At 43.2% G+C, this 72089-nt stretch overlaps 2 pseudogenes; one reads left to right on the top strand and one right to left on the bottom strand.

Moving 5' to 3' along the window:
- Positions 1-18617: 18617 nt before the first annotated feature.
- LOC143399185 (KH domain-containing RNA-binding protein QKI-like) lies at positions 18618-19702 on the bottom strand (annotated as a pseudogene).
- Positions 19703-28807: 9105 nt separating this feature from the next.
- LOC143399166 (reticulon-4 receptor pseudogene) lies at positions 28808-52640 on the top strand (annotated as a pseudogene).
- Positions 52641-72089: the final 19449 nt, after the last annotated feature.

Raw genomic sequence — 72089 nt, 5'->3', positions numbered from 1 at the left:
GAAACTAGCAATACATAAAACATTTAATTGGACAAAAGAGCTATATTAGGAATCTGTTACCATCAAGAAGAAGTTACCATTTTATTTAAGGTGTAGTTCCAAGATATGAATTTTTTTAAAAAAAATTAATCTACATATTTTGGAGACTATAGGTACTCTAAGTTAAGATCAGACTGTGTTCCAAAAAATTTTGCCAGTTGAGTTTTTAGAATAAAACTTGCATGTTCCCATAGAAACACCATTTCCTTGTGTGGGTTTCTGATTTGGCTCCAAAATGTGTTTTACTATGTGTGGGCTTAGGTTATAGTGTGTATAACAATATTTTGGGGTGGAGAATTGCATTTAGAATTCTTAAGATTCATTTCTTTTATCTGCAATTAATATGGATAGGGAATTCAATAAGGGTCATGGACAGATTGCAGAGGTGGATGTAGGGTTGGTGACAGATAGTGTAAGAGCTCTTGGGTGAGGAAGAATGGAAACCAACAGTTTTTCAGGAGCACCTATGTTCATTGCTCTTTATTAGCAATTTACTGTAGATTATCACATTTATTTTCTTAGTATTATTTTTTTAATTTTTGGATTACTTGAATGTTAATATTTTTTATAGCTCTAGCATTCCATGAAAACATAGAGACTTCTTAAATTGAGACTTTCTGGCATTTGTAAGCCTAAATAGAAATGGTAAAGAATAAAAAAGTATACCTTCAGATTTAAGTGCCCATGGAGGTATGTGACTATTTTAATGCTGAAGTACTATTAATCCAAAAAAGTTGAGGAAATATTCACCCTATGACAACAGAAAATAGAGCTTGCTTGAAGCATTCATTGGATTTTTGTTAAAATACATTAAAATGGACGCCATGTTTAAATAATCCCTGAGCAGGCAAAACTAGTTAGGCCTCATGTATGACTCAAACTGTGCTTAATTTGCAAACATAAGTGAAACTTGATTTATTTCTTATAAATGTCCATATTCAAGAAAAACAAAATTTAAGGTAAATTAATTCAAAACTTCTAAAAAACTGATATAACTAGAGATTTTCCAGCAGGATAGATCAAATAAGGCAACTGTATAACTATAACCTAGCAAATATTTTCTTTGTTTCATTTCTGTGTCCCTCCATGAAGGCCTTCTCCTTGTGTGCCCTCATTTGGAGTTGCCTTCATTATGAATCAGTGTTCACTCAAATAAATGCTTCAAATTTTTATTGTGCTTCAGTTTGCCTTATTAATATTTGCCATAGGAAATTTCAACTTCAAGTAAGATAGATAATACCAGAATTAGAAAATTAAACCATCTGAAATTCTATATAGACAGTAAGAAAATATAGAAAGTTTCCCTAGTAAATGGACCCGATTTATGTATCATTCTTGAATCCAGAGGAGTTAGGAAATTGGTTGTCCTGATGTATTTATGCTTCTCATTTACACCCAATAATTGGTACTTCTTATCTGTGGATGAGCTGAAGCCCTGTGATATTAGTTATTTGAGTATACTTTTATAAACTTTACTATGCTAATTTACTCAGTTAATATTGATTGAATCTTCCATGTGCCAGGTACTGTACTACATATTAAGAGTACAGTAATAAATGAAATAATACTTTCCTTCTTTGGATTTACTATCATGTTGATTAACCATACTGTATTATATTATTGTAGTCTGTGGTTAAATTCTAAGAAAACCTGTAACCTTAATAAAGGGCACCTCAATGTGCAAAGACTCTTGCATTAGGAAGGAGAATGATATTTTTAGTTCCCCATTAAAGTTGGCAGGAAGAAGAAAACTGGGAGAAAGAAGCACAAGATAAGAGATGGAAGTAGAGATTCTGACATGTAAAGGTCCCTTAATGTTCAAGGTGGGTCCAGAAAGCTATGGAAAGGATTATAATATAAGAGAATAACTCACAGAAATCATAGAATGGTACATTTGAAGATAAATAGAAGATTGAAGTTACAGATTAGGAAAAAAGCAAGCCTCAGGAAATTATGGATTTCTTTCCTTATTTACTGTATGATTACTATTGTTATCATTGTTATTGTTTGCATTTTGCTTACACATGGTTAGAGACCAGATTTGGAATTAAAAACATGAATGTGTTGGGGCTAAGAAAGACAAAACACCAAAGACTTTTACTTTTTTACATGTTAAAAAGCCTTTAGAACCTACCTCAGAATCCAGGTCCCTCTGCTCTTGTTTTTACTTTTCTTGATGTGGGAAGAGGCTTTCTGCAAATCTTATCTACTTGACCAGATCTGCCAGAAGAGGAGAATTTCCCCAGTCTTCACACTAAAACTTTAACCAGAAAAGACTAAAACTCATACTGGAGAAGAATGAAGTTAACATGCCTCCACTGACTTTTGTCACATCCCAGTGTCCTTTATTTCAATCCCATAGAGCATCATTTATAATTCCTTGTTCTTGTGCCTGGAGTTTGTCTCAGGTCATAGTATGTTCTACAAGTCCATTGAGTTCCCCTAAAAAACATTTACTAATTCACCTGTCATCCTCATTTTTTCTCTTTACTACAGAAAGGGGTGCATGTAAGGTTTCAAATAATGTTGAGCTAGATGGGTGATCATGCTCCTATGTTTTTTTTTTCCCTAGATGCTGCAATTTTATGAGGGGTGCTTTACCACTAAGCCACATCCACAGCCATTTTTATTGTTTGAGACAGGGTCTGGTTAAGTTGCTGAGGTTCTTGTTAAATTGCTGAGGTGTTCTTGATCTTGTGATCTTCCTGCCTTAACCTCCTGACAAAATTTTCCCCTGTTACTAATTAATTGGTTTGCCTTTTCTCCTAATATAGTTTTTTTAATCAGTTTATTCTAGCAAATCTTCACATAGTGAAAGGTAAATTTTCCTTTGCTGTTACAGAGGACACATTATGTACTTGAAATTTACAGTGAATTTTACAGATTTTTTTTGTTATCGTAAGTGAACATGAACTAAAGCAGTTTAGTGTTATGACCCTTTGTATTTCATATTTTCAGACAGGTATCACTAAGTTTCTCACTAAATTGCTGGGACTGGCCTCAAACTTGTAATTGTCTTGCTTCAGTATGATGAGCCTCTGGGATCCCAGGCATGAGCCAGCAAGTACAGCTCCGATGATTGGTTGTTCACCTTAAAGTCAATAAAATGAATTACTCCTCTCATTGATAGGTATTATTTGGTAGGCATTTCTAAGTTACCTATCAGTGCTTTAATACACACAATTCTGAAGTTTAAGAATGTTTTAGAATTTTGTATCAAGTTCATTTATTTATTTATTTATTTAGTTTTCATTCTTAGAAAATTTAAAAACTTTTTTTCAAAATCTTTCTAAGCATTGCCCTTTATTTCCCCCAAAGGTGGAAATATTTTTCTTTCCTTTGCATTAAAACAAATTTTATGTATATTTGGAAATTCTTTTAAAAGAACCTGTGACTGGCTTATAATCACTCAGATCTCAGCACAAAAATTCTTCCTGCCTATAGACAGTAGTGCTTTTTTTTTGTACCAATTATCTAAGTGTTTTATGCCATCAGAACAGTTGATTTTGTACAGAGTTTTCATTTTTCACTGATTCTTTGATCATAGAGTCAAGAAAATAGGAAAGCATATAGGCTGTGAAATTTGGAAGAACTAGTTTCTTTACTATCTCTGCATTTACTAACTTCTTGAAGTCTCTATAGCTCTAAAATGTGAGTAACTTTCTGGAGGATGTGTGTGTGTCATGCATGCCTATGCATGAGGATATGAGTGACATGGGATTATATACTGGAAGTGCTTAAAACAGTCCTGAACTACAAGAGTGTAATAAATGCTTGTTTCCTTTCCTTGAATTAAGCCAGTAACCACCACTTTCTTGAATCCTTAAAAAGTTATACCAATGTTAAATGCTGTAGTTTTACTGAAACAGATTTTAAAATACTCACATTAGGTAGGATAAACTGGGGAAGAAAAGAATTTATGTAAAAGCTTCTAATTCTTAATTTATATTGAAACTGCCTATTTCCTTATTCTTGAAGTCCATGGTACTGTCTTTTGCACTTAGTAGAAAGTTAAGGATGTCACTATGATGTCATTGTATAGTAAAAGTAAAATTGAGGAGGGGATCTGAAGGCCATTATATAGTCTTGACTTGTTTGCTTATTGATTTTTGTGACATTTTCAAGTTACTGAACTCATTTTAGACATTTTATCTTGCTCATCCAAAAGTGGGAATAGGTTGAACTTACCTCCTCCTGTTTTAGTACATAAGAAATTGAAATTAATTTACTTGTGAAATATTTTAACAATTAGGAATCCATACTTGGGTATGGACTATTAAAATGACATAAGCAAATAAAGATCTGAAATTCTTATCAAAAAAAGAAATATATTTATAAAATTCCTATTATCAGTTAGAAACTACATGTACCAGAATCTCATCAAAATGGCAACTTCAATAATCTGGAGATTTTTGTTCATTTTTCTAACATAAGAAGATGAGCAGTGATCAATCCAGACCTGATAAGGACACCCAACATGATCAATCATTCAAGCTTATCAGTCTTCCTACTCCATTATCCTTCTGTATGATATTCATCAGTGTGTGTGTCACTACACTATGTGGTCCTCTTCCAGCATCCTGCAAAAGTTTTAGAAAGGATGCATGGAAGGACGAAAAATGAAAGGTGTCTACCAAATGAACCTGCCTTCTTTAACAGGCCCTGCCTAGACAATTCCACTTAAAGCCTAGATGTCTGAACAAACAAAGTTGCATGGCACTCACAGCTGCAGAGGAGGTTGGGAAATGAATTTTCAGCTTAGGCAAAACAAAAACAGCCTTGAAAATGAAATCAGGGCTCTGTTATCTAAAAAAGAGAGAGGAAAAAAATACATACTGGAAATGCATTGACAGTTTTTACCATGACATGAATGAAATTCACTTCCATAAAAATCTTATTAGAGTTAAGATAACCAAGACTATTAAATAATATAATACATAATAAAACACATAATAAAACCAAATAAAATGACAGAAAGTATTATGACAGTGGAATGGAAGAATCAAATTTATGCTAGGGATATAGCCCAGTTGGTTGATTGCCTAGCATGTTCAAGGCCTTGGTTTCAATCCCCAGCACCAAAACTTAAAAAAAAAAGGAAAAGAGAGAAAAATTAACAGAGCTGAAAGATGAGAAAAATAAAATTCCATTTAAACCTATCAACTTTTCTATTTTCATTTAAATAACTAAAAATGAGCTCATGAAAGTATCAGGCAATACCCAAAATTAATAATTAAAGACATGTAAAAATATTCCACAAATTCTTTTTATCTAATTCAATGTCTTAGTTCAGTGAATATAACATATTTAAGGAATTTTACAGCCTTCTTGCAATCTTACCACTACCAGCAATTCAAGTCACATTTTTTTTATTATTTTCATTAACTGAATTTTTTTAATCATGCATCTGGGAAAGATTACTGAATATTTCAAGGAAATTATTCATTTATACAAATGTTGATGGCTATTATTAATAAAAATAGAAACAAAATAAAAGTTCTTCCACTAAGGAAACAGTTTTTAAATTTGAATGTGTATAAGAATTAACTGATAAATGTTTAATAATATGGATTCCATGAACCCTGCCAAAATTTGTGATTCCAGGACATAAGAAGCTTCATATGGTTTTGATGCAGAAGGACCTAGAAATGGCTCACATGTGGTATATCATTAAGTGTATCATTTAATGATGAATCTAACCTTGTAAAAGCATCAGAGGATACCAACTGAGGAACACTATGCAAAATAATTGTTCTGTTACCCTCAAAAATAAGTAATTTCATGTATACTTTATGTAAAAAGTTATCTCTACACGATCAATTAATCTAAAATGGTAGGATTCAAAAGAGTATATAATCACATTCATGAATAAAATATAGACATAGATTTAAAGCCAGAAAGACTCCCAATTCTTCTACACCAATACTACTTTGTACTTATATAAAGACATACTTCCTGTGGCACTGATGATGGACTTTGATCAATGGCATGTCAGGGGATAGCATACAAGCAGACATGAAATGCAATTGCATGGTCATGATTGCCCTCTTGAACTTCTGCAACTTCCTTAAGAAGAAGATTACTAGGGTAGGTCATTACACTGAAAGAATGAGGCAAATGTAGAGAAGTCACTCACCAACCAGCAAATTTGTGAACATGATATAGTATTTCACTATGCAACTGAGTTTAAAATTTGTATTAGTTATTTATGGATATTTATTTATTTATTTAAATGTGGTGCTGAGAATCAAACCCCGTGCCTCACACTTGCTAGGCATGCCCTCTCCAAATGAGCCACAATCCCAGACACAGATTTTGTTATCTTTAACTCTGCTCACATACTGCAAAATACATGAGGACTTTTTTTCCCTAATATTCAATTGTAACATTGTCTCCCCTACTCTACAAACTAATATTCTACTCTCACCTTCTATGAGATCAAGTTTTCAATCTCCACGAAAGAGTGATATTTTGCAGCATTTGTCCTTCTGTGCCTGACTTATTTCAGTTAATGTAATTACCATCCTTGTTGTTGAAAATGACAGAGTTGTTCTCACTGGGAAAATATACAAGAAGTATTTAAGTTCCTGGGAATGCTCTTTGTGTATAATATATACTTGAATTCAAATCTCAAATTATACCCCCAGATATTTACAATTATCCTGTTTATCAATTAAAACTGTTTGAACCATCATTTGAATTACTATTGATGACCATAAGATTTCTTGCTAGCATGTTGTCAACAGCTAAATCTGTTTTATCACATTTCTCAGGCTGTTGCCTCCCATATAAGTGTTGGAACACACAGAAGACATCAGCAGGCCTTGGTCCAGAGGAGTCTGCCTGTTATCACAAAGAGCATTGTGCCCCAAAAAAGTCAAAAATGGTACTGTGGAAATCCTATCATTGTGTCCACTCTGCAAAATGATTTTAGTTTATTCAGAGTTCCAATTCTTCTTTTGTTTGATATGTACAAATTTATGTGCTTTAAGTCATTCAGCAGTGTTGTAGATCCAGAAATAAAAATCTAGTTAACTTTTAATTTTGTGCACTTGATTCATTCAACTCTTGATGGCCACTTGGGTTGATCTTACAATGTATTTATGGTGAATGCTACAAACATTGAAGTGATTGTATCTTTATCACTATAGTATGCTGACTTGTAGTTCTATAGAATAAGCAGAGAGGAGTGTGGGTTCGACTCTTGGGCTTTTCAGGAATCTGCACATTGCTTTCCAGAGTTGTCCTAAATAATTTACAGTGTCACCAACATTGTGTCAGTGTACACTATTTCTCCTATCCTTGCTGGTATTTCTGTGGGTATCCAGTTTTCCCAGAATGACTTGTTTAAAACATGATGTCCTTTCTAACATATATTTTGGTGCCCTTGTCAGGTATCAGGTGGCTGTAAGTATCAGGTGGGTTGTCTCTGTGATATATTCTATTTCATGTATCTTCATATCTATTTTCAGTTCAATACCATACTGTTTTTTCTACTCATCTCTGTAGTAAAATTTAAGATTGGGTATTGTGATGGCTTTCACATTACTTTTTCTTACTCAGAATTGCTTTGGCAAATTATTATTATTATTATTATTATTATTATTAGTAGTAGTAGTAGTAGTAGTAGTAGTAGTGGTAGTAGTAGTAGTAGTAGTAGTATTCCAAATGAATTTCAGGGCTGTTTTTTCAATACTGCAAGGAACATCATTGGTAGTTTGAAGGGGATTGTATTGAATTTAACTGAATCCGGATATTGCCATTGATAATATGGCCACTTTGACAATATTAATTCTGGGCTATCCAAGAACACAGAAGTTCTTTGCACCTTCTGTGGTCTCCTTCCATTTCTTTTTCAGCATTCTATAGTTTTCACTTTAGAGATCTTACACCCTCTAGGGTAGATTCATTCCCAGGGGCTTTTTCAGATTATTGTAAAAGGGATGGTTTTCTTGAATTCTATTTCAGTGCCATCAATGTTGGAGTATAATAATGCTATTGATTTATGAGTGCTGATCTTTCCTCCTGATACATTACTAAATTCATCAGGTCTAGAATTCTTCTGGTGAAAATTTTTGGCAGCATCAGCTTGACTGTGTCAAGGTGGCTCCTGCCTTGCTCACTTGGGACAGCGGGAATCACAGACCTCCCTTCTTGCACCAGTGTATAGTGCAAAGAAGCCTCTACTTCAACAAAAGAAATGCTGCCTGTCTGACCTCAGATTTTTAATAAATATGTTTATTTTCTTTTTGTGCATTTTCCCTCCCTATATGATCTACCAGTCCACTACTCCTGCTGCTGCAGCTGCTGAAGCTGCAGCTGCAGCTGCTTCTGCCACCACCAGCTTGGATCCCATGAACTTTTTTTTTTTTTTTTTGTCTTTGTTTAAGGCACCCAAATTTCTGATTCGCTAAAACTCTCTGAGTGTCCACTGTTGAGTTTTAGTGAAACCCCTCTTTTGCTCACTGAGAGGAAAGAGTATTCGGGAAGTTTACAGGTTGTGGAGCAACAAGAAATAAAGGTTCTCTCTATCATAATATTGCTTCCATTTTGCAATGCATTATTTCTTTTACTTAAGTTTCTGACTTTATATGCCTATATTATTTTTTTTTTCCATTCACTATTAAGTTTTGGTGAGTTCCTTTAGTTCCTCCCTCACTGAGAAACATTCTTCTTGCCTTCTAAGACTGGAACTGAAGAACTGCTATGGTGCATCCTTCCTCGAATCTGCCAACTTCCCTTCTCCTGACAGCCAATTTGTACAAGATACCAAGGAATGTTTAGGGCCAAAATATACTCTATCTTGATGAATACCTTATATGAACTTGAAAACAAATTTTATTTTCTCATAGTTGTATGAAGTATTTGTACAAATGCCAAATAGATCTATGTGAATATAATGGTTTTGGTAAATTCCTAGGATTGCCATATATAAGTACCAGCTTTCTTGGGTTGAAGTAATGCAACTGTACTATCTTAGAGCTATATTCCCCAGGAATCCCACACTGACCTGTTAACAGGACCATGCTCCTTCTGAAAACTTTAGGGAAGAATTTTTTTTGCCACTTTACTGGTTTGGTGGCCATCCTTGGTCTGCTTGGTTTTCATCTGCAACACTTTGTTTCTGCTTCCATCATCATGTGGCATTAGTCCCTCATGAATGTGCCCCATCTACTTATGAGAAGAGATGCCCTATTTGGAGAATGGATCCACCCTGCTCCAAGGGGATACTTTTAATTGCTGAGATCACAATGACTCTGATTTCAACCCAGTGAAATTTGGAGGTACTGGTGTTAGGACTTAAACATGTATTTGGGTGGAAGTAATTTGACCCATAATAGAGATGATTGATTCAAGAGTATACTTTTTCTTTTCTTCCTGATGGATTTGTTAAGTGTTATAAAGGAATGCTAAAACATTCTAGTGTAACAGTAGCATATTTCATTTCTCATTGTAGTTTCTTCCATTTATTTTTTATTTTTAAGTTTTGTTTCCTGGTATACTCCTTCCCTTGCCATTCAGAAACAATCATATTCCAGCAGCAATGGAGCCAGTGTGTGTTAAACAACCATCTCCATACACTCTAGATCCATGTCTGCAGTAAGGAATCCCCTGGAGTAATTCATCAGCAAACCAAAATACTGACAGTGACACTGTATTTCCCTAGATTACAATTGGGTCATCATGCAAGTGGCATCAATTGATTTGGGAGGAGACCAAACAAATTATATTGCTGAGGTAATGTGATGCTTCTTTGTCTAAGATATAGGTCTTGTTTTGTTCCTTTTAATTCAAATTCATTCATGAAAATATGAGAGTGTTCATTACAGGTGACTCATACAATTTCTTTTGTAGTGAAATTACAACTACACATCTATTACCTGTGAGAATGATTCAAGATGACATTAACATATGACAAAAAAACATTTGTCAAATGATTGCAGTGAACATTTTCCTCAGTGGCACTTTTCCTTGGTAGAAAATTAATTTTGTGCATGTCATCAAATTGCATCTGAGAAATACTTCATCCAAAGCTCATGTCTTTTCACAAGTGCCCTCTCTGCCTTATTTTGTGATCTTTGTCCCAACTGCTGTTTCCCATCTAGTCATCTAATGTCACCACAGCCAACAGTACATTTGTGTGAATGATCTCATGCTCACACTGTCTTCCTTTCTGTAACTACAGGTAGACTCTGAAGCAAATGAGAAATGTAAGTATTCTCAACTCCCTAACATGCTGAAGAAAACCTCTGTACTTAGATAGGTCAGACATTCCTTCCTGTTTCTATGTAAAAAGCTATCTGGGATTTATATTTTGTTTGAAATGAGAATTGGGATGTGGTGACAAAGTGATAATCCAGTAAAGGATCATGGCCATCTACCATGATTCTGAAACAGCTGTCTTTTGGGTGGTGTGCATTTATGTGAATGAGGGTGGGGAGGTATCTCTGCGCATGCCCATGTGTAATAATTGTGTATGTGTTTGTGAGGCTGTGGGACCTTCCTCAGAAATTCTGTTCTAACATGCCCAGCACAAAAGTCCATTTTCTAAAATTAAAAAACCACATTAATTCATTTGTATGATACAATTCCTTCACACTTCAAGGCACCCAGATCTTAAGTTCTGGTTACTAGGCCCACTCTGAGGTTAGAGATAATGCTGAGTCAAAAGTTCCAGGTTCTTGACTCTGTAAGTGAAAGAAGATATAAGAATTCAGGAAATTAGCCTGATGGTGTTGCTTTGGGATAGAGAACTGTAATCATCATTTTGCAATATATCACACTCCAAGTTATTCCAATATATTACTGTACTCATATTTCCTACACAGATGTGAAATATTTTGCCTACTTTTAAAGTGGCCTCATTGGTCATCTCTAGAAAGATATACCCCTAGGGGTACAACATATCAAATGTACATATCACACCTGGTTATGGTTTAGCAGGAAATGGAAAGGTTCTTCTTCTCATTCATTCTTGTTCTTTGCTGTATATTTTCGCTGCTGTCCATATCAAGAAATGCTCTGAACAATTCATAAGCAATAAATCTGTATACTAATAGTCATTCTGTATCCTTCTAGTTCCCCCAAATGGCATGGTGGAATTAATTTCTGGAGAAAGCATTGGTCGGGAGGCCCCATCAAAAACCATGGTAAGGTTGCTTATCTTCCTCTGAAATACAAATGTTGCTCTTTAGTTTTGCCTTCTATTATAATATGATATGGTTTCCTGGAGATGGCATACATAATTTTCTGAGTGTGCAGGTTCTCACAGGGGTGTCTGTTGCCTACTCAGACCTCACTGAAGGCAAATTAACAAGAAAGATCAGCTACCCACTGTATGATAGCAATCTTTGTGCCTGTCTGTCCATTGAATTCTTTATTTATCACCTAATATAGACCTGTGACACAAATTTCCCTAGAGAAGCTTGTATCATTTGGTGAGTGTATGTTTGCTTTGTCCTTGCCTTTGAGTTCCCTTGTCTTGACCTCTTTCTCATTGGATTTTCTAATGTCACCAAGTTAAAAAAAAAAAAAAAAAAAGACTTGTGCCCACAAGACAGAGCATGGCTTGATCTTTATATTGACTTCTTTTCTGTATTTACAGGAGGATTCAAGAGGAGCCATAAGTGGTATGTAACCTGGTCTCACTCTCTTCCTGATGCAAAATGTACATGATGCCAAGGGTTGGACAGTCTTCCTTCCTTTTGAGTGCAGAGTCTCAGTAATTCCACTACCTCCTTGAGAAAGAGAAGTGAGGAGCTTTTGGTCCAAATTGATTAAAACAAACACACACACACACGCGCGCGCACGCACACACACACACACACACACACACACAACCATTTTATGTAGTTCCTGAAAGCACTTGTGTGAGCTGAATGATGTGAATAGTTCAATGAGAGATTTATACGTGTTGGTGTTGCTCTGTGTACATCCATGTCACTCGATTCTGAGTGTGCCTGTGTGTTCATTTGTGCACATTTGTGTGTTTATATATATATATACATATATATACACACACACACCAAGATGTCAATGTCCACATATTAAAAAATGCCATGTTCATTAAATCATGATTCTGTATATGTGTAAATAGAGCAAATGATAAACTTCCTTGTGTGCAGTTCATTCCATTCCAAGAATACCTCAATTAACATGCAAAATATATTCCATACAAACCTGGAAAATTTTCACGACATTCCATAAGGAAAAAGCTCTGTTTCATTCCTGTACTGCACCATTAGCCTCTTAATTTAATAACAAACCTCACCTGTAAGTAGTCCCTGTATTTAGTCAGGGCATTTGATTGTTCATCACACTTCACTCATGACAGTTTTTCATGTTCATATACATTTTCTCTGAGAGGTGTCAGAATTTATTTTCCAAACCCTATTCTAAGCACAAAGTTCTGGAAAGGGCCAATCCTTAACAGTGACCCTCAGGTCCACCAGAACACTGTGCTGACTTATGGTAGGAATCTGAGACAGAGAAGATGCCCAGGCCAGAGATTCCTGTAACTAAGGAAGGGCGTTATATGCATATTCCAACTGACATTGAAACCTGCCTTGTTGTGTCTTTTTTAGGCACTACATTGTGAGAAACATGTTTAAACTCGAGGGACTTGAGATTAGGTGATGACCAGCACAGCTGCAGCTATCTACTTACAGAACAAAAGATGGGCTCCAGTGAAGGTCAAGCTCAGCTAAGCGGTGGTGTCTGAGCCCACAGTTTAGGTCTGTGCTGATCCCTATTTGGCCTGCAGGATATCATATTGACAGTGTCTCTGATAGGTCTTCACATTGTTGGTCTCAAATGCTATTTAGGTTCTTCTAATCATACATACATGGATACTGACACTGACTTGTCACTGTGAGAGTGGAACCACTATGCTCATCATTCCTCCTAATTTCTGAGCTCATCCCTGGACAGAGTGTCTTAATCTTAGTCTCTATCAGCATTTGATGAATGCCACTCTGCTAAAATCTCACTTGTCTGGCATGTGGGGCTCTACAGTGAGCCAGTTATCCACCTGGGATCTGACCAGGACGAGTGACAATCGGTAGGGAAGTTAAGAAGAGTGCATTGTGTCCAAGCTCTGCAACCACATTTCTTATCAGATCTGGGTGGGATGTACCTGACCTACTGGGGAGCCATCTGGATCTTAATGTTGACTTTGTTGATGTAGAGTCCTCAGTCCCTCAGAGACTTCCTGACACTTTTGCGTGAGCCCACAGTCTACTTATAAATGATGAGTGAGATTAAGCTAGCAAACTGCTATCCAAGGAAACCCAGAGGAAGAAAATTCATGCTTGCTTCATCATTGAACTCCAGGCCTTGGCCATTCAAAAGAACAATCACTATTTGGATATGCTTTGTATTTTAATTTTATTTAAATGTTAATACAAAACTTTCAAAGCCTTAACCCAGTTCCACATTTCAAGTGGCCAATAGATCCATGTACATAAGGCAGAGAACAATCCCTTTCTCTTGTGGACATCTGCTCTGAAGATGGCACAGTGTATGTTCTGTGATTTTATATTCCTGATACTGTTGGCATCACAGTTTGCATGTCAGCTTGGTCTGTTTCAAGGAGAGAGTAATAATGTTCCAATGGAAGGAAGTAGTTAAAATTTGACTCCTTCAGTTCCACTCTCTCACTAGAAGATTTGCAGTTGTTTGCAGCATCCTGTTGAGGCCTCTGACTCCCCAAAGCTCAGAGAGGGTCTGAGAAGCCATAACATAGATCAGGGTGATCCTGACTATTAATGTTAGTATGACTCTGTTTTTCTTGCTGATAACAAAACCCTTGAGACCGAATAATTTATACAGGTGTGTTTAGCTTACAGTTCTGGAGATACAAGAGCATGGCACTGAAAAACACTTGGCTTTAGTGAATGCCCTCTTAGCTGCATTCCATGGTTGGTGGTGTCAGCATGGATTCAGGTGCAGGAGGGAGACATCACATCAGGTGACAGGAAGCCAACAGGGATCAGAAGATTTATTTGCTCTTCTTATATAAGCATGATCTAACAAGGGTTTGAGAAATCTATATTCTCACTTCTGAGTCTCATGCCCTCAAATGACCTCATCATCTCCAAGCAGACCCTTCCTCATACAGGTGTCACAACTCTCATTATGGCCATACTAAGGACAAAGCCTCAATCACACAATCCTGCACGGGACAAACATCATCCAACCCTGGCAACCATCATGAGCTTAATTGTGACAAATGATGCATGAGACAATCTTAAATAACACTGTTGCTGATGTTTGTGTCTCTAAAGGTTGGATGTGGAGCAAATATTATGATTAAAACAGTGACGAGGAAGAGCTTGCAGGTAGGAACAGCCCTAGGTGTATGACAAAATGGGAAAGGTGTCCTTCAAGGAGTTGAGTTCACCTACTCATGCGAGAAATGAGGGATTGGCATGAAATAAAATAAACAGAAATATGTATTGCTTTTATAAAAATAAGAGTTAGTAGACCTCGTGACTTTGAGTATCCAGTTTGTAAGAAGACATTTTTCTGCTTTGACAGTTAAACACAATCTTCCATTCAAGTCCCACTCGGTCCTGAATTTGCCTCTACTACACATTAAGTAGCTTGGATGTTATTGTAGGCTATTTTATTTTTGGCATTTGGCATGAAAGAATTAAGATCTGCACTTTAGGTTTAACCCACCATGGGAGAAATCTAGTGGAACACACTTTCTTAGAGTCAGTTTGTGAACCTGTAATTAAAGATCTCTCTAGTTCTAAGCAGTGAGTAAGAATTCAAAACATTCCTCTCTGCATATTTGCTTCATAGAGCAGCATTTCTCTTCTCTGTTTTGTCTACTCCTGGTTTAAGATAAACTCTCAAATGTGGGCAACTTAAAGAAAATTGTTTCAGTACTCTATGGACAGGCCACTGTGTTCTGTAAAAGAGTGAGGAGAAGTTCCTCTTTCAACATGTCTCTAACCTCCAGTCTTCATCTAATTCCCAAGCCCTGGGACTAGGAGGAAAATCTGAATGTGTTTGTATTCAAGAGACCTAACTCCAGAAAGTCAGGGAGACTGTGGCTGCATCTTGGAGGAACAGGATGACACAGATACCCCTACTGAGTACAGTGGCAGAACGTAAACTGTAAAAGAGCTCTTGGTATCCTAGATCTATTTCTCATTGCAGAGGTGAGGTGTTGGAGACCAGGAGACAGGAATGCAGACAAGAGGAAGAATGGAGAGCTTTGACTTTGGCTGTAGAACACAAGGAGCAGGAGCAACGCAAGTTCTCAACTTTAACTCTGCCTTTCTTTTTTCTAAGGTCACATTGTCACCATCAAGGCCATGGTCCACAAAGAAGACGTAGAAACTGATGCAGAGGACGAGGAGGAGGAGGAGGAGGAGGAGGAGGAGGAGGTGGAGGAGGAGGAGGAGGAAGAGGAGGAGAAAAGGAGCAGAAATCTGTACATAATTGATTTCCTATTGGTTTCTAATATTTATCCTTTCTTATGTAGAGACTCTGTAGCTTTTACATGTTTCATTATTCCCTCTTTTATGACTTTTCTAAATGTGCTTTCCTCATCCAGATCTTTGAGGTCCTTGGACCTTGAAAGTCTGTTAAATCTCACTGCACCAACATTCTTAGTCTTGTCCTGGTTTTGACCACAGGTGACACCCCTGAATCATACTGAGCAATACTGCATGGCCATGCACTGAGCTTGAGTTGTGGGGGGCTTCAGAAATATTGAGTTGTTGCCTGATGCATGATACATAAACAATCTGGCTCTGTTCTAGTGAACACTGAATAGCTGGGTTCTTCTGCCTTTGCTGGCTCTGAGCATGCATGAATGTACCCTTCCTTTCCTAGGTCAAGATTACACAATTGGAAAGTAGTTCCTGTAACAGGGGCCCTCTCCTGATTTAAAATGTGTGTTCAATGCAGCAAAGGTGATAAAGCAGTTTAGGAAGAGGAAATTTGAGTGTGGAAAGAATGGGAGGGAGAGCAGAGGTCAAAATACACATATGCTCCATTGCTTCCTTAAGTTTCTTTGTTGCACTTTATTCAATCCATCAGAAGAAATGAGAGCACTAAAGTGGCCCCAGTTGCATGTGACCATGGCCATGCAAGGGGAGGTACCATTTGGTTAAAATCAGTGCACAGAGCTGTCTGAGGATGGAGCTACAGAGGGTAGGGCTGGAGGAGCAGGGTCCTTGCTCCACCCTGTGTCATCACAGTGCTACTCCTCAGCGTCCCAGATGTGTGCTACTCAGCCTTTACACCCAAATGTCCTAGAGAACCCTTCCCATTGCCTCATGTTCACTGTCTAAGGAACTGCCTCAGAAGGTTGTGAAGGTGAATGTCTATGGGAATTTGCTGCTGAGGACATTCATAGACACTCTATGCCCACAGACAACACCCTCAGCTGAAGGCAGCATACCAGCCTCAGTGCTCCCTGTCCAGAGCCCAGGAGAGATCAGGGCCCAAGTTCATCTTGCATATCCTAAAACAATTGTTGTCCTGGACACTCTCTGTGGCCAGCAACTTATCCCACAGGAACTTTTTTTATCAGATTCTGTGTTATAGACTCCATAAAACACCAGGAAGAGAAGTAATTTTGGCCCCGGGACACAGCTAAGATGATACCTCTAGTGCACAGCACCTGGAATTAGCCTGCAACATTTGAAAAAGGAGCTGTTTTTATGGTTCCAAAATCATAACAGTCTATTACGTATAGAATTTACAGATTTATGTTTTCTTTCTTTAATAATTTTAATATTAGTACTTCTTGTTATATTTTTATATAAAATTATATTTCCTTTGTAACAGTTGCTTTTGAAATTCATTCTGTAAAATAAAACACACTAAACAAAGGTAAATGTTCCTGAGGTAGATCTCAATGAATTTCAAAGCAGTTACCTTGGTGATCCCCATCATCACCCTCAGACCTCCCAAACCCCTCAGTTTGCTTTTTAGGTTTATTTTCAGGTTATTATTATAACATTCACTAAATTAATGATGTGGGTGAATAGATACAGTTAAGAAACAAAAAATTAAATTGCAATCTATGTAAAATCCCAACTAAATTTCAAATATGTTTAATTAATTGATCCATTTATTAGCTAAATAAATCTCCAGTCAAGACACCCAATATAAGAAAGGGCTGGGAAACACTTGGCAATTTTCATTTATGAAAATTGTGGTTTTACAGTTTGTATCCTTTTCTCAATCAAGAAGTTTTTTTTTCTTTGTAAACCACATACATATAAAACAAGTTGAAAACATACATTATAAACTTGTACCAATGGCATTAAGTACATTAACTGACATGTTTCTCATTGGAAATAGGTTGGTTGCTATATAGAGAGAGCATGAAAACTATTAAGATAATAATAAACTCTAGTCAAAATATAAATGTCTGCTCTATGGTAACATACAAGCATCACTTCAATCTGAACATGCTAAAATTACATAAAATTGTAAAAACTACATCTTAAAATATATACTTTAAAAAAGAAATAAATTCAATAAAGAATGATAATACAGGGACTGGGGTTGTAGCTAAATATTAGAGTACTTAATTCACACATGTGAGGTCATGGGTTTGATCCTAAGCACATATAATAAATAATATAAAGGCATTGTGTCCATCTGCAACTAAAAATATTTTTAAAAAAAGAATGATGGGTTGGGGATGTAGCTCAATGGTAGAGCACTCAAGTAGCCTATGTGAGGCACTGGGTTCAATTCTCAGCACCACATATAAATAAATAAAATAAAGGTCCAGTGATAACTAAAAAAATGTAAGAAAAAAATGGTAATACTGAGTACCAAGGCACTCAGATTTCAAATTTCATGTTTCTTTTTCATTGATCCAATATTTTGTCAACTAAGTTTTCAAAATTTGTTCAGAGCCAACATCTATTATTTTATAAATTTATTTTCCCCATAAAAGACCTTTGATAAACATCCAAAATATTCAGGTTAAATATATTTGAAATAAAGCTGAAAGAAATTATAGTGTAATTTTTCACTGTCACCTCAAGTGTTTGAGTATTACAAGTTATTCAACCAACAAAACAAAACGAAAATCATAATGGCACAGTGTGTATTATAAATAAATCAAAACAATTGCATGTGTAACAAAAAACAAACAGAGCAGTGGCATATTAAATGAAAATGTAAATTAATCTTGGAGTAACACATTGAAAGATGATCAGTGCTATGGGATGATTTGGGACCAAATATTTTACGACTATTCAGTGCAGGTTCTAGAACCCCTTTCATCCACACAGGGATGGAGTTGGGAGAGAAAAAGCTGAGCTGAAGACAACATTTTATTTATCTTTTGTTTGTCTAGATTGTAAGATTAATGAACAGACAAGTCCCTCAGCCTGCTGCAATGACCACAGGAAAGCAAAATCAATAACCACTTAAGTGATCAGTAGGTAGACATAGTCATGTCATTACTGGGCAAAGAGTTCAGAGACCAGAAGTTCATAGATTAGTTACCAGTATCAGCTCTACCTTCATTCACAATTTTTTTGGAAAGGATGGACACACATATTGGGCCTTCAAACTTTAGTAGTCACTGCACCTCACACACCATTGGGTTTAATAGGGTACTCAAGCACTGAAGTGGTTGGTGCCAACGTGTAAGGTATTTGTAGGGTGTGTAGATCAATCCAGCCTCTAGCCCTGGAGGGACAATTGCAGCAGGAATGTGAGAAATTCCTTTTGGCATGACAGATGTCTGTAATTGTTGGATCAAAGGCATTGCAGTAGGGTCACTGGTGAGAGAAAACGTGTAGCCCCAGTTATGATTGTAGGAGCAGCCTGGGCTGTTGCCACAAGAGAAAAGGCAAGGGCTGGTGATTTAATGTTGGCATCGCTGCAGGTGTCATTCAGAATCAGAAGCTTCATCAGCTGCATCTTCTTCAGTTTGCCCAATACAGTGACACATCATGGATGTACCTTGTTCTCACAATTTTATTGGATGGATTAAAATAAAGGTTCTATAATTTTAACTCAGTTTGAACATTTTTATCTTTCTGCTGCAGGTACCAGTATTTGCCTCAATTCTTCAGTGGCCCTCTATAGTTTTATTTTGATCTATTCTGAGAACCTTCCACAGTGATTAGTACATCTGAATCTTCATGTATATGCTCCCAATTCAGTTGCTCTATTTTGCTCCTCCTCTTTATATTTAATGAGTCTTTGCCTCAGGCCATTGTTTTACCTACAGTTTCTTCCTCAAGCTCTGTATTGGTAAATCCTCTGGGGCCAAAGATACTATCAAGAAAATTAAAATCTAGATATTTGAAGTTTTTGAATTTTTTACACAAATAGAGCACAGCTTTTTATTTATCTGGTTTTAGATGATGAAGAGTCACTCCATTCATTAAATCATACCATAAAAAGGGTAGTAATGTCTTTCTCATTCCACCATCTCACTCCCACACATTCTCCACTCCACCTCTTCTTCTCTGCTCAATCCAAAATTTCTCATTCTTCCCTTGACTCTCCCCCAGGTTATTATGGACCTGCTCCACTTATCAGAGAATATATTTGGCCTTTGGATTTTGGGGGTTGATTTATTTTGTTCCATGATATTCTCCAACTCTGTCCACTTACCTGTCAATGCTGTAATTTCATTCTTCTTTAAGGTTGAATAATATTGCATTCTGCATATGTACCACAGTTTGTTTCTATATTCAAATATTGAAGGGCATCTAGATTGTTTCCACAGTTTATCTACTGGGAATTCAGCTGCTATGAACACTAATGTCACTGCATTACTATGGTGTGATTTTAAATCTTTGGCCTATTCACCTAAGAGTGGGAATGCTGGGTCAAATGGTGGTTCCATTAAAAGTTTTCTAAGGAATCGCCAATCTGCTTTCTCAAGTGGTCAAACCTATTTGCAGTCATAAAAATCAGAATATTCTCTTACAGCACATTTAGTTTCTATTGTAACTGAACAATAGTCCCCACATAATCAAGTAATTTTGCACACCTCTTCTTTTTTGTACTGCCATTTAATGTGTGTACATTAGCAGATGGTACTCTGCTAATTTATTCCTCTGGCAGTAACTAGAGGTGGTTGAAGATCCTGCAGAATTTAGAAAGGATGCTCAAGAGCTTTTGTCCTTCACTACCTGCTTCAGGTTTTCTGGGATTTTCATTTCCCCTGCCAGGCTCCACAGATCACTTCCCCAATTCCTTGGCACCAACACCAGAGAGGAGGAATGGCAGGGGTAATAACTGGGCACTGTCTACTGGGGACCCAGTGTGCCTCTCTGCACTGGCTCCTGCTCTGGCTCCCAGAGCTGAGGCTCGTGGAGGCTGGCTTGTATATAAGCTTCAGTGAAATTGAGGAAGGTGTATGTACTCCAGTAAGTGGAGACAAAGTGACATATGCCACTGCTTATGGTGGCCTAGCTGGAAGAACAGTCTTATCCCCTAGATGTATGCTAATAGAGGACTTGGTGATAGGAGACAAATTCTGCTGCTTAGGGCAATCTCTCTAGGAGAATATCAATGTAGACCATGGGGATTTGGGAACAGTCCTGTCACACGCTGCAAAGAATTACACATCTTTTGAAGAACAGCTCATGGTGCAAATCCTTTTGCTTGTAGGTAGAAAACAACATCAGTCATCACTTCGACATGAGGCCAGACCTGTGTGATTTTCCATTCAGAAGGACAAGGAGGCTAACATCTTGGAAAATTTGCATCTGGGAAGGAGCAAGAGCAGGGTTCACCCCCAGTACTCTGCATGGGCACATGGTAAAGGTCCCATGTTTCCAACTTTCCAGTACCAGACACTATCCCAGGAGTCCAATGTGTGTCCCATGGGAGGAGATGAGGCTTTCGGTACAAGGTGAGTGTGACACTACTGCTATCTGAGGACTCCAGTCCAACAATGTCTAATAGTAATACAGTGAAAGCTGATTATGCAAACCTAACCAAATTAAAATAACCCACTATATCAAGAAGTATCATTTCTAAAAGATTAGATGAACAATTATTTATGATATAATTTATATTCTTTTTCTCATGTCATTTCTTTGAAATAGGCTTTATATATTTATGTTACATGTGAATTAGAACAGTAAAATTTTCTCAGAAATATTTGATCTGTTTTCTATTTTCTCATTTACATTTTTTAAGGTAGAATGACTTAACAAACTAACCAAAGCATGATTGGTAATTTTCTAAAAACTAAGTTGTTAACAGAAATAATATTTGCCCTTTTATATTTACAGCCTGATATGTAAATTTAATTTGTGTTTATTAGAATAAATTCCACTTTGAAGAAAATGGATGTTTGTTTCAAAACTACTCTTTGAAAAACTATCTTATGAAAGTCCATAACTTAAATAGTATACAAACACAACACTTCTAAATCTATATAGTATAATTGTTTAAAGTTTTTCTTTCTTTTTTTTAGATATACATGACAATAGAGTGGTTTTGGATATATATATATATATATATATAGAGAGAGAGAGAGAGAGAAAGAGAGAGAGAGAGAGAGAGAGAGAGAGAGAATATAATTTACCATTGTTGTGGTTATATATGATGCAGAGTTACACTGGTTGTTTATTCATATATAGAGATAGAAGGTATGCAAATAATCTAATAGGGGATATAAAAAAGCAATCTTTTAACTGTTCAATGTTATAAGCTTCTGCTATTTTCACATTTATGTTCAAAGAAATGCAATGTTGATTTTAAGTGCCTGTTTTCATCATCAAAGTTTTACTATAAAGAAAATAAATAATGTGTTTGCAAAATCATGAAGATATTTTGGTGCCAGGTAATAATAACCAAAGAGTGTCATCAGAAGGAAATTATCCTGATGATAAAGTGGATCTTAATTCAATTGGTGTGTCTCAAGTGACTTCCTTCCCTAGACACAAATATGTTTTCCCAAGCAGTTCATGAACAAAATGTCCATGCTTTCATAAAGAGAGATTATTCTTGTGGTCATGACAACATTTTTCACTCACAGAGGCGACTGCCAGGTGACAACAGCGGATTCCAAACCTGTGTTCTAATATGAGGTTATTTACTATGGGAAGCAGCCGGGTATCTCAGAGCAGATTGATGACACTAGACCTTTCATCATGGCAGACTGACATTAGTTCTCAGTGAAATATGCATTTATCCTTGAGGGAGCTTGTTTTCATTACCTGCAGTGCTTTTGCCAAAACTGTTATCCATGAACTTAGTAAACACCTTAACCATCATTGTGGTATTCAACATGGGGCTTCTGAGCACAATGCTTATGTCACAGCCAATAAAGGGGAGCAATCAGCCATATTCCTACCATAATTACTCTTACATTTCCCCAACATCCTAAAACACCAGGTCTGACAAAAAGGTTGACTGGCTTTTGAGAAGTCAAAGATGAATCTTGTTAGGTGGTTACACACATATACAATACATGGTGATGTTTGTGGCATAGGCAGGACACCTGGAGCTGGAATGAGGGCCTGGGACTGGGGGTGACTCCACACACTAGTGACTCACTAGTAAAATGTTTGCTTCCCATTTTAGTAATTCAACCCTATATTGGTCTAGTGCAGAGGACTTAGTTCCAAACACAGGACACAAGAATGACTGCTGTAACCTGTGTCCAAGCCTCCCTTTTGGTACTCATGACAAGGAACATTCGACCAAGTTGGGGCTATTGGGTCATAATTGGTCCTGATAATCAGGGGAATTTGGTTGCCACTGCTGACTCAAAATAAGGAGGCAATGCATGGAAAGAAGCATGTTCTCTCATACTTCCTTGTACTTCAGTTATGGTCAGAATACCAACACAATCCACTTCAGCAGGGCTATTAGTGCACCTATGTTGTCTGGAGTGATGATTTGTGCATTCCACCTGGCACTACTAGCTAGAGATCAACACTAGCCAAAGCATTTTTTGGTGGTCAAGGGAATTAGAATAGGGAAGTGAGAAATTACCAATGATGATCACAGGAATTTGAATTCTCTGGAAAAATATTTATTTCAATGTGAATATATTTGAATATGTTTTCTTCCTCTGTCTAATTCTAGTGTCATCTAACATTGTGTGTTAAAAATACATAACTATCGAAGCCCAGTGTAACATGCCTATAATCCCCGCTGCTCAGGAGACTGATGCAGCAGGATCATGAGATCATAGAAGACTCATGAAAAGCAAGGCACTAAGCTATTCAGTGAGACCCTGTCTCTAAATAAAACACAAGATAGCCTGGGGATGTGACTCAGTAGTCTAGTGCACCTGAGTTCAATCCCTAGTTCAAAAGGAAAAAAAATAGTTAACATTTTATTTCAATATTTAATTTACAGGATATCATAGGTGGGGGAAAATGAACATACTTGAGGTATGTTCAAGTGTATTGTATTCTCTTGCTTGGAAAAGATGAACATTTTTGGGGTGGTGGCTGTTTTATGGATCATCTCATTACATGTAGTCTGGATATCATAATTATCTTCAGGTGGAGACTGAGCGATCATGGAAGTGGCAATGAGTTTTGGTTGACACAGGTAGAATATGGTGCCATTTTTAGTTAAAAATGTGATAGCTTTAGTGTATTTCTCAAAATTGATCACATGTATATTTCTGGCATTAGGAGAAATGCTTTCTGTTGTATAAGCTATGGAGGCTATAATTGAATCCCTTCAATCTTGTGACTCGTGCCCTCCTATGTGTATCTGTTGGGCCACTACGTAGAGAGGAGGAGTCAGGTTGTTCATGTGTCCTTGGATTCACCTTCAGCATGGTTCTGATGCTTCAACTCTTTCATAACCTAGAATAACTAGGACATCTGGCTCGATTTTCATTTTACCAAATGCAAGGAAAGAGTGGCACTAGATGGGACATCAGGATATTTACCATGGAATTTAGCAGCCTAGAGCAGCTTTCTGAGTATAGAATGGCCTTCCTGGTCCATGATTAGTCAGATATGTTGTTGTTGCTGTGATGAAAATCTGACAAGAACAAATTAGTGGAAGAATTTTTTTTGGACTCAGACTTTGAGATTTGTCTGTTTATATATGGCCATCTTTCTTTTTTAAAGAGAGAGAGAGAGAGAGAGAGAGAGTGTGTGTGTGTGTGTGTGTGTGTGTGTGTGTGAGAGAGAGAGAGAGAGAGAGAGAGAGAGAGAGAGAGAGAGAATTTTTTTTTAACATTCATTTTCCAGTTCTCGGCGGAAACAACATCCTCGTCTATATGTGGTACCAAGGATCGAACCCGGGCCTCACGTATGCCAGGCAAGCGCGCCACTGCCCGAGCCACATCCACAGCCCATATACGGCCATCTTGATTGCTCTGTTTCTAAACTGAGGCAGAATATCATGGCCTAATGACATAGAGAAAAGAAGCATCTTGAATCATGACAATGAGGAAGTAGAGAGACTTCAGTCTCTCAGAGAGATCAGGAACAAAATAGAAACCTCAAAATCTCATCCCCAGTGACAACGTCATTCAGCCACAGTCTACCTGTATATAGTTACCACCTATATCATTGGATTAATCACTGATTAGTCCCTGAATGCTTTTGTGGGACATCTCCCTTAATTGATTTCTGTCCTCAAATGCATGGCACAGCTGGGATCTCTGAGACCACTCTGATTCATCTCAAGATTTTTGGGGTAAGTGTGTGTTTGGTCAACATTCAAATTATGAATCCTCTGGGAATACTATTAATAGGAAGCCACTCAAATCAGCTGTGGGGCAAAAGAAGAGACAGGAGGTGGAGGTTCAGCATTCAAATTTCTTCAAGCTGCTTTGGGCAAAATATCATCCTTGCTCCTGTGACCTCTGGTTATAGTCACTTTCCAGGTGTTGACCAGTTTACCAGTCTTCCAATTCTACAAGCTATTTTTTTGTTTTGTTTTGTTTTAATCTGGGTCTAGTTCAGATGGGCTGTTGCCCTTTCCTGTTCCTATCCATAGGCAGGATGGCTCCTTGCTGAGAGACGACTGATGACAAGTGACTCAGCATAAGGTCACCATGGGCCCTCACATTCTTCATAGTTCTCTCAGTAGCTCCCAGGTAGACTTTGGTTTCATCTTTGGCATTTCATTTAATGTTCCTCTTACTGTTGACATGCTTTTATGCATTTCACACGTTATACATTGTTTACTTGATCATTTTATGGAATTACCACCAATTTTAGTCTCAAACATTGTGCTTGACATACTTCATTCTGAATTGTACCATAAATAGCCACATTTATTCTTATTTTTTTAATAATCCATGCTTTATTTGGCATGTTTAAAATCACCACCATCCAGACCTGATGGACAAAACAAATTTAGGTCCCTTATTGTCTGTGAAGTTCATCAGTGTCACAGTTTCCAGGGCTGAACTCTGAAAAAAGAGTTGTAAAGGATTCCTCAAGCAGGGAGAATCCTGCCTCTGAACCAAGGCTTCAGGGGTCTGAACTGAGGTAGCTGAGAGTCAGTGTCACTCTGAGATTCTCCTCAGGAATCCTGTCCATTCTTCATGCAGGGCGAAGTGAACAAGTGCCCCCTTCCCTATGCAAGACCACATAGGAAATTCTTCCTGAGGAAAGGTATGTATGGCTGAAGGTGGGAGGAAATGCCAGAGAGGACTTTGCAGCCATTTTTTAAATACCCTAGGATAGAGAAGTCTTCCCAGGGTTGACTCCAGGAGAGTGATAAATAGTCCCCTGAGATTAGCAGGAGGCACATGCAGTCATGCTGGGAGAAGGAAATAGACCTGAGGAGCCCCATTTTCTCACACTGTGCTCCCTCCTACAGCATCTGAACCTGAGTGAGTTCTCCCTAAGGAAATTCAACCAGTGTGGTCTGCCATGCTTACACATAAAATGAGCCTCCTTCAGTGCATTTTCCAGGTGAGGTCCTCTTTGTGCCTTGGCTCTTGCCAGTGTCATGGGGGTGACCCTGTGTTAGTCTGGCCCTAAGAATGTGGTCACTGCAACCCCAGACACAGTTTAAACTCTTCTGATGTGCATTCATGGACTGAAGTTGGACTCCTCCTGTTCACCCCCAGGGCTGGCCTCACTCCTGAACTCTGCCTATGCAACCCCAGCTTCTCTCCTGGCTTCCTCTGAATGCCCTTCCACTGACACTTGCTGGTTGAGGATTCACAGAGTAGCAGCCCCCCTCCTGAGGACCCCAAATCTTCTGTCACTGGAGAACCTATTGTCAGTATGTCCAGCCTCACTCCATGCCACTTGTCCCAAAACATACCCTGTCCTGTGTCGCAGATTGGTGGCATTGACAGTGCATGAGGAGTCATGGCAGGTCACGTTCCTATTACCAAGTGCTTTGTTTCTGTTAGAAGAGAATCCATCAATCCCAAGCCTACATCCCCACATGCAATAGTGTAGAGAAATTGTGTGAAACTTTGTGTGGATGCAGGCTTCTTAGATATTGAGAAACCAAGACTCATGTGTTCCATCTAAGTCATCACAGATAATGACAGACTTCTGCCAATGTGCTGATTTCTACATGTGTTTTATACTTTTTTATGTTCCTCACTGCTCCTCTAGCATATTCCATTGTGATTGGTTTATTTTTTTCCCATCATACCACTTTGGTTACCTTTCATATTCTTTCACCTATATTTGAAATTTATTTTCATAGTGGTTTCTATGTGCTTTACATCAATACCAATGTAGTTTGAAATGATGCTGCCTGAGTTCTATTACCATGGTCCCTCTCCTCCTATCCTCATCTGTTCTTCTTGTTTATGATGCTGTTGTCACAAGTCTGATGTGCATACTGAAATTTTTGTGTTCATTTCCATTATTGATTCAAACTATGAACTTTTTTCTCCAGTCTTTAATTCACATGGTAATATGTTAGAAACTAAAATACAAAACTATATCATTGTTAGGATTTATGTTCAACTATTTAAGTACCTTTAGCATAGATATTAATTCTTCAGATTCTCAAGTTTCCAACTATTACCTTTCTTAAGTCTTAGGACTCCCCTCAGTATTGCATGCTGGGCAGGACTACCAGAACCAAATGTGCTCTGTAACTGTCCCATTTGTGGTGGGCATCTCTATTTCACTGTAACCATTATACCTGACAGGAACAAGTTAGTGGAGGGCAGATTAATTTTTGGCTTGTATCTTCACAGGTCTCCATGAGCTTCTGAATCTATCACAGAAACAGCATGGTAGAAGGTCATGGTGGAATATGTAGAAGAATAAAACTAGATCATTATTTCAACAAAAATGAACTCAAAATATATAAATGAGCAATGAAGAGTCATTTCCAAGGATGTGCACCAGCAGCAGCAGTCTAGGCCACAAGGAAAACAGGGGTGGAGCCTGCCAGGGTGCCATCAGGCAGGACCAGATCTCTGAACAGGTGCCATTGCAATTGCCTTTGCACTGCCCTCACACTTCTGTGCCAATATGAGAACAGTCATGGCAGCCTTGCTCAGGAGATACAGCTTGCATGTGAAGGGAATGTTCCCCTTTTAAAAGAGCAGGTAACAGTGGTGCGGGGTGGGTGTGCATAATGAAGCTTCAGCACCAGGCCTTCTGTCAGCTCCAGGGACACCATGGGCATGGATGACCATAGGCACCCACTGAGCAGCTAGGACCAGACTTCCTGACATGAGGACAACCAGTCTCTGCAGCTGGGAGCTATGGTGGGCAGGCTCCTGAACATAGGCAGTGAAAGCAGCCCTGCAGGCAGAGTGGCATGGGCGTGGCTCTGGCAAGTTGGCAAGCCTGACTTTGCTTGTTGCCTCAGATCTGGCTCCTGCTGGGCTTTGTACTGGCCTCATAGGCTCATCTTGCCCTGTGCTTCAGAGCTGAAACCAGTAGGTCAGTGGTGCTGCAGCAGCCTGGGGGACTGCTGGTGGTGGCAAAAGGATCTCAGGTCTACAGGGCACAAGAAGATGTCTGTGGGGAACAGCTATAGCCACGAGGGCTTGGCCCAGTTGGCAGCCTCACATGATAGGAAATTTCTCTTTGTGGAAGTCATGACCACCCAGAAATACTACAGACTCCTGCTGTGGTCGCCTTCAGAACATGGACTTAGATAATTTCTGAGAAAGTAGAGTTTTTCTCTACTATGTGTCTGTACCATCTGTACCATTTCCAGTTGTGCCACTATGTGGTGTGGATGGCACATACCCACCCCAGAAGAATTTTATGATACTCAAGTATATGCATGAGCACTGTTTGGACAGTGATCTAGAAGCAGATGATGATCTTGACATCGACGGAGATCATCTGAAGAGATTCCTGAGTAATTTGAATATCAGTGAGCCCCTGTTTCTCAGGCAGACAGGACTGAGCACTACAGAAATGTTTGGGGTCTTATGAGATGCATCAGCTTTCTTTTTTTAAAATGAGAATTCTGAAAAGAACAAGAAGGGGTACATCTGAGGTCTCCAGAACAGTAAGATTCACCAAGCTATCATGTTCAACCTGAACAAAAACCCAAGCTACCAGTACAAACTGCACAGCTATATTCTCAGTCACCAAGTTGCAGAGCAGCAGCATCACACAATACATTTCCACTGAGAAATCATTCTAATGAGCAAATACAGCAACACAGAGATGCATAAGAAGGACCAACATCTGGGAACCCCTGCTTCCTTCACGAGATCTCAGTCGTGCACTCAAGAGGAAGTTCTGCAATAGGAATTTATGACTGGGAATAATTTGGTTTTTACTATGGAGCATTAGCCAACCTGCACCCCTCCCTCCCAAGAAGAATGGACTCCGCCTAGATGGAAGCCTTGGATGGCATCTTCATATAGGTAGTGGAAATGATCAAGGCCACCACCAAGAGCCGGGAATGCATCATGGATTTCAAGGAGGTCTGGTGTCGCTATTGTCCTGTGGTGAATCCCATGTATGGGGCAGAGTACATTCTGAACCTGCTGCTCCTACACAAGAAGTATAAAGGAAAGAAGTTGTCAGTTCCTATGAGGAGGCATGCAGACCTACAGCAGATTTACAGCAAGATTCAGTTAGTGGGAGCATGAGGAACTGGACACTCAGGAGCTGGCCAACAGAACTAACCAGAAGTCTGGATACCTATCCTTCCTCTCTAATTCCCTGAAGTAGCTTGATCCTTTCCAGTTCTCTGGATCCAAGAACAAATGCAAAGAGCCCAAAGATCAAAATGTCATATACTGATACTATTATCTGGATGTTTTGATATGTTTTTGAGGTTTCTGGAAAACTTAGGGAAGACATGTCCCACCCTAAATCAGCATGCCAATTTTTAATTGTGATTCCAACCCTGGGAAGGCCAGACTAGTGGAACTGATGAGAGATTATAGCAGTTAATACCCTAAATATTTTGCCTGTGTCTGTAGAATTTTCAATTGCTTTTTCCCTCAGGGTGGGATCTTCCCATTTAATAACAAGTATTTGCACTTCTTCTGTGCAGTTGATCTGGTGTTTATCATGGAACTCCTGTAACAGTACTGAGCAAATAGAATTTGGGGCCAACACACACATTCCCCAATCATCTTTAGACAGTTATGATTGAAAGGTTATTTATGGTGGAAAAGTTCCCAGGGACAACTGTTATTCCTTTTACTTAAAAAACTGGCTTCTGTAGAAACTATGGGTTTGGCATTACTTGTACCTGTAAGGGACATCTTGTCCAAGTGGGTGGCAATTTCCATCCAAGGGTGGGGCTGAAAGATGTAACATCTTCAACACAGTTCTCTAGGCAGGTTTGAAGATGTCCAGAAGCCAGAAGGTAGGAGAATCACATGTCCAACACGCTGTCTTCCATGACATCAATCTGGATCCCAAATAATACAAAGTATGCTTGGGGTCCAAAGCATCATCACATGGTTCCATGCTGAAGTTAGCATAAGTGGGACTGGAGAAAAATGATCCAAGTTACAAAGCAGCCAGCCTGATGTTCATCTCTCCTGGACAAAATATTTTTTATTATCTATTTAAAAAATTGTACAAACAGCTTTTGAAGTCCATGCAAGGATATAATTTCTAAGTAGTTTTCTTACATAGGACTCCTTTAATATTGAGTTTTGTGAACAAAATTGTGGTTAGTGTTTGCCTTTGAACATTATGTAGCGGATCAGTTTAATTTTGATTTGAAATGTCTTGGATGAAAATATTTTTGTAATTTCCTTCCAGGCCCCTTATCTTCAGTCCTATGGCAGAAAACATGAACATTCTCATGAAGTATTATTAGAAAAAAAAGGAAACAAAACACTGTAACATTCTGTTTTGTTAACATTGCACAGATTCTAACTTTTATCTCTTTTTACAAGTTTTTTTAAAGCCATCTCAAATTCCAGAGCTGGAAATTGAGCAGGAGGGCAGGCAGCAGGGTCACTGATGTTGCAGTCTGGCCTCATGGCAGTGTTGAGATGGTGAAACCTTTAAGATCAGGTGCTTGTGGAAGGTCTCCAGTCACAGATGGTGTGCCCTTCAAGGGGATTATGGAATCCCCATTCCTCTCTCTTTTTCTCTTTCCATTACCTACCATGAAGTGAACAGATCCTCTCTACTATGTGCTACCCAATATGATTGATTTCCTTATTGCAGGGCCAAAGTGATGGAGTTAACTGATCATGGACCAAAACATCCATACCTGAGAGGCAGAAGACACATTTATCCATATAAGTTGATTATTTCTGGTGTGTGTTAGAATGATGGAAAGCTAACAATGCAGGAATGCAGAACCAGAGTTTTATTCCTGCATCCCTCCTTCTGTAACCACCCCTGCAGCCTTCCACTGGATCTCCAGTCTCCCCCATGCAGAAGAGCTTCAATACTTTCTGACTTTCAGCTCCCAAGGCTGCCCCCCATTAGACTTTCCCTGTCAACGTTGCATTCTAAGCAGTTGGATGGGGAGTTTGAAGTTAAAGAATTTAAATTTCCCAAAAACCATCCTTCCAGTTTCAGGCTGTCTCCATCCAAGGTGTATTAAAATGTCTGGTCCTCCCAGGTGTCCAGCTGGCACTGGTCAAGTACCAGGACACAGACTTTATACAAAGCTGCTGTGTGTCTTAGGGAAGAAAACTCCCTCTCTGTACCTCCATTAAGTCATGAAATAAGGAACTAGAATATCCATGCCAGGTCATTGAGTCTGTGATACCATATTTTACCAGGGGAGAAGAGTCTCTCTAAATCCCTTGTGAGAGCAAGGTAGGGGATACCTCTGTCCCCCAATATTACCAGAGGAGGCAGGGTACTTAAGATCTTGGAGGCCTTTCCAAGGGCACTTGGATCTACAGAGCTATCCCCTGAGAATTCTGACACTCAGAACTATTGTTATGTCTCCAGAACAATACTTAGTCATCCTCTGTCTCAGAATCCCCAATTCCCCACTCTGCATTGGGACAATCACATGAGATGAGAGTAACCATTGGGGATGAAAAGGAGCAGGAAGCTGAGGACACCTGGGCCTGGGAAGGATGAATACCCTATAGCCTCAGGCAGAGTCTCTGAGGCCTGTGAGTAGAAATCAGGCAGCCAGAGGCTAGAGCAAGTCCTTCTGACTTGGCTGCAACTGGAAGGGCATACCTACACCTTTTCCCCAAGAGAGACAAGGCAGGCTCCAGGGACACTGAAAAAGGGGCCAGCTAGACCAAGACTCTTCTGTCACTGCCAGAATTCACCTTTCAGTGTATGTAAGTATAGAGCTTGGGAGGGTGTGGGCATCGAGAGGTGCAGCTGCAACAGTGGGGAGAAATCCCCTGCCCAGGCCCCTGAGGAATTCCCAGGATCCAGCGAGATTGGATTTCCAAGTTTCTGAGTGTGGCCACCATGTGAGGATGTTGTCTGTGGCGAGACATCTGCTGCAGGTGCAGGATCTGGTGGGGGGATGGGAGTTGAGGATGACATTGGTATAACTGGGGATGCTATGTTTAGGAACAGTCTCTTTTTTCTCCCTGAGACCAGGGACAATTTCTGGGGAAAACCACAGCTTCTGCGTCCTGAATAGTGAGAGAGTCATGCCAATATGTTGGTGCTGTGGAAGGAACAACTGCAGCTCAGACTTCTAGGATGGAACCTGCCCCCAGTTTCCAGGTTGTGAGGAGTCTAAGGCCAGAGCCAGGAGTGAGACATGTACCCCAACAGGATAGAAGCTGAATTTGCTCAGGGAACTCCAAGGGGCTCCACCCTGAACCCTGCATGACATCTTTTAGGACACTTTGTTTATCTACAAGGCAGTGACATGTGGGATTTATTAGCCTTAATCATCAGGCCTGGCCCTCAGAAAAGGAGAGAACAACATTGTGGAATGGAGAGATCCAGCCTGGAGATAATGGCAGCTGATCTGAATAATTGAGGCAAATCATTCAGTCATGATCACCATCCTTGTCTTTATCTCATTCTTCCTTCTCATCATGATCATCATTGAGTTATTTGAAAGTTACTTGAAATTGAATGATCAAAATTCATCATCTATACTGGGTTGTTTCTGGGAGTGGAGAAGACACTAGTAATAATTATGTGAGGACAACAGGCACAAATTAGGAATGTCTGGAAACCCCAGGATTTAGGCCTAGAGCTCTTTTGCATAGAGCCCCACTGGTCTAGAGTGGTTCTCAGGAACAATTGCCCTAACAGATTAGGTTTGAGATTAAATAACTCTGCAGGTATTCAGGAAGACTGAACCTGACTCTAGCACTCTCTGCCATGTCTCTGTGTTTATGTTCCCATGGCCTCTATACAATTCTTCAAGAAGGCAAAATAGGTGAGCATTTCCCTCAGATCAATCCAGATGGAGGGAGTTCTCATGCAAGGTCATTTTAAACAATCTCTTGACTCTTGGGGACTTTGAACAAAAAAAAATGTTTTTGAGAAAGAAACATCCATCCTGGACCATGTCAGAGTGCTACTTTGGGAATAATCCAATCTCATGTAGGTGAAGGATCCAGGTTGTTTTAGAACTGTTCTACATGCATATTTCATTGGGGAGCCTCAAAGAGGAGCTTTGATTCAAGGTCATGACATGTACTTCTTCAGAGCCATAGAAACCCATCCTGAAGAGGGGATGAAGCCTGAGGTTTCTGTGAGATCTCAAGAATTCAGACAGCAGCAGGGAAATGTTCTGGAGATGAGGTGGGAGACAGCAAAACTGGACCAGGAATGACAGAGCCCCTGGTGAAGAAGCTCGTGTGTCAGAAAGAAAGGGCAAAGTCCACTAACATTATGCTGTGTCATTAAATGTCAGTGGACATTACAAGTGGACAGTGACTATGTCATCCACACTCCTAGAAGTTCAAATATCTAGTTGGCTTGAAAACTTTATTTTTGACCTGTGTGTTGGGAAGCACAGCCTGGTGGTCATGAGTACTGTTGGATGAATGATTTGGGTGTCTCCTGTCCAGACCTGGTGGAAGATATTTTCCTGGAGCCTTCGCAGGTCTCACGAGGGGTTTGGGGCAGTCACCTAGTTCAACTTAGCAAGAGCTGCTGCTCTGCTTCTCCCTTCCCCAACGGCTCCAAACAGCCACTTGCTTCCCTTCTCCCAGGCTGGAGCAGCCACTTCACTGCCCCTCCTTTGCAGCCCCAGAGTCTCCTCCCTGGACACCACCATGCTATTCTGGGCTATGACTTTTGTTATAGAGGAAGCCAGTCTCCCTCCCCCTTTTGACTCTGAGAACTTTGTCTCAGCCCAGGGCCCATCAGCTACTGAACCCTCACATTCTTTCTTGTATATTGAGGGGCTTGCCCAGCATAGACCTGCCCTGTGTGGTGGGGCTGTTACTCCATGGGGTCAATATAGGTCTGAGTTGGGCACAGAGATGGGAGAAGATGGGTGGGATTATGTCTGGATCTGCTGCCTTTGGGCTATGTGGAGCCTGGCCCAACTGTATATGTCTTTAAGGTCATATGTAAAATGGGCAATCATAGTCCTCAGGTCTCAGACTCACTGGAGGGTCAATGAGGTACTGTGACTTGCCCTAAATTGCCCAGAGCTGGCAGCTGAGGCATCTCATAGATACTTCTGTTGTTTAAATTCATCCCAAGCTTACGGGGAGATTCCAGTGCTGTGTCTGACATTTCCTGATCTGCATGTGTGGTGCTGACCTCCAGAAACTTGAGGAGGGGACAAGTAGTAAATTTCACATTGTCCCCTAGCAGCTTGTGAATTTCTCCAGGGTAGGTAGTCCTCATGTCCCTCAACCAAGCACATGGTCCATACCACAGCTATGCTCACTCAGGGCTTGTTGAATGGATGTGTGAGTGAATTAATGTTTCCGTGACAATGGGCCACAAGGATGAAGATATGTGGAAAAAGCCTGGGGATAGGTCACCCCACAACTCACTCTGACCCTGACTGGATCATCTGCATATTGTTGGAGCCTCAGTCCTATCATCAGGGAAATGGGCACATAAATACCTTGTGTGCTTTGCTTTGTGGACTGACTGAGCCAGAGTCAAAGAGGAATCCAGGTCTTCCAACTCTAGGGAACCACAAAAGTGTTCACATGCTCAGCATCTTCTCTTGGCCTTTTATAGGCACAGCCTGCCTAGAAGGGAGAATTGCCAAACACACATGTGGTCTTTAACACCTATGGCACTTAAGCGGGCTTGGTCCTTACAGTCAGGCATGGGGGAAGATGTAGTCACCTTGTGTTGACCTTGGTCCAGTGGACCTAGGTGCTTACCATCTGTGTATCTAGGGATTCAGGTGAGCTGCCTTAGCTCTTAGAACCTCTGACTCCTCATCCACTAGGTGTGGGAGTATGGACATCTGCCTCCAAGGTGGTCTGGATCACATGATATAAAACACGTCAGACACCAGCTCAGAGTTTCCCTGAAAGCAACCCTCAGCCAAGTTCACTATGTTGACAGGTGGTAGCAGGTAAGATCATACCTGCAGCAGAACTGGGAGCAACTTTACAGCGAAACAGCAAACATGGAGGGCTCAGTAAGTTCCAGTCTAGAACCCAACTGAACCTCTGAGGGACAGGCTGCTAGAGACACAGCCCTTGTCACAGGCCTGCCTCCAGTGGGAACTCAGAATGAATGGTAAGCCAATTATGGGGCAGGGCTGCCACCAGGAAAGCCAAAATAGCAATGGTGATGATAGTCACCTCTTCACTGTGCTATGGGAGAATGCACTGTGGGGATGTCATGAAACTTCCAGAAATTAAAAAAAAAAATTCTCACATTGGACTGTACCAAAGAAACCAGAGACCCCATCTCCCTATTCCCTTCCTGTGCCTTTCCCCTGCCCTGCCCTGCCCTGCTATTTATTGGGCTCTGTGTGAGTCTAGGTATATGACAGTGTACTAACAGTGTCTCCTTAGGAGACAGAGGTTCATCTAAAAAGCCCTTTTATGACCTCAAGGTTCTGATGCTGGAATGGGATGTCCTTGGGCCAAGGTGTCTACTCAAGGATGTCTGATGTCTTTATACTACTAGCCTTTGGGTCTCTCTGTCCTTGTGTGAGACTGGCTGTGTTCCATGTGGGTTCCAGGTCTGCCCCAGGCTGCCCTTCATCCAAAAGCTTTCCATAACGTGGTGGTGGTAATGATGGTCGTAATAGTGGTGGTGATGGTGATGGTGATAGCTGTAGCTTGAATCTTAAATGTACCCCAAAAGCCCATGCATTGAAAACTTGGTCTCTTGCCTGTGGCAGTATTGGAAAGAATATATTCATTTTAGAAGATGGAATCTTTCTAGTAGAAGGAACTTAGGTTACTGCAGGCATGGGCTTGAAGCACATACTGGAATACTCTCCCCTCTTTTTTCTTTCTCTCTCTCTTTCTCTCTCTCTCTCTCTCTCTCTCTCTCTCTCTCTCTCTCTCTCTCTCTCTCTCTCTCTCTCTCTTTTTCTCTTGCTTTCCAGCTGATGAAATAAGCAGCTTCCTCTGCTATATCTTCCCACCATGATGTGCTGCATCACCACAGGCCCAAAGGCAACAGGGCTAAAAGACCATGGACTGAAACCATAAACCAAAATAAACCTTTCCTCCTTGGAAGTTTATTATCTCACATATCTTGTCATAGTGACAGAAAGATGAATAATACAGTGACAGTGATGATGACAATGATGAAGATAATGGTGGTGGTAGTGGGGGTGATCATAACAATGCTAAGAATGGAAGACACCCCTACAGCCCACATTCCCTTCATGATGCTGGGCATGGGACTTCATATATTGCTGGGCCCATGGCCACCAAATGTGGTGCAGAACTGCTTATTTGTAAAGAGGCACTGATCTGCACATGTACACTCCTTCCAGGCCATGCCCACCCCAAGGACTTAGCTTGGTGTCATTAGGTCAGCAAGCATCTTTGATGTGAATAGCCAGAGCCCCTGGAACATGGTATAACAAGAGGCCACCCAACCTCAGCAGGATGCTAGGAGTGGCTAGATTGGCATGGAGAAGCCATGGCCCCAGAGGTCTCCCAGCTCAACTAAACCACTGCCTGCTCAGAAATCATCTCACTTAGATTTGTCTCCCATGAAGTTCCATCATCCTTTCCTCCCAAGTGAGGACTGTGTTTTAGCACCTCCTCCCAGTGCTGGGGATGGCTGTCTGGTCCTTACAACTAGTTTTATTCTCTTTCTTGTTTTTTGTTTGTTTGTTTGTTTTGGTAGCAGGGATTGAACCCAGAGGTGTTTAGCCACTGATCCTATGCCTAACCCTATTTATTTATTTATTTATTCTTAAAAATTTCAGACACAGTCTCACTAAGTTATTGATGGCCTTGCTAAATTGCTATGAGAAACTGATGTGACTCCATTTTTTGAAAAATAAATAAATAACAGCAGCTTCTACTTCAATGCCTGTCCTAAGGAAGGGGGCGTGACCCTTGTCCTTAGAAAAACCCACAGAGCACCCCTAAGCACATATCCACCCTGCTGAGTTGTTTGTCTGTAAATAACAGGAGAGGTCTGTGGCGCAAGGTGTCCCTGACTCAGTTAGGCTAGGTGAGGACCCATAGCAACCCCCCTAGTCTCTCCAATCAGCATGAGACAGGGAAAATACCTAGAATGCCAGATAACCCCCAAGTAGTTCATGGTGGTTGATAACAAGTTGGGAAACCATGTAGTTCAGCAGCAGGAAATTCTTGACCCCTCGTGGCCTAAACCAGTCAGTTCAAAGGAATCACTTTCTTGTACTAACCAATCACACCTAACCATCTTGTTCCCAACATTGAATGTGCTAATCAATGTTAAGAGTTGTTGTTTGATTTTCCTGAGGTATGGAATGATTTGCTGTGTGATGTTGTGACACATAGAGTATCCCCCCAAACCTATAAAATCTCACTGAACAAAGGACCAGAGCTCACTCCCTAGGACTGCAGAATTGGAAGTGGTTGTGAGTCCAGGCTCGAGCTTGCAATAAAGACTCTTATGTGATTGCATCAGATTTAGCTCCTGGAGGTCTATTGGGGTCCCACAAATCTGGCATAACAGCTGAGGCTGGACTTAAACTGGCAATCCTCCTGCCTCAGCTTCCCAAGTTTCTGGGATGAGAGATGTGTGCCACACAGCTCTTTGTATTTTTAAGTTGTCCTTTTATGCATGTTTGGTTACAAGCCTCCTGACACCCTCTTCAGCAAAATAATTGTTTTTCCATGGGCCTTCCCTGTATTTCAGAATTTGGTACATCTCTCCTCATATCCTTCACCTGCAACCCAGTGAGATGCTAACCTTACCCAGGTCTCCAGGGAGGTTGACTCCACACCAAGTGAGACGCCTCTTGGCTTTTCACAGTCACATGGCCCCAGCAAGACAGTGGCCCTCTAAAACCCTTGCTTTCCTTTTCATTAGGTGAGAAGTTGAGTGCTTCTACTGGGCCATGGTGAGAGTGAAGGTGACAACACCCACATGTAGCACAGGGTCAGTCACAAACCAGGTCAGCAAACTGTTTCTGTAAAGGGTATAACACTAGATCACCCCAGTGTTGTGGGCCACATAGTGGTGTGTCTTTACAATTCAACCCTGCCAATCAGTTGTCTCAGACAATACTTGAACACATAAGTGTGGCCTATGCCAAAAACACATTATTTACAAAAGCAGCAGGCAATTCTTGAACCAGTTTATTGAGTGCTTGTAGAAAAGGAGGTACAAAGCCCCTTGTCTTTGATGAGGGCTTCCCTCTGGCACCCTAGATTGTGTTCTCTGGTCTCACCATTCTGGCCTCACTGGGAATTACTCCAGTGGGAGTCCTACCTCCTCGGGCTAGGAAAACTCACCAGACCTCACAGGGCTTCTTTGTGGGCTGCCAATGTGCCATGTGCTGCTACCTCCCTCAGGTCTTTCAAATGTCTCGGGAAGCAGCAGTAGCCTCTGGTCAGGAGGATGTGCTAGGCCAGTGGCTTAGATGGCTTAGATAGCTCCACTGGCAGCCTGGATGGCTGTTCTCCTAACAAGAGGCAGAGAGGCAGGATGGGATAATTCCAGAGGGTGGCCTCAAGAACTGCATGTGTCTTTTTTTTTTTCTTTTAAAGAACATTTTTATTAATTGTTAGTTTAATTGTACACATTTATGGGGTACAATATGATAAATCAATACATGTATAGAGTCTACAATAATCAAAGAGCAGTATTAGCATTTCCAGTGCTTGAACATTAAAAAAAAATGGGTTAACACAGTAATTGAACCTTTTTTCAGTGGTCATATGATATAGTAACACATGTATAGGATACATGCTGATCAGTTAATACATGTATAGAATATATGTTGATTATATTTATCTCTTTATCATTACTTTGTGTTGGGATATTTGAGCCCTTCTTTTCTAGTTATTCATACCATTATTGTGAAATATAGTTATTGTATTGTACTATTAAACACTAGCACTTATCATTTTACCTCATTTATGTCTTCCCCCTCCTTTCTCATCCTCTGTTAATCACTATTGTACATTCAATTTAACTTTTTCAAGCATTCACATATGAAAGATCATTTTCCTATCTTTCTATGTCTGACCTATTTACTTAACATAGTTTTCTCTAGTTCCACCAATTTTTGTTGCAAATGACAGGATTTCATTCTTTCTAGGGATAAATAATATTACACTGTGTACACACTTTACATTGTCTTTATTCAGTAATCTGTTGATGGGCATCTAAGTTGATTCTACATCTTAGTTATTGTGAACTATACAGCAATATATATGAGCATATAGTTATTTCTGGTGCACTGATGTCATCTCCTTTGGATATATACCCAGAACTGAGATAGTTGGATCATATGGTAGATCTATATTTAGATTTCTGAGAAACCTCCATACTGTTATCCATAGAGTCTGTACTAATTTATATTCCCACTAACAGTGAATAAAAGTTCCCTTTTCTCTACATACTTAAACAACATTGGTTATTTTTTTCTTTTGGCTAATGATCATTCTAACTTGGAGAAATAAATACACCATTTTGTGATTTTGGTTTGCACTTAGCTAATTGCTAATGATATTGAGCATTTTTCATAAGTGTTTTGGTTATTTGAATTTATTGTTTTGAGAAATGTCTCTTGTATAATTTGCTAATTTTTCAATAGGACATTTTTTTAATTTTTTTTATTTTTTAAATTAATTTTTATTGTAGGTTGTTCAAAACATTACATAGTTCTTGATATATCATATTTCACACTTTGATTCAAGTGGGATATAGCAGAATGAATTATGCCTGGGTAGAGGCCTTTCACCTACCAGTCTTGTCATGTTTTCAAGTGCTGAGGGCTAAAATAGACATGGAGAGGTTTCTAACCACTCCCTCCCACTATAGTGAGAGTATACCCTCCACCAGCTCCCCAGATCTTTGTGGCCCCAACATAGCAACCCCAGAAGCCCAAGGCCTAATTATACTTACTCCTGTTCTCAGTTTCCAGGATGTTCTCCTATTTTGCATACTAATCATACTAAAATTGCATTCCTATTGTGTGTACCTTCTGCTTTTACTCACATTATTTGCCCCCCCCCCACAGTGCACTCTTATTGTCAGATTTTGTGTATTTGAATATGTGTTCCTGTTGCACATACCCCTTGTACACACCTGGGTACTTCAAGCATCCCTGTCAGAGGCTGACACTCTGAGCCTCACGGGCAATCATCAGTTTGATGTCAGAAGAAGATCTAGGGTTAGCAGCTCAGGTCAGGGTGCTAGACCTGGCAGTGGGTGTGGGGTAAAATGGAGGGCAAGACCCAGTACTGTGGACCCTGACAAGCTAGGTATCCTGGGAAGGGACAGGATGGGCAGATGGATGTGGGGGCAAGTGTGCAGCAGTGCTGGAGCCCAAGCCATAGCACAGGAGTTCCCATTCTTAAAACCCCACTCCCAAGGGCAGGGGCATGTGGGCTACTGGCTAGTTTTTTTATTAGTTCCTCTGAGGACTCAGGACTGGATCCCAGGCTGGTTGCTGGACCAAATTAGCCACAGGACCTTAGTGAGCTATCTTGGAGACAGACTCCTTCAGGTAATTAGACAGTGGGTGTTTGCTCCCTCTTACAGAAGGAGGCACAGGAGTGGCTACAAGCCACCACTCAAGGAGACACTGACTGAGTCCGTGGAATTGGGCCAGCCTGAACTATCTGTGTCCTAGGGCAGCATGGGGCTTTAGAGAGAGCCTCCAGGTACTTGTGGATCCCCAGTGTAAGGCTCACAGGTTGGGACCAGCAAGGTGGGCATCAGATGGGAGCATGTGATGACCAGGTGAGGTTCTGGAGCCCTTGGATTGGAAGCCCAGCCTTATACAAGAATGAATTCCTAAGGTCTACATCCTCAGTAGTGAACTCTACACACCAGAGGGTCTGCTGACAGTGGACTCCTGGGGTCCTTCCCAACATCCTCATGCTCCCTGGGGCTGACTCAGGCCACTTTGGCCCCAACACACACTCTCCCGGTGTATGACACCTGCCATTATACATGTTCTTCCATTTGCAGCATGCAGTACAGATCCTGGGGTAGGGACCTTCTGAATTATGTTTGAAGGAAACAGGGAGGAGTGAGTGAGTGGATGGCCCCTGTTGCAGTGTTGCCCCTTTGTGAAGCAGCCCTCAAGCCAGGGCCCTCCTCTGCCAGCCTCTATGTCCTTAGCTTTAAAAGGGCTCAAAGTAGACACTAAGGGTACTGTGTTGGCTCAAAACTTTTCTTTGGTGGGGGAATGGTGGAACTTGGGTTAGGGGTGTGGAGGGTAATAGTTTCTCAGTGCCCCTGTTGTCATGGGGTTTAGGTAGGAATTCCAGCTTCCCCCTAACCAGCAAACTTCATTTTCTTCATCTATAAAATGGGTCAACAAAATTTGACCCTTAGGAGTCATCAGCAGACTTAGGGGCTCAGCCCCAGGCCTAGGTCTAAAGGCCCCCTATTATCTCAGGTAATCCCAACATCACAAAGAAGACAGGCTGGGCAGGAGCAAGGCCTATGGCCAGAGGGGCAGTTGGAAAACCTAGCAGAGTCAAGTTGGTCTCAGCAGCACTGTCCCAGTCATATTACGATTGTGGGTAGGTTTCTGCCCAAACTAGTCCTGTTTCCCCACTGCACATGGCTGGACCTGAAGCCCCTCGATGTGTGTCAAGTGCTCTCCTGCCATGGTTGGTAGCTTTGCCCTTTACTTACCTGACATGTATGCCCTCCCTGCAGCCAAGATCAATAATGAAGGGGCCTCTGGGATGCCTGGACAGTGTAGCAGGGGCTCAGAGCCACACCTCTAGGAGACACAGTGTGATCTGACCCCCTCTAGAGCTGCTGATACCCTCTTTCTCTAGCACTTAGGGTGCGGAAAGGGCACAGGCAGCATCATGGGAATTTGAATTTGCCCTTCACGTGTCTTCAGACCTAAGAATGGATGGAGGATGGGTAGTGTATGTGAGAAGTGAGGATGAGGGGGACAGATGGCTGGTAGCGGGTGGCAGGAGTCGGGGTCAGGCACAGTAAGGGGTACTCTATCCTTTTCCAGTGAGGGGATGATACTGGCCCCTCCACTCCTGCCTGGGTCTATTTCTGGTCTCAATGTGTTGAGTTGTTCTGCCTTGTAACTGTGGTCAGTGACGTGACCACTTCACAGGGACATTGTTGGTATCTCTTGGATCTGTGAATCCTGACCCAACCAGTGTTCCAACCCCTCTACAGCCTTCTGACACCAGCTTCTATGATAGGGGGGCCAAGTTCAGGACATCCCTGAAAATGTCCCCTTCCAGCCACTAATGGCACCAGAGAAAATCATGTGCTCCCAGTACCTATCCAACAGGCTTGCATCCAAGCTCCAGCATACTCAAGGCCACTGTTCCTGCCAAGGCCACACAAAAGCCAAGATTAGTGTGTGGCCTGGACTTGCTTAGAGGTCACCTTCAGGCAGCATGTGGCTCCTTACCTTCCCTTCCTACTGGATGGTCTTGCAATAAGAGCAGGACAGGCCTTAACCATTTACTGCCTCAGTTTCCTAATCTGAAAACAGACTGGTAATATTGATCAGAAAACTGATTCTCACGTAGTGTCATGTCAAGCCTTTTTATACCAGCTAGTCAGATCTCCCAATTATTTTCTAGGGTGTTTCTCTTGGGGCAGGTATGAAGACACTAGGGCACTGAGCTGGTGGTTGATGCTCTGGACTTGTAATACTGACAGCCCCGAACTGTCTCTTGGCCTTCTCAGGTGGGGACAGAGGTGTCTTCATGGGACCTCAGCCCAGGCTAGGGAGAGGCCAGAGTAGGGGGTGCTAGGAACAGAAGGGCACTGGGGAAGACACCAAAGATGGAAATCCCACCTCAGCATTGTGGGCGACTGAGGTGAGCTGCTGACCTCAGCAGCAGCCTGACTGCTGACTCCTATGCTCCTGCAGTTGCTGGTGAGTCCAGAAACCTCCCTCTGCTTTCCCTCCTTCCCTCAGCACATCTTTCTATCCTCCTTGCCCCCTCCCATCTGCACCTGCCCTCCTATTCCTGGCTCCTCCCATCTCTTTCCCCTCTCTCTTCCCTTCCTCCTTCTCCTACCCTCATCCCATCCTTCTTCCCCAGTCTCCTTCCACTTCTCCCTCTTTTCTCTCCTCCTCCCCCCTCTCTCTCTCCTCTCTCTCTATATATCCTCCTGCCTGGAGGGAAAATCCCCTCTACCCTTGCCGCCAGAAAACACAAGGAAAGTGGTCTGGGTCTCAGCCAAGCAGCCAGGCCCCAAAACTGGAGCACGAAATCTCAGGGTTAGGGAGGGTTGGGTTGGGGTAGGGGCAGCATGCAAGGCTAGGTGGTAGGGGAGGGAAGGGAGATGATTGCACAGGGAAAGGTCAGTGGTAGGCCCAAGTCCTGTTAAGGTCTGTAAACAAGTCAGATTGGCACCTGTTATTTTGCCAGAGAAATGTTAAAGTCTGTAAACAAGTCTGGATGGCGCCTGGCCAAATGTCAGAGGGAGTGGTTTGTGAAGTAACAAAAGCGAGCCATTAAGTGTGGAGATTCCTTATTGGTTGACTGCTGTATCTATTTTATGCTAATTAGATAAGCTGTGTAAAATGTATAAATATCGCTCAGATCCTACAATAAACGGCTCCTATTCCTGCTGCATCAACGTACACAAGTTATTCGTCACCCCCGGCTATTTTGCCCAGCCAGCCGGACTGCGGCAGGGCGCCTTCAGGGCCCAGAGGCCAGCCAATCCCACTCTTCTGCCCCAGGTGAGTAGAACCTCACAGAGAGACCAGGACCAAAGGAGGGCCAAAGGAGGGCACTGGGAGGGGACACTTTGCATCCAGAATTGGGGGCAGGGGCTGTGGTGAGCCAGGACCCCTTCAAGGAACCCAAGCTATGGAGAAACAGAGGGAGGAGAGGGTCTGTTCAATGCCAGGATACCACAAACAAGGAGAACAGAGGGGAGGCACAGGAGGGGGCCTGTAAAAGGGGCCTGAAACCAAGGGACAGAGACAAGAACAGGTTCCTTGAGAAGGCCAGCCAGGGCCTCAAGCAAGGAGCCTGGCCAAGTAATGGAGGGCCAAGTGCTAGCACCTGGGCCTGGGAATGAAAAGGGACCTGGTTGTCTAGGGGAGCTCTTATACAGCTGCAGACAGGGTAGAGCAGACTCTTGTCCCCACGCGGAAGACCCCTCCCACCTTGGTGTCATGGGGGAGCTCCTATACTGCCACAGCCAGGGTAGAGGTGACTGGCTCCTCCAGGTGAGAGACTCTTATCACCTTGGTGTCTTGGCGAGCTTGTATTCCACCCTAGCCAGTGTAGAGGGGACTCGACCTTCCAGGCATAAGATCTCACCCACCTGGGTACCCATTTCGGGGGCTCCTGTAATGTTGCAGAGGACTCTTCTCTCCAGGCGGGAGAACCCTCCAACCTGGCTGTCGTGGGGGAGCTCATATACCACTATAGCCAGAGTAGAGGGTCGTTCCCCTCCAGGAGGGTGACCTCTCCCAACAGGGTGTCAGGGGGAGCTCGAATACCGCTGCAGCCAGGGTGGAGCAGACTCATGGGAGACCCCTTCCACCTGGGTGTCCAAGGGAGCTCCTATACCACTGCAGGCAGAGTAGAGAGGACTCACCCCTCAAGGCAGGAGACCCCTCCCATCTGGGTGTTGGAGTGAGCTAGTATACCGCCCCAGCCAAGGTAGAGAGGACCTGCTCCTCCAGGCGAGAGACCCCTCCCACATTGATGTCTGGGCAAGCTTGTATTCAGCCTTAGCCAGGGTACAGGATACTCGCCCCTCAAGGTGGGAGACCCCTCCCACCTGGGTGTGGAGGCGGTGTGACAGGGGTGGGGGCTAGTATACAGCTGCAGCCAGGGAAGCAGGGACTCGCCCCTGTAGGCAAGAGACCCCTTTCACCTGGGTTTCTGTGGGAACTCATATACATCCACAACCAGGGTACAGGGGATTCACCCCTCGAGTCAGGAGACCCTCTCTACTGGGAGTAGAGGGGGAGATCATATACTGCCAGAGCCAAGGGAGAGGGGACTTGCGCCTCCAGGTGGGAGACCCCTCCCACCTGGGAATCAGGGGGAATTTCATAAACCACTGCACTCAGGTAGAGGTGTTTCACTCTTACAGTCAAGAGAACCCTCCACTTGGGTGTCAGGGGGAGCTCCTATACCAGGGAAACTTGTATACCACCTTAGACAGAGTAGAGGGGAATTGCCCCTCCAGGTGGACGACCCCTCCACCTTGGTGTCAGGGGGAGCTCCTATACCACTGCAGCCAGAGTAGAGGGGAATCACCTCTATAGGCAGGAGACCCTTCCCACCTAGGTGTCAGGTGGGGGTTCATATAACCCCCTCGCCAGATTAGAGGGGACTTGCCCTTCCAGGCGGGAGACCTCTTTCACCTGAGTGTCAGGGGAACTCCTATACTGCCGTAGCCAGAGTAGAAGGGACTCGCCTCTCCAGGTGGAATTCCTCTCCCACCTGGGTGTTGGAGGAGCTCATATACTGCAGCAGCCAGGGTAGAGGAGAGTCCCCACTCCAGGCGGAAGACCCATCTAACCTGGTTGTCTGGGGGTATCTCCTACACCACTGCAGCCAGGGTAGAGGGGAATCACCCCTATAGGCAGGAGACCCCTCCCACCGGTGTCTAGGGGAACTCCTATACTTCTGCAGCCAGGGTAGAGGGAACTCGCCCCTCCAGGCCTCAGAACCCTCCCACCTATGTGTCTGGGGGAACTCGTATACCTCTGCAGCCAGGGTAGAGGGGACTCACCTCTCCAGGCCTGAGACCTCCCACCTGGGTGTCAGGGAGAGCTCTGTTACCACCGCAGCCAGTGTACAGGGGACTTGTACCTTCAGGGTAGCAGGGACCCGCAACCTGGTGTCAGGAAAAGCTAGTATACCACTGCAGCCAGGGAAGATGGGACTCATCCCTTCAGGCGGTAGACTCATCCCACCTGAGTGTCATAGAGAGCGTGTATACCACTTTCGCCAGGGTAAAGGTGAGTCGCACCTCCAGGCAGGAGACCCCTCCCATCTTGGTATGGGGGGGGAAGCTCCTATACCACTGAAGCCAGGAGAAAGGGGACTCGCCCCACTAGGCGGGAGACCCCTAAACCTTGGTTGTCAGGGGAGCTCATACACCGCCATAAGCAGGGAAAGGGGAACTCTCCAGTCCAGGTGGGAGACCCCTCCCACCTGGATGTCAGGGAAAGCTACTCTACAACCAGAGCCAGGGTAGAGGGGATTCGCCCCTCCAGGCGGGAGACACATCCCACCTGGGTGTCAGGGGCAGCTCTTATACCACTGCAGCCAGGGTAGAGGGGACTCGGCCCTCCAGGCAGGACAATCTTCCCACCTGGGTGTCCCATTGAGATTGTATACCACATTAGCCAGGGTAGAGAGGACGCGCCTCTCCAGTCAGGAGATCTCTCCCTCCAAAATGTCGGGTGGAGTGGAGCTCCTATACCCCTGCAGCCAGGGTAGAGGGGATGTGCCCCTCCAGTCATGAGACTCCTCTCTCCTGGGTGTCCAGGGGAGCTTGTATACTGCCTTAGCTAGGGTGGAGGGAACTTGCCTCTCTAGGCGGGAGATTCCTTCTACCTGTGTGTTGCAGGGGAACTCATATACCCCTGCAGCCAGGATAGTGCGCACTTGCCCCTCCAGGCAGGACGCCACCACTACTTGGTGTTCAGAGGAGCTTTTATACCGCAGCAGCCATGGTAGAGAGGACTTGCCCCTCCATGAGGGAAACCTCTCCCACCTGGGTGTGGGGAGGAGCTCATATACCACAGCAGCAAGGGTAGAGAGTACTTGCCCTCCAGGCGAGAGAACCCTCCAACCAGGGTGTCCAGGGGAGCTCCTATACTGCAGCACCCAGGTTAGAGGGGACTCGCCCCTCCATGTGGGAGATCCCTTCCCCTTGAATGTAGGTGGGAGCTTGTATACTCCCACAGCCAGGGTAGAGTGAACTTGCCTCTCCAGGCAGGAGACTCTTCCCACCTGGGTATCAGGGAAAGCTAATATACCACCACAGCCAGGGTAGAGGGGACATGCCCCTCCTGTCGGGAGACCCCCCCACACATGGGTGTGTGTGGGGGGGGAGAGCTCCTATACCTCCACAGCCAGGGTAGAGGGGACTCTCCACTACACGCAGGAGACCACACCCAGTGGATGTTGGGGGGAGTTTGTATAATACCACAGCTAGGGTAGAGAAGATCCCCCTGCAGGCAGGAAACCCCTCCCACCTGGGGGTCCTTTGATCTCTTATAGGGCACCAGACAAAGTAGAGGGGACTTGCCCTTCCATGTGGGAGGCCTCTCCTGCCTGAGTGTCTGGAGGGAGCTTGTATACCTCCTTAGCCAGGGTAGAGGGGACTTGCCCCTCCAGGCGGGAGACCCCTCCCCTCTGTGGGAGAACCTTCCCCCAATTGGGTGTCTCGGGGAGCTTGTATACTGCCATAGTCTGAGTAGAGGGGACTCGCCCTTCCAGGCGGGAGACCCCTCCCCCTTGTGGGTGGGTGGGGGGAGCTACCATACTGATGCAGCCAGGATATAGGGGACTCGCTCCTCCAGGAGGGAGACTCATCCCACCTGTAGTCAGGGGGAGCTCCTATGCCGCAGCAACCAGTGTAGAGGGGACTTGCCCCTCCAGGTGAAAGATCCTTTCCACCTGGGTGTCAGGGGAGCTCTTATACTGCCACATCCAGGATAGAGAAGACTTGCCCCTCCAGGAGGAAGACCCCTCCCAACTGGGTGTCTGGGGAAGCTTGTATACCACCGCAGCCTGGGTAGAGGGGACTAGTCCCTCCAGGTGGGAGACCCCAAACACCTGTGTCCAGGGTAGCTCCTATACCACTGCAGCCAGGGGAGAGGGGACTCATCCCACCAGGTAGGAGACCCCTCAAACTTGGGCATTTGGGGGAGCTCGAAATCCACCAGCACTAGAGTAGAGATGACTGGCCCCTCCTACCTAGGTGTCTGGTGAGGGGGTTCCTATACCACCCTAGCCAGGGTAGAGGGAACTTGCCCTGCCAGGCAGGATAACCCTCCCACCTGGGTGTGTAGGTGGAGAGCTCCTACACCGCAGCAGCCAGGATAGAGGGGCTCGCCCTGCCAGGCGAGAGACCTCTCCACCAGTGTTAGGGAATGCTAGTATACCACCTCAGCTAGAGTAGAGAGAAATTGCCCCTTCAGGCAGGAGACCCCTCTCATCTGAATATGGGGAGGGAGCTCCTATACAGCCACAGCCAGGATCCTGGGGAATGGCAAGTGTGGCACCAGTATGTGAATAGGCTCAGGTGGCCCCAGGGCTGGCCTGTCCTTGGGGTGGCTGCAGGGGTCTGAGGGGCAATCCACATGGTTCATATGTGTGAGAACTGGAGCCCTTGCAGGGCTGTTTTCTCCCCAGATGTGTCTGGAGTCACACTCACACTGGATGATCCCTGAGAGTTGGGACCTGAATGAGATGATGAGAGTGGCAGGGGTGGCCAGGCTGATCTTCAGGAAGAGGGCAGAACCTCCTGGGAGAATCAATGGTCAGGTTGGGGAGAAAAATAAGAGAAGTGGGCAAGGAGGGGACCATCCCTGGAGGTCAGGAGCCCTGTAGTTTAGAAGGCTGCAGAGGTCAAGGGGTTGGGCCACTGAGACTTTCTGGTGGATAGGAAGAGGATGCTTTCCATGGTGGAGGGCAGGAAGAGGTCAGATGGGGCAGCTGTGGTATAAGGTCAGGGGATACCCTCCTGACTTCCTGGTTGAGTTTTCTATATTCTCTGGGCCCCCACTGTATATACAATCTAATTCCACAAAGCTGGATTTGATTATCTCATATAAAGATGCCCCTTCATGCTTACTCAGTGGAGGGGTTGCTATGGAGACCAATGGGCAGGCCCCAAGGGGGCCCAGGCTGGAGCCAATTACTGTGACTGTAGCAGAAGAAAGCCCACCTTAGCCACTGTGCGGACAGCAGGGCCAGTGTGGAGGGCTGACTCTCAGAAGTTTGTTGTCAAAAAGCAGTTGTCTTGGCAGGAATAAAGCCTTGTCTTTGTGCCTGATACCTGCTGCTAGGAGGGCTGAGTGACATGTGGCTATTCTCCCAGTTTCCTGACTCCCCTGTGTGGCTCAGTCTGGAGTCAACCTGGGCATCTATACCAGTGAATTCATGGACCACACATCAGGTCTTGGGGGCCACAGGACATGGTGCATAGGTAGCCTAGCTCAGTCAGGATGTGAGGGACATAGTCAAAATATATGGTAGGGAGCCTCGAGAACTTGTCATTATGGCACAGAGAGGTTGGTGGCATGGCCCAGTCTCAGGGAGGCCTAGTCAAGAGCATGGCACATTTAGTGATGTGCACAGTCTGTGGCATGGCTTGACTGGTGATGTGGCCCAATCATGATAGTGAGGCTGACCAGTGAGCACTGAGGGCCCCCAATGCAACCAACCCAAGGTCTTCCTGAAGTCCTGGGCTAGGAAATACAGTTTACATAGCACAGTGCCTGCCTGTGACAGCAGGTGAAACACTGTGGGGAACTTGCATGGCCAAGCCCCACTTTCCCAGGGAAGATGCATAAGAAGGAAGCAGGAGTGTCAGTAGTTTAAATAGAACATCAAGCCAAATGCCTCTTATGCATGGGCAGCTTTGGAAGGTTACCCAGGGCTTGGGGAGCTCCTGGGCTTCTGACATTCTGTACCCCATCCTGGGGCTGCCATCTCTCTGGCAACCAACAAATGACCCCAAACCCAGCAAGGCAGAGTTCAGCTCCCAGGACCTAGGGACATATTTAATGACTATTATACTTATCTGGTTTGCTTGGATTCTGGATTTAGAGCAATTGTTGTGCTCTAGGCAGAAGAGGACCCCTGTGGCAGGGGGCCCAGCATAGCATGGAAGGCCCAAGGGTCACAATCCTGGCTGGTTGAAGCTGGACCATGGCTCTCTCCCTCCTCCCTCTCGACTCCAACCCCAGCACTTAGCTGGCCTCCTGTCTGCAGAATCCTACTCTTAGCTAGCTGCCAAGGAAGGTGATAGCTGTCAACAAAGGTGTTAGCTGATAACTCAAGTGTTAGCTGATAAGCCATAACCCTCCCAAGGGGATTAACATTTTAATAGACTCACTCCTGAAGGCGAGGCAGGCTGAAAGAACCTTCAGCATTCAAAGGGGTAGGGAATTTAATGGTGGAATAATAGGCCCTGCTGTTGAGGCCAGGTCGCCCTAGCCCAAGAAGTCTTTTGCTAGTATACAGTCTCATTGAAGGCCCAGGAGTGTCTGACACTTCAAGGGAATAGAGGGTGCAACACCATGAGCAGGGGGAGATTGCTGCTGGGAGGCTGTCCCAGTTGAGTGTGCACCTGGGTTGGAGAGTTGAGAGCAGCTGGGACCATGCAGTGACTGGCTGGGAAGAATGAACTCCTCCCATGGAAGGGGATCATGCAGAGAATGAGACCAGGGTAGGAGGCTTCAGGAGATGTTCCAAGCCAAGTCAGAAAGTGCTTAAAAGGAAGGATGTGTGGAGGAGGGAGCAGCTGGCTAGGGGAAGGGTACTCTGGAGTGGGAACTGTACTCCTTAACCCCATGCCCTCACTGCACCCAGACCACTGTTCTTGTGATAACAGAGGTGCTAGTAGGTAGACCCACCTATACTCCCTGGAACCCATAGTGGCTTCTCTTTGCAGTTTTTTATTTAAATCACAACCCCACATTGTGAAATGAGGGGGACTCCCCAGACTCCCAGCTGCTAGGTTTTATCAAGGGCTACAAGGGCCTAGACTGGGCCTATGGTTCTGAACCTCAGTGTGCCTCTTTCTACCCAAACTTCAGCAGCTGACAGACTAGGGATGAGACTTAGATTGCAGCTCCTCTTTCTGAACCCCACTTCCTAGTACTCCCTGAGCTCAGTCTGGATGGCATTACAATGTGTGCCAAGAGCATGTCTCCTCCTCCTCCAGCATGACCTGCAAGCTGTTAGGGGGCTGGGGGCAGGCAAGCAAGGAATATTGCTTGGAATATGGGGATGGAGATCAGGCCCAGGGGGACTGTGTTCACTAGAGTCTCAAGAGGGTATATGCAGATGTGAGCAACAGTCCGTCACATAGGTATTTGTTGAGTGACCTAGTAGGCTAACTTTGATAATGGGTATAAGCATCTGGATGGGTGCAGTGGGGAGTCTGTAGACATGGTTTCCCAGAGTGTATGGCTACAGGTGCAAGTTACAGCCAAGCATCATCTATGTTGTATGAAAGCAAGGATCCCCAAACCTCCAAATCCCAGGCTACATCTCAGACCTGGCCCAGCCCCTCATAAGGCCCTATCCCAAGGGACAAACTGGCCCCAACATGGCCTCCCAGTCCCTTAGGGATCTCTTTCCCCTAACCACCCTTTCTTCTACCCACAAGAAGACATCTGCAGGTATGGGTGCTATGGCTACAGGCCTGGCGGGTGGAAGCACTGTGCCCAGGTGCCTGTGTGTGTTATTATGAGCCCAAAGTGACAAAAATCTGCCTCCACAAGGCCTGCAGGCCATGCCGACTGGCATCCCAGTCTCCAACCTGCGTATCTTTCTGCATGGCAACCACATCTTCCATGTGCCGGCTGTTGGTTTCCATGCCTGCCGCAATCTCACCATCCTGTGGCTACACTCCAATGCACTGGCCCAGATTGATGCCACCACGTACTCGGGCCTGACCCTCCTGGAGCAACTGGATCTCAGTGACAATGCCCAGCTTCATACCTTCATACCTGCCACATTCCAAGGCCTGGGCCGAATGCATACATTGCATCTGGACCGCTATAGCTTGCAAGAACTGGGCCCTAGCCTGTTCCGTGGCCTGGCCACCTTGCAGTACCTCTACCTTCAAGACAATTGGCTGCAGGCACTGACAGACAATGGCTTCCATGACCTGGGAAACCTCACACACCTTTTCCTTCATAGTAACCACATCCCCAGCGTGCCTGAGCACGTCTTCCATGGCCCGCACAGTCTCAACCGTCTCCTCCTGCAACACAATTGTGTGGCCCATGTGCACCCACATGCCTCCCATGACCTTGGCCACCTCAGGCACTCTAACTGTTTACAAACAAACTCTCAATGCTGCCTGCTGAGCCCCTGGCAACTCTATGTGCTCTACAGTGTTTGCAGCTCAATGACAACCCCTGGGTATGCGACTGCCTGGTACATCTATTCTTGGCCTGGCTGCAGAAGTTCCCAATTCCTCATCTTAGGTGCCCTTCAAACTGCCCATGTGCCTGGCTGGCTGTGACTTCCAGTGACTGGTTGCCAATGACCTAGAGGGCTGTGTTGTGGCAGCCAGACCCTTCCATCTCATCTGAACTAGTGTGGCCACTGATGAGGAGCTGCTGGGGCTGCCCAAATGCTGCCAGCCAGATGCTGCAGACAAGCCCTCTGTGCTAGAATCTGATAGGCCAGCATCTGCTGGCAATACACTCAAGAGGCATGTGCCATCTGGTGACAGCCCAGCAGGCAAAGGCTCAGGCCCACATCACATCAGTGACTCTCCCTTTGGGACCCTGACCAGCTCTGCAGAGCCCCCACTGACTACACTACAGCCAGAGGGGTCTGAGTCACCAGGAGTTCTCACCACTGGACCTCATCAGAGGACAGGCTGATCCCACATGTACCGTGCCCGCAGTCAGTGTTGTCTACCATAGGCAGGAATTGAGGCAGGAGGGCAAGTGATGAAGAGGGTTCAGGTGCCCTTCCTGCCCTGGCTTGCAGCCTTGTGCCCCTTGACCTTGTGCTGGTAATGTGGACAATGTTTGCACCCTGCTGACCAGCTATGACCCAAGAACCTCTCACCAGCCCAGTGTGTGTACATAGAGGGTCTCCCACCCTGCAGTCAGTCAACGCCAGGGACAGGTCATGTTGAGTAGACCAGTCCTCCCTGATGGATGCCTCCCCACCAGCCCAACCCATCTCCACCCCATCATGTTTACAGGGTTGGGGTAGTGTTTCTTCTAGTCTCCCACCCAGATCGCTATATATAGAGATATGCATTTTAATTTATTTGTGTAAAAATATTGGACAATGTGGAATAAAGAGCTCTTTTCTTATACTATGGCCTCTCAGGCTGAGGTGCTGTGAGTGGTGAGAGGCAGGGGTGGGACCAGATACTGTACCTCATTGGACACCATCACACAAAGCCCCTGAGAATAAATGGAGTCACCCAGCTGCATATAACAGGTATGACATGGTATCCCTGCCACTTTATGAGCTTGCTCTTGAGCCCAAACACCCACCCTGAGAACTGAACTGACAGAGCATATGACAAGACCATGGGTCTAGATGACACTGCTTTTGTGGGGATATCTACTCTACTTCCTTCCACTCAGCTTTGCATTGCCCCCAAGAGGAGACTGAGGATAAGAGATGAAGAACTTTCTTCCTCTTCTGGAAGATGGACAGGAGTAAGGTGGCACTGAACGACAGTTGAGTTGGTAGAGCCCGGCTTGGGGCCAGACAGGAACTGGGTACACCTTCCTACCACTGCCCAGGGTTACAGCCAGATTCCTATTCCTCTTACAGCACACCCACATCCCAGAAACAGTCCCTTGAGGATCTGCATGCCCTGTACACATATGTGCACAACACACACATATGACCAGTCAGGAGCTACATGCATGCATGCCTATGTTTCAAAACAGTACCCACAGCACCAACAAAATACACATGTGCACACTTTTCCAAGGCCTAGGCCAGGGAGGACTCAGAAACCAAAGGGATAGGGGCCACATGGCCAGGAAACTAGGTAGGGTGCTTACAGGGAAGTTCCTCTCCCCCACAGGGCAGGGGCTGGGGAGGAGGTGGAGAAAAATTCAGTGATTTGGGGGAAGAAACAACACAGGGGGGTGGAGCCAGATAGCCCTGGGGGCAGCTGGGGCTCTAGAAGCCCAGTGGAGGTAGAGAGTGTCAGAAAATGTGCTCAGCAACCAAAGCCTCCAGCTCTCTCTCTAGCTGCTCACTGCTGCCACCAAGGTGGGGGACTCAGGACAGATTCTCTAGGCCATTTTCTTTACCATTCATCTATCCATTCATTCTCTATACTAAGGGAAGTGAGGACATAGGATAGGTACAGTGACCCGACCAGGGTGGAGAAAGAAACTGTCTCAAGAGGTCCCAGCCATGGTCAGCTTCATACAGTAAGGACCCAGACAGTTGGGGTCCATTTACTGGGGGGAGAAAAAGAGGAAAAAGGGAGAAGTGAGTCCCAAGTCCTTCTGACTACTGTTATCCATCTGATGCTCCAAGAGACTGTGAACTTCTTCTCTTGGTTGCTTTCCTCCTGGTGCCAGAATTTTCCCCACTACACAGAAAGGAAACTACATCTCAGGAAAGTTGCATATTAATGTGAGTTAAGAGGAAAAGAGATAGAGAACAATTTCTGATCAACAAAGCACCATCATTGAAGACCCTGCTCAATCTCCCTGTAGAGAAGCTTGTAGGGTGGCCTTTGAGGGAGAGGGAGTGTGAGACTCAGATTCTGAATTCCAGAGAGTCCAGTGGATTGAGGCCTTCAGTTTCTGGAGTCTTTCTTGTGTAGAGATTGGGTTTATGTTAGTTCTAAGAGGCCTCCCTTCATACCTCTGTCCTAGGAGGTGAAGATTTCTCTGTCCTAGTGCCGCAGTCCGGCTGCAGCAAAATAACCAGGGCGGGGGTTGACGAACAACTTGTGTACATTGATACAGCAGGAGTAGGAGCCCTTTATTGTAGGACAGGAGGGGTATATATACATTATACACAGCTTATCTTAATTAACATAAACTAGATACAGCAGTCAACCAATAAGGAATCTCCACACTTAATGGTTCCCTGGCATTACTTCACAAACCACTCCCTCTGGCAAAATGCCAGGTGCCATCCTGACTTGTTTACAGACCCTAACATTTCCCCCTTTTGTTTAATTTAAATAACAACCATAGTGGTTTTTACACAAACACCATAAATAATCGGCTACAAGCAGAAGGGGAGGATACAAAATGCCACAATACCAAGCCAATTGATGGCTCCATGCAAGAAGCCCTTGGAAAAATTATACCAGCAAAGACACCGTTAGCAAAGATACCAACTTACAATTTGTTGTAGACTACAGTTTGTTGTCTCAGTCCAGGTAAAGCAGTGTCTCAATAGATTAACTCACAGTCCAAGTAAATCACAGTCCAGGTAAGTTCACAGTCCAGGTAAGTTCTGCAGGCAGCTAGCTTGATCCGAAGTCTCCTCCGGTTCTCAGCAACACTGGAAATTCTTCCATTTTTGTCTTCACTGGCACTGGGACGAAGACAGGAACTCTGGATGGCTAAAGAAAATCCTGTAGCGTTCCAGCAGGCACTAAGAAAACAACCTTCTGAACAATTAAGTACATTATCTCAAGGTTTTTTTTACATTTGAAATAAGCCTTAATGGTGATCATTACTCATTAGCTTCCAGGTGTGGGAGAACCATTGTAGTTACTGGCCTTGGAAATGATCAATCTTCAGGGATGCAGGCCTTCTTCCACCTGCAGCATCCCTGACAGCCCCAGATGGCCCTGGGGAGAGTCCCGGACTCAAACTGCTTCCGGGCACAGGGAGCAAGAGCCTGCGAGACTGTGCCTCTGGGTCAGGTTTGGATTTGGGCTCTCAAAGTGGCGTCCCACTCCCTGGGCAGGGGGCGGGGAAGAGCAGGCTGCCACCACTTGGAAAGTTCTTGCTGCACCATGACCGGCTCACACACATGCCAGCCGCCAAGCGGATTCACGCACCCTCCGGTAACAAAAAGTATTTAGTAATAGCCTTTTGCTGCAACCATTTTCCTGATAATCCTTTTTCTTCTGAACTTTCTTTTTCTTTCTGGCTAGAGTTCCTGGGCTTTTATCAATACATGCTCTAACTGCTCTTGGTTCCATTCGGGTGCCTTCTTCTCTTAGTAATTTACTTAACACCCCTTCCATATTTTCATCACAAAGACAATACAACATTTCAAGACAAAACAAGACACAAACATACTGTATCAATCTTCTCCATTTTCTCAAAGTAGCCATGTTTCCTCTCACACTATCTGCCTAGGGATGAGCAGATTTGCTCCCGTCCTATCTAGGGACTGGCAGCTTTTTTTTGTCACTTACCCCTGAGTGTCCCGGGGCTCCCCATATGGGCCACCATCTGCTGCAGTCTGGCTGCAGCAAAATAACCAGGGCGGGGGGTGACGAACAACTTGTGTACATTGATACAGCAGGAGTAGGAGCACTTTATTGTAGGACAGGAGAGGTATATATACATTACACACAGCTTATCTTAATTAACATAAACTAGATACAGCAGTCAACCAATAAGGAATCTCCACACTTAATGGCTCCCTGGCACTACTTCACAAACCACTCCCTCTGGCAAAATGCCAGGCGCCATCCTGACTTGTTTACAGACCCTAACATCCTAGGAGGTCCTGCCTGACACATGACTGTCTCTGTCACCTGTCGTTTTTCAGTAGTCTCTGGTCAGGAAATTCTTTTTGGTGTCTCTCCTTCAGTTATAGGATGGGAAGATGCCCACATTTGGGCCTATGTGTCCTGAGCTCCATCATGTCTATGTTTTCCTGCTTGTGCTGAGGAAGGTGGTGGTACTCAGCAGTTATGCCCACCTTTGTCTCCCTCCCTCTCCCCTACCAGCAATTAAACCCAAATGGGCTTAACCACAGAGCCACCTCTATTATTTTTGTTTTTAAATTTGGAGATAGGGTCTTGCTAAGTTGTTAGGGCCTAGCTAATTTGTTCATGCTGGCTTTGAATTTGTGATCCTCCTGCCTTAGCCTCCTGAATTTTGGGATTACAGGCATGTGCCATTATACCTGACTATATGTCCATCTTCTCAAAGGATTTTTTCTGCATTCTTACTTCCTTCTATTTCCTCCACTATCTCTTTGAGTCCCAGTCTGAGAGATTCCCTCTCTATGTTGAAGGCAGTCCCATAGCCAAGACTTTGGGAGACTGATCCTTTGAGCACTTCCCTTCATCCCTCCTACACCTGATAGTCTTGGGAGCCCAACCTAACTGCCCTATTCCCTTGGGCCCTAAGCATAAGAGACCCAAAGGGAATAAGTAGACATCCATTCACCCATTCAGGGAAATTTGTTCACTGGAGAGAAAGATGGAATCACAGTGAAGCCTGACTAAACAGAAAGAAGGGGTCACTTGAATCATCCTATCCTGTGCCAAAAGGTACCTGAAAAATTGGATGTATTGGAGGAGGTGAGGGGCCAAATAAGGAAGAGAAACTTTACAGACCTCCAGATAAATTTAGACTTCAGTGCTCACAAGACAGAAAAGAGAGAAAAATCTAGCTACATTTCACCCTGAACCCCAAAGAGGATGGAAAGAAAAAGATTCAGCAAGGATGGTTAGCTAGGTGCTTCTTTTGCACACATAACACAGGAATGCAGACCTGAAATCCAGTCATTCCTATCACCAGGACCAGACACACCTATAGCTATACTTTGAATCCAGGGGCTAGCCACCTATTTAGAGGACAGGTACAATACAGGAGAGAGTGGCAAGAGGTGGCCCCTCCTTCCATGGAATCACACAGTGTTGGTTACATAGAATCCATCCACCTAAAGGAAAGGGAGAAGACATAAATGTACCTCACATCTGGTTTCATTGCTAATGTCTGGTCTAGAAAGGGGTTGTGTCTCCAGCTCAGCTCATCTTGGGGAATGTATTGGGCAAAAAGAGAGAGGGTTTTTTATATCAGAGTGAAAGTGGAGCGGGAGATCTGTGTGAAACTGAGGCATGTAGGAGGGTCCTGGGTGCCCATTTTAAACTCCAGAAGGATGTAAAATACAGAATGTGTTTATAAGTGCTTAGGTCTGTAACATATGTGGGTGCATGAATGGGATTTCATGTGCACATTTATTTGTCTCATAGCTCAGGTCCCTACTGTGTGGGGATGCCAGGACAATAACCTGTTTAATAGAACTAACACAGAGCTCCTAATGAGAGGAGTCAGTTCAAAGACTGATGCAAGATGTAAGGCTGGAATCCAATACTTGACTGTAATCTGGAGCACTCATTGACTAGCCATGAACTGCTGAATATGAAGAACTAAAGACAGAGAACTATTGAGATAGCCATAGGGTACAGTAAAGAATAGAGCTGACCCATGTCTCTGAATGGCTTTGAAAAAGGTAAAATAACCAAATAGGGAACACAGAGAAGAATGTGGAGTAAGTAAAAAGAATCTAGGGGTCAAGAATTCCTTTCAGTGAGTGCTATACAGAGGGATTATGGGGACCAAGACTGTGTCTTGGGGAGGTAGGAGATGGACATGGAATGAAGGACAAGTGACTCTAGGCTGTAATGTCAGGGATTGCAGGTGGGGGAAGGGAGACATAAAAGGGATGGCCTCTGTGATGTGGGCTTAGACGGGAGATGGAAGGACATTCAAGGATGAATTTACATTCAGAATGTCCCAGGGAAGGGAACTCACACATTCTCCTGGAGGCCTTGGGGATCCAAGGAGAGACTGATTCTGGGAGTGGGGAGGTGAACAAGTCTGCACAAGAGGAGCAAGCACAGGGTGTATAGGTGAAAATATGCAGGCTGGGTTCCTGCTGACAGCCATTACGTTGCTATAGAAAATTCTGTGGAGTTTGGGTGAGAGTTAAAGCATATACCAGGGAAATATCAAAAGTACTTCCTGGACATTTGGACTCAAGGTCTAATTGTGTACACCTGATGGGATGGCCAAAGTTAAGATGGGAAGTGTGTAATCTAAAATAAGCAGGAGCATGTGTTTTGGTTGAAAAGGAGGATGTTCATTGAGGGTTTTCTGGTTTGAGGGAGAATGGCTGGGATGGTCGGGGTGGGAGGAGAGAAGCTTCCCTGGGGTTTTCAGATCAGGTTGGAGTGAGGGTTTAGATCCTTGGAACACTGTGCGGGGGACACACTATTCTCTACTGTGCTCCCCTCAGGAGTGACCTGGCAGGGGTATGTCTTATGAGATCATTTCATCTGCTGTCAGGGTCAGGTAGCTTCTGGCCATGTATTTGTTGTTGCTCTGTTTGGAGGGCTGAGTGTTCTCCACTCCCAGGGTGACCTTAGTGCCACCTCTGTTCCAGGACATGGTCATGGACCTGGGTAGAAATTGTTGATCAGACACACCAGTGAGGCCTTGTTGCTCTGGAGCTCCTAAGAGGAGGGTGATAACAGGGTAAGTGAGAACCCATCCTTGGGTTGACCTGCAAGATGGAGCAGGCAAAAGGGATCAGTGTTCTAGTGTACACCAAGGGGGGTCCCTATGCTAAGTGTGTGAGGAGAGTCACCTTGGTTAAGGAGTCTGTTGGAGACTGTGGGATATAGAGATTGTCTGGGGCAATTCCTTAAACTACAGTCTGTTACTACACTTTAAACCACCCAGGAAAATTGTGTAATCACCTTACCTAGCACCTCTTAAACTATTGCCTTGCACACAAATATGTTACCCTTGCCTTCCTGTTCTGATTACCCCTACATCTTGTTGTTCCATGTGTGGTCTCTATCTGTCCTCTGAGCTCCCTGGTATTTCAGTGTATTCCAATAAGGATCAGTTCTTACCTGATTCCTTGGCGCTGAGAGACAGGGTTTTTACTAAGGAGCCCATTTCACCTCAATGAGTCTCCTCTTGAGTCTCTGCACTGTGTAATAGTCTGTCTTTCTGGCAGGGCCTCAAGGTAAGGGTTCTTTTCCACAGGGCAGATATGTTGGTTTTCTGCACTGGCAAATATTTTCTATGAGTTCAGGATCCTATACTTCTGAGGAGCTCACTTTGCCATATCATGTCGTTCAGTGAATCTGTACCCAGCATTATATATACGGTCTTCTCCTCCTTTCTTTATCTTGACTAAGTTTCATGAGTCTCATTGTGGCTCTGGGTCCTTTACCTAGAAACTCATGGTGACTTAAGGGTCCCTTGTAACTCCTACTTGTCTGGTTCTGTATTCTGAGTCTCACAGCCTTGGGCACATGATATTCTGACCTCTGATTTCCCAGCTTTAGGTGTTCCATTTCTTTTCTAATTCAACCAATTTCAGCACCTCATAGTGCCTGGTCCTTCTTCCCCATAAGATAGTGCCTCAGTGCACATGCTCACACAGCTCATCAGACAGGGCTTAGGCCAATGAAAGACAGAACAACCCAGAACATCTGAGGGAAAATATATGGCACTAACTAAGAGAAAGACAGCTGAGTATCCAAAAGTTATCCTGTCAAGTTTCTTTCCTCTGATGTCAGAGTTGAAGGGTCCTGGGTACTACTTGAGTTTTTATGGGGTCTTAACCAAGAAGCAAGAATTCAGTGCCCCAGGGCTCAAATCCATGACGAATAATTAACCCCAGCCTGAGACAAGGCACAATACAACCAGAAGGAAACTCTTAAAATCCTTAGGGATAACAAAGAAAGTGGGGTAAGGCGTCACTCACCCAGGATTGTCAGCCGGTTCCTTTACCAAACACAAAAACACTGTGACACAGCTTGTGCAAAAATCCTTTCCTGATTTACCCCTATCCCCTTAGATCCAGCTGCAGTTGTGCTGGAGGCAGCCCCCGATAGACCTGGCATTTCATGAGAAAAAGGTGAAATCCCTGAGAAATGACCAGTACATTGGGTCATTCATGGAAGGTGCTATCTGTCCTGAGAAAACACTTCACCAAGATATTACCAGCATATATTTCTCTTCACTATGGAAGAATCCACTTGTTAGGAAAAGAAGTAGCATAGGAAGTGCTCATTTCAAACTCACACATTGTCCTGGCACTGTCATTGCAGCCTCTGCCCACAGGACCCTTCTGGGCTGCCTACCACTAATGAAAGTGACAGTCCCTGAGTCTGGATTCCAAGGAGTCCAGATAATTGAGGGTTTCCATGGAACTGGGACATAGCTTGGGGCTATAACTCCTAAAATGTTACACTGGCAGTTGGGTTCTTAGGGTTTTTCCTGAGGAGCTGTGTGGTGTGGTGTGTGTGTTCTAAAAATAAAGTTCATTTATTTTGACAAGTGGCTCCTGAATTGTGCCCATCCAGACTGCAGCATTTGGTGGCTCCCACAGAACGACTGAGGGTAAGTGATAAGGTAAACTGCTTGCCCCTGAGGGCAGGGCGAGAGGATGGGTAGCCATTTTAAGATTCTTCTTTTGTTTTGCTTCACACCCTGGAGATGTGTAAGATAGAAGAAAAACTGCTCACATCTGAGAAACAGATAGGGAGAAAGGACGGATGGACATTTCAGGAGGCTATTATAATGATTTTTTGTTGTTGTTCCAATTTTGTTTCACTCTGTTTCAGTTCTGTTAGGTGTTATCTTGTTGGGTCGTATTATAGTTATAGTAGAAAAATTCAATTAAAAGAGAAGGTCTCACGAGCTAGTCAGACACAGGAAAAAAATTCAAGTAAAAGAGAAGGTCTCTCAAGCTAGTCAGACAGAGGAAGAACGTTTAGAGCAGAAAAAGCCATCAGGGGGAAAGTTACAACAGGAGACTGCAACCAACACTTTTCTATCACCAGAGGGCGTAAGTGTCCAACAAACAAGGCCACTTCCATATGCTGGGAGGCCCCCAACCCCCACAGTCGATAGATGGGATCCTGAGACAGGATCTCAAATATTAACATTTCCTGTATTTGAGGCAGGAGGGCAGCGAATTCACAATGCTTTAAATTTCAAAACAGTGAAACAGCTAAAATAGGCTGTAACAACCTATGGTCCTCAAGCACCCTTCACTGTAAGCATGGTCGAATCCATTAACAACTTGAACATGACACCAGCAGATTGGGCTAATATGTGTAAAGCTGTGCTAAATGGAGGACAATACCTGCTATGGAAGGTTGCCAATGAGGAATTTTGCAAGGAGATGGCTAGGCGAAATGCAGCAGCTGATTATCCTCAGAGAAATCTAGATATGTTGTTAGGAAAGGGACCTTATGAAGATCAGAAGAAACAAATTGCATATGATCCTGGCATATACGCACAAATTGCTAGAGATGAGGTCAGGGCATGGAAGACTTTACAAGGACATGGAGGTTTACAATATCAATTATCTAAGGTAATACAAGGAGCTAATGAATCTTATGCTGAATTTGTACATAGGCTTATTCAAACAGCTACTAGAGTTTTTGGGAATACAGAACAAGCAATGCCATTAATAAAACAACTGGATTATGAGCAAGCGAATCATTGGTGCAGAGAAGTCATAAGACCATGGAAACATGAAGATTTAAACACATATATTAAATTATGTAGAGACATTAATGAACAAGGGCAAGTGGTGGCAGCTGCAGTAAAACAGGCTTTAGATGCCAGGCCAAGAACATGCTACAATTGTGAACAAACAGGACATTTTAAAAGGAATTGCCCCATAGGAGGAGGGTTTAACAAAACTAAGTATCAAAGGAGTAGAATCCTGGGTATTTGCCCATGATGCCATAGAGGGAGACATTGGGCTAATGAATGCAATTCTCAAACCACCATAAAGGGTACTCCATTATCAAAAAATGAACAATGACCAGGTGTTTATCCACGATATCATGGAGAAAGGCATCGGGCTCCGTTGCCAAAAAAATGGACAGGGGGGCCCAATGCTCCGGGGCCCCAAACCACAAATATACAGAGCACTGGAGGAACCCAGCAACCCCATCAGGGTAGTGCCCAGGACACATTGTCTATTAGATCTCTCATAAGACAAACCAGAGGGAGTGCAGGGTTGGACATCTGTGCCTCCACCAGAGCAGTACTAACTCCAGAGATGGGAGTTCAAATCATTCCCACAGGGGTAAAAGGACCTCTTCCCAAAGGAACAGTAGGCTTATTATTGGGACGCAATTCTTCTACTCTAAAAGGACTTATGATAAATCCTGGGGTAATTGATCCTGATTATGAAGGTGAAATAAAAATTATAGCCAGTTCTCCAAAGGGTATATCAGTAATTTCACCAGGAGATAGAATAGCACAGTTACTAATAATACCCAGCCTACATAATAAATTTTCCAGTCGTACTGTAGAAAGAGGTTCCAAGGGATTAGGCTACACAGGTGTAGATTGGGCTATGCTTTCTTTAAATTTAGATTCTCACCCCATGCTAAAACTAAATATTCAAGGACATGAATTTAATGGGCTACTGGATACAGGTGCAGACCTTAGCATCATCTCTCGTCAAGAATGGCCAAAACATTGGCCATTAAAACAAGCCACTCAAACACTTCGAGGCCTAGGAGTGGCAACTAATCCCCATAGAAGTGCAATGGTATTAGATTGGAAGGATCCTGAAGGATGTGAAGGAACAATACAGCCATATGTATTGGATCATCTTCCTGTAAATTTATGAGGACGAGATGTCCTAGATCAATTAGGTTTGACATTAACAAATAACATCAACCAAAATGCACCCACTATTATGACTAGACAAGGTTTTAGGAAAGGATAAAGATTAGAAAAACAAGAAAAAGGTATAGCAGCACCAATACAAACAGATCAAGGAATGGACAGACATGGGTTGGATTTACAGAAAGGGCCACTGAGACAATAAAAATTACTTGGAAATCAGAAAGACCAGTATGGGTTCCTCAGTGGCCCCTGACTAAAGAGAAGATACAAGCAGCCCATGACCTGTTCAAACAACAATTAGCAGAAGGACATATACAACCGTCTGTATCTCCCCATAATACTCCCATTTTTGACATCAATAAGAAATCTGGTAAATGGAGATTATTGCAAGATTTAAGAGCCATTAATAATGAGATGATTATTATGGGACCTGCTCAAGCAGGGATTCCTCAATTGTCTGCTTTGCCAAAAACTTGGTATGTTTTAGTTATAGATATTAAAGATTGTTTTTTTTTCAATTCCAATTCATCCTGAGGATAGTCCATATTTTGCTTTTACTATCCCTGCACTGAATCATGAAGGTCCCGATCAGAGATATGAATGGAAAGTACTCCTTGAAGGGATGGCTAACAGCTCAACTATGTGTCAAATTTATGTTAACAAAGCAATCCAGCCATTTAGAAATCAAAATCCTGAACTACAAATATTTCACTATATGGACGATGTATTATTGGCACACAAAGATAAAAACACATTGCTAGAATGTTATGCCACACTTACAAATTTATTAAAAATTATAATCTAGAGATAGCAATAGATAAAATACAATTAAATTTTCCAATTAATTATTTAGGAGTTCTATTATCCTCGACCATGTTCCGTCCACCAAAAATTCAAATACGAGTAGATCAACTCAAATCACTTAATGACTTTCAAAAGTTATTAGGAGACATATATTGGATAAGGTCTTATCTAGGAATACCAACAGGAGAGTTGGGACCTTTATTTTATATCCTAAAAGGTCCATGAGATCCAAATTCACCCCGCATATTAACACCTGAAGCAAGAAAGACATTAAAAATCATTAAAACATATATGGAAAATATGCATTTGGATAGAATTGATATGTTTGCCTTTATTATTTATTGTACTACCAACAAAAAATATTCCCACAGGAGTATTTTGTCAAGAAGGTCCATTATTGTGGACACATTTATCTTATTCTCCTAACACTATTCTTACTAGGTATCCTGAGGGTGTAGGACAATTAATACTCAAAAGAATAAAAGCAGCAAAGGGAGTGTTTGGAATTTCTCCCAATAAAAATTATTACTCCATATACAATAGATCAAATTGTTGAGTTTGCTAATGAGTTAAATACTTGGGCAATAATCATGTGTAAATCTAATGTTTCATTTGATAACCACTTACCATCTAATCCTTTGTTGTTTTTTGGTCTTCACATCCTGTAGTTTTTCCAAAAATGACAAGAAAAACACCTATCATGAATGCTCCAAATATATTCACTGATGGGTCAAATAATGGTACAGCAGCAGTAGTTACTCCTGATCAAAGTTTTATATTTTTAGTACCCAAACAATCAGTTCAAAAGGTAGAGCTTAATGCAGTATTACAAGCTTTTGGGATGCTTAAAGATTCTGTATTTAATTTATTTTCTGATAGTCAGTATATAGTTAATGCTATAGTATCCCTTGAAGATGCTGGTAGGATTTCCCCTTCCTCTACTGTTTTCTCTTTGTTTTCCACTATACAAAGTCTAATCTGGGACAGAAAAGATCCGTTCTTTATAGGACGTATCAGGGCACATAGAGGATTGCCTGGAGCCCTTAGTTTGGGCAATGATTTAGCAGATAAAACCACACATGACATACATATTTTCTCTACACTAGAAGAAGATACAAATTTTCATAAAAAGTTCCATGTCAATGCTAATACTTTACAAAATCATTTTAAAATAACTAAGGAACAATCTACACAAATAATAAAATAATGTCAAAATTGTGTGACATTTTTACCACAAATTAACCTTGGAGTCAATCCTAGAGGACTCATACCTAACCATATTTGGCAGATGGACGTTACACACTTGCCAGAATTTGGAAAATTAAAATATTTGCATGTTACATTTGATACTTCTTCTAGATTTTTTATGGGCTCCCTTTATGCCGGAGAAAAAAACTAAAGATATTATAGCTCATTGCTTACAAAATTTTGCCACTGTGGGCGTTCCAAAACAGTTAAAAGCAGATAATGCCCCTGGTTATACTTCTAACTCTTTTAAACAATTCTGCTCATCATTTGGCATTACTCATATAACAGGAATCCCATACAATCCACAGGGACAAGGCATAGTTGAAAGAGCTCATCAAACTATTAAAATGTACTTACTAAAGCAAAAAGAGGGAATTGGGAAGGGGTATATATTCCCCAAAGATAAACTTAAAATAACCCTTTTTACTCTTAACTTTTTAAATTTGGATTCATCAGGACTTAGTGCTGCAGAAAGGCATATGTGTCCAAAAAATGTACATAAGCCCCAGGTACTTTTGAAGGATATTCTAACAGGACAATGGAAAGTTCCTGACCCAGTAATTGTCTAGAGTCGGGGGTCTGTTTGTGTGTTTCCAGAGGGAGAACAGCAGCTGATTTGGATTCCAGAGAGATTAACTAAGGTCCTGACCCAGTGATTGTCTGGAGTTGGGGGTCTGTTTGTATGCTTCCACAGGGAGAACAGCAGCCGATTTGGATTCCAGAGAGATTAACTAAAGTGATTTCTACAGACCAAAAAAAAGAAAATTTGGCTCAAATCCATAAAAGCTGATATCCAAAACTCCAGTTTGGCTATCCTTACATCTGCAACAGAACCAGGATGCTTTTTTTCAATATCTATTTTGTCATTACCTTTTCCCACATCATGAAGTTCTATTTTGTTTTTTGAGCTCATACAGACCTAGGTTAATGTTTTGCTGATCAGTTCTATTTTTTGACTATCGAGTTTTTAAACATTGCAATGGAGATTTCACCTGTAAAAAGTTGTAAGGCCTTTACTATTATGTTATGTGTTGCATGTATTATATTATGTGTGCACACTTGTGTTTTATGTTGTATGTTTGTATGTACATATGTCCATATATCATATATGATGAGCGCTTGTGAAAAAATGGATCCAAAGTTTTTTTTATACACGTGATTTAAATGGTATAATTTAAATTGGGTAAACAGCTGTTGAGGATTGTTTTAATATGTGAACAAAAAAGGAAATTAATAGATCTGTTTGTTTACTTTCACCTTTCCTTTTCATTATATTTAATAATTCTGTTCAAGATAATGTAAATTGTTAAGAAAATTGTTTTCTTTTAGTATCTTCTGGAATGTTACATAATTTTTTCTTTAGCCATTATTGCCAGAATTCCTATCTTCATCCCAGTGCCAGTGAAGACAATGATAAAACCAATCTACAGCTTCTGCAATAGCCATCACTGAAATGCTTGCAGAACTTGCCTGGACTATGTATCACTTGTATGCATTGTAAACTCACTTGTATGCATTGTGAACTATCTGTTGGTGCAGCAACTTGTGGTAGTGTTGGGGTATTTTTGCTGATGGTGTCATCGGTGGTACAATTTTTCCAAAAGGAGCCATCAAGTAGCTTGGTGTATCCTCCTCCCTTCTGCTTGTGATGGTTGTTCAGCTAAAATTTGGGGACTAACAGAGGTGAGGCAAAGAACCTCACCCCCTCCCCCCCGCTTGTACAAAGACCTATCCACAGGTGTGGCTGTATGCTGGACCGGTAGTCAATGACGGGTAAGATCCAATTGCAATGGTACCAACCTAAGACAGGAGACTGACGCCTTGAGGTCAGCTCATCTGACGATGGGTAAGGACCATATGTAGTATTGGACAACCTAATGCAGGCATGGTCCCTAAGCCACATGCTTGTTGTTTAAACAGAGAGGGGGAGATATTGAGAGCCACAGCCAAAAGGAGCCCCAGCAAACTTCCAGCTGCCAGCAAACTTCCAGCTGCCAGCTGATGATTGGCTCACAGCGGCCCCAGCAAACTTCTAGCTGCCAACTGATTGGCTCCTCTGTGGTGATGCTCATTGGGCTGTTTCCCCACCCTTTCAGACCACGGAGCTGTTCATTGGGGGACTTTTTTTGGCTCCACCCATGTGACCCAGCCAATCAGCCTTAAGAGCAGGAGGAGTGGGGGAGGTTGAGAGGCGTGTGGGAAGCCGGTGGTGACAGTTGGGCTCTGAGGGTTTTTCCTGAGGAGCTGTGTGGTGTGGTGTGTGTGTTCTAAAAATAAAGTTCGTTTCTTTTGACAAGTGGCTCCTGAATTGTGTCCAGCCAGACTGCGGCAGCCCTTCCCAAGCTTTATTTTCAACTCATCGTCACTTTTGGAATGGACAGAAACTTCCTCCCTTTCCCCAATGTAAGTGGCCTACCACAGAGACCATTATTCTGGGACTTTAGGTAATGACATTTGATGATTGATGTCATGACACCAGAGGGCTTTACTGCCTCTCCTGCTACCTGGAGTCTTCCTGATCCATTCATAGAGATGCTCAACATGAAAATGTGTATTAAAGGGCATATGCTTGTTATATGCATTTTGTGTTGAAAGGTGTGTGTTTGTTAACGGGCAAATATGTTTATGTATGTGTGTTTCTACAACAGCAGGGAGCCTACACTAAGTTGTTAAGAAGGTGCATCAGCTTGCACACAAGCAGGTGGAAGTTATTCAACAATGTGGCTACTGACCTTGAACACATTAGACCCACTGACAATCTTAGGGCACCTATGGTGGGTCCATTAGAAGAAATACTGATTTGTGCCTCTCAGGGACTGGAAAATAGATGGAAAATCGAGGGACACACATAGACCAAAAGTCCCAAGAGGGGAGTTTAGAATGAATCACCAGGTTTCAGGAAACTGAGTATCCTATTAATAAGTGCCATAGGGCTGGGAGTGGGCAGTACTATGGGGCCCAGGCAGTGTCCTCAGGGAGGTAGGAGCATGGTTGACAGAAAAGAGAACACAAATGGCTCTAGAGGGGAATTACAGTTGGGGAAAGGGAGACAAAGCGGAAAAGAGGGATGACCTCAGTGATGGGGACTTAAGCTAGAGATGGAAGGACATTCAAAGATGGAGTGATGTTCATACTGCTCCAGGAAAGGAAATTCACACATTCTCCTGGAGGCCTTAGAGATCTAAGGAGAGACTGATCCTGACAGTGGGGGAGTAAACAAGTCTGCACAAGAGGAGCAAGCACAGGGTGGATAGGTGAAAATATGGAGGCTGGGTTACTGCTGAAGGTCATTCCCTTGCTGTGCAAAATCCTGTGGAAATGCCAGGGTAATATCAGGAGCCTTTCCTGGTCTTTTTGTCTCAAAGTCTTTGACCACATTTCCCATCTTAACTTTGATTAGGTGCCTTAACTTAAGATGGGAAGTATATAAACTAAAAATAAAAAAGACCATGATTTCTGGTTGATAAGGAGGATGTTTATTGAGGGGTTTCTGGGTTGAGGGAGAAGAGCTGGGTTGGTAGGGTTGGGAGGAGAGAAGCTTCCTGGGGTTTTCAGCTCCATTGTAGAATGAGGGTCTGGGACCTAGGAACACTGTGCACGGGACACACTCTTCTCCCTGGTGCTCCCTTCATGAGTGACCTGGCAGGTGTATGTCACATTAGATCCACTCATCTACTGTCAGAGCCACGTAGCTGCTGGCCATGTACTCATTCTTGGTCTGTTTGGAGGGCTGAGTGTTCTCCACACCCTGGGTGACCGTAGTGCCATCTCACTTCCAGTCCACAGTCACGGTACCCAGATAGAAGTTGTTGATCTGACACACCAGTGTGGCCTTGTGGCTCTGGAGATCCTCAGAGGAGGGTGTGAACAGTGTGAGCTAGGGCCCGGCCTTTGACCGACCTGCAAAATGGACCAGGCAAAAGGGATCAGTGTTCTGCTGTCCAATCAGGAGCCCCTATGCTCAGTGTGTGAGGAATGTCTTCATGTTCAGGAACTCTGTGTTGGAGCATGTTTGATGTAGAGAGCATGTTGGGGAATTACTTAAACTATTCCCCATGTGTAGGCTTTAAATAATCCAGGATACCTGTGTATTACCTTGCCTGGCACTTCTTAGACCATGGTCTTTCACACAAATGTGTCACCCTTGCCTTCCTGCCCTGCCTCCTTCTGACATCTCTCTAGTCCATCCTTAGACTCTGTCTGTCCTCTGCGCTCTCCAGGACTCCAGTGTGTTCCATTATGGGTCATTTCTGACCTGACTCCTTGGCTTCGAGGGCCAGTGTTTACTAAAGAACCCATTTTCACCCCAATGTATCTCTTCTTGAGTCTCTGCCGTGGATAATGGTTTATCACTCAAAGTCTGTCAGTCTGTCTTGGCCCCTCTCCTTTTGCAGAGTCAAACCAGAATGCCTTGTTTACAGGTCATATCTATAGGTTTCCTGCATTGGGACCTGTTCATATGTAAAAATAGGAGCCTGTGCTTCTGAAGCATGTGCCCTGTGGAGACCCACCTCCACCACTCTCATCTTCAGTCACTCTTCTCCTGCCTATCTGTTACCCAGAGCCTCCTCTTCTTTTCTTCTTCCTAAGTTTCCTGAAACCCAATGTGTGTCTGGGGTTTTTCCCTGGCCAAACTTGAAGACTGGAGTTTCCTTGTACTTCTTATCTCTTTCATGACTTTTGATCCTGAGGTTACAGTCCAGGATGCCTGAGCTGAGTTATGAAATGTTGTTTCCCACTCTTACTCCTTAGTGTCCTAAGTCTTTTAAAGTTCATCATTGGTCACTTCCACAATGTCTTTTATTTCCTCTTCCCCTTAGATAGGGCCTCAAGTTAACTCTTCACAAACTAATTAGAAAAGTGCCCCACAAGGGAGAACAGATCAGAGTACTTCTTATAAACAAGCATGCCAAGACAGACAGGCAGGCAGACAGACAACAAAATCTTAGTAGTTCATTCTGTGCAGTCTCTTATGCTGTTGGGACCCTTCCTGTTGGCTACCACACCACCACCAACTCCCATACCCTATGGAAAATGGTAAGTGATCTCTCATTAAGACAGGGTAGGGCAAAGGGTAAGAAGCCCTTAGAGAGCAGAAATAGATTTTCCCAAGACCTGAGGATATGGAACAGATTGAAAAATTTCAGAAAAGCCACTTACCTAGAACAGTGAGCTGGGTCCCACCACAAAGACATACCACAATGACTGAGGTTTGTACTAAAAGCCATTGAGTCCGCACCTGGAATCTGCTCCCTAAAGATTGGGCAAGAGCAGAAACTCTTGGGCATGACTGGTAGGGTTTTGACCTTGGCACACTGCAGGTTGTTGACTGGTTCTCCAGACACTCATCCCCCTGTTCCAGGCATGCATTACCCATGGCGTTGGGATATGCCATGTGTGTCCCCTATCTCTGGGGTTCTCACTGCTGACAGAAAGGCTAAGCACAGTTACTTCCCAGAAAATCCCTTATTGATGGATAATATTAAGTGGTTATGTGATGTGGGAGAGAGTTCTGAGCTGGACTGGACCTGCTCAACCTCTCCTGGCCTCACTTTAGAACTTCTGAATCTCTTTTACACAAATTCCCAATTGTCCAGCCCTGACAGTTTCTACCCTGGACCCACAGACACTGGGTCATGCCTGACTTAAGGAACCTCCACATGGAGACTCTTCTACTTATTTTTCTACCCATGGAGACATAGTGCAATCCACCACATCCATGAAACCTTCCCTGATGTCTCAGACCACTCCTTGTATCCATTCAGACTTCCATTTATCCATCCATCCATCCATCCATCTATCCATTCATTTATCCATACATTCAAAATCTCTATGAAACACCCACCTATGCCAGGCACTGTTTTGCATTCTGGAACACAGTAAGACTCTCTTAGTTCTTACCCTCATATTTTCCTGAAACTTCTCAAGTCAAGGTCTAAAAGGCCATTGTCTCAATCTGTAGGTCTTTCCCAGAAGCCTAATGTCTCTGCAGGAGTTCCCTTTTTCTGGTCATTCTCTTCTCCTTGGTTGTGGAGAAGCCCTACTCTCTTGCTCCCATTTCTTCCTTTTCTCCTTGACCCATGCATAGCTGATGACCCTAGACTATCATCAGGTGCATTTTTTCCTTGTATCCTTCCCACTGTTTCTGATTTGACCCTAACTATGCACTTGCACAACTGTCCCAGGTCCGAGATCCTTATTTATTGCTCTGATGATTCTTCTTGGCTCCAGATCTACATTTATTTTGATTCCGGATCCTATTTTTGCTTGAATGTCTTGGAGGCACCTTGAACTTAACAGCTTCCAACTAAATTTATTTCCTTGAAAATTGGATCCCCTGCAGTGTCCTCATTTCAGCAATTTGTCTCTAAGTCAGAGGTCTGAAGTAATCTTAGAATGCTTTCCCCTCAATTGAGTCACCTTATATCCTAGACCCTATACCACAACACAATATACTTATTAAGATATTCAAAAGAAAAAGGAAATTACATAAGTTTCACTCTAAGTATTGATGGGTGGCTTTTTCAAATCTGAGTTTATCTTTAAAAATAAAGATAGTATATTTACACTGCAAGATTATGTATTACATTGGGTCACCGTTTTTATGTATTTATTTATTTACCTTATCAGCAGAACTAATTAGCACTGGTTGTATTGAAGATATGCAGGAGGTTTTTTGAAACAGATTTAGTGTCATATTAATATGAATCAAACTCTTATTTCTGAATAAGAAAGGAAACATTTATCCTTGCATGAAGGTATTCAAGGAAATTTCCTCAAATTACTAAAAAGTGTCTTTCAAAACTTACAACCTTCATACGTAAAGAAAAAAAACATTTGCATCAGAAATC

This window comes from Callospermophilus lateralis, chromosome 1, assembly GCF_048772815.1.
Source record: "Callospermophilus lateralis isolate mCalLat2 chromosome 1, mCalLat2.hap1, whole genome shotgun sequence".
NCBI classification, from domain to species: domain Eukaryota; kingdom Metazoa; phylum Chordata; class Mammalia; order Rodentia; family Sciuridae; genus Callospermophilus; species Callospermophilus lateralis.
The sequence above is the reverse complement of the archived record's forward strand: the minus strand, read 5'-3'. Positions and strand labels throughout refer to the sequence as shown.